Source organism: Eptesicus fuscus, chromosome 3 (assembly GCF_027574615.1).
Source record: "Eptesicus fuscus isolate TK198812 chromosome 3, DD_ASM_mEF_20220401, whole genome shotgun sequence".
NCBI classification, from domain to species: domain Eukaryota; kingdom Metazoa; phylum Chordata; class Mammalia; order Chiroptera; family Vespertilionidae; genus Eptesicus; species Eptesicus fuscus.
The window spans coordinates 48,383,792-48,436,868 of record NC_072475.1 but is presented as its reverse complement, the minus strand read 5'-3'; the positions used below and the strand labels follow the sequence as shown (position 1 = coordinate 48,436,868).

At 37.6% G+C, this 53,077-nt stretch overlaps 1 protein-coding gene across 1 annotated transcript; it reads right to left on the bottom strand.

The window, feature by feature from the left end:
- Positions 1–12,765: 12,765 nt before the first annotated feature.
- Positions 12,766–34,541, bottom strand: CLDN16 (claudin 16). Its single transcript, XM_008151598.3, is given in 6 exon segments — positions 12,766–12,899; positions 13,539–13,730; positions 17,027–17,191; positions 20,223–20,325; positions 34,213–34,398; positions 34,401–34,541. Coding segments are annotated over 6 exon segments (921 nt in total).
- Between the last annotated feature and the right edge of the window lie 18,536 nt (positions 34,542–53,077).

The window sequence follows — 53,077 nt, the reverse complement described above, 5'->3', positions numbered from 1 at the left end:
AATTTATGCCAGTCTACACTGACTCATGAAGCAAATAATGTATATCAATCAAGATGTCAGATTTTTATATGAATAAGTTGAAAAAAGGTATTGCTCAGAAGCACTGAAATTATCAATGTCTACAGGTTGAAATTATCAATGAATACAAATTTCTTAAGTTTATTATCTTGTTTATTGAGTGAGAGTTTTCTCCTTGGAAAATCAGTTTAAGGGATGCAATAAGCAAATTAAGAGAATTTCCCTTTCTCTAGAACTTAATTCAATTGTCTCTTAATATTGAATAAATAGTCAGGGTTATTTTTCCACCACATATGAAAATTGAAGTCATGTGTCAATTCAAATCATCCTTCCTTGGGTGTCTAAATCTGGATAAATTTATAATGGTAAAGGGTCTTAGGTACCACTGACTAATTTCCTTCCAGAGTTAGAAGCATGAGAGTTATTATTTTTATTAAAGAATATTGAGACACACAGATAAGGAAGCCTAGGAAGTACTTCTAAGCAATCAGTGGACAAGTGGATCTTACCTGATATCATAGGAAATACTTGTCACCTGTGATAAAGTTAGCAAAATAGGTCAGTGCTATATGAGGAGAGTAGGACTTATGAATGTAATATCAATATCTTAGGTATAGCAAAACATTTCTGGGGTGCTAAGGTCTTTCTGCAGATGTAAAGATTTTTATTTTTTATTTTTTATTCTTTTAAAGAGAGTATGTGGTTGAAAGGGATGCTTTGATAAGCTGCTAAAAATGAGAACCACCTATGGGACACACTCAATAACAATAGATGGTCATTAAAAGGAGTGATTCTGGCATGACCCATGTTGATCAATGGTTAGAACATTGACATGCGCACCCAAGGATCAAGGGTTCAATTCCCCTGTCAAGGACATGTACCTGCGTTGTGGTCATTCCCCTCCCACCCACCCCCCAATCAGGGCAAGTGTGGGAGGCAACCAATAGATGTGTCTCTCTCACTTCTCTCTCTCTCTCTCCCCCTACCTTCTTTGGAAAAAAATATCCTCTAGTGAGGGTTAACCAAAAAAATAAACAAATAAATAAATAAATAAATAAATAAATAAGAAGAAGAAAAGAAAAAAGGTGAGTCTGTGTAACTGAAGGTCTTTGGTTTTACTGTTTGAGGTACGTGTTTGGGAGCAGAAGTAAACTGCTTAATGCTTTAGAGGAGAGTTGTTTACTTTATAAATACTTTTTTTACTATAATTTTATTAGCATATGGAAAGTATTTCATTGAGAAGGCAACAGGAACTGGCACCCACTCAGAACAGCCATTACTGGAACATTAACTCCAAGAGATCCAGTGACCAGTGTGTAGGTCCTGATTTCCATTCTCGAATAATGCATTTTCTTCTTGATCTTACTCCTTTCCATTTTGTGTGTTTTTGACAAGGTTTGCTGACTGCTTCAGTTTCTGCTGTATTGACCAAATACTTTATTTTGCTTTTGATTCCTAAATTTCAGGCTTTTTCCTTGTCCAATAAAATAGAGTCCCTCTAATCAATGCATCCCATTCATTAGCTTCACAAAGGCATTGTGTAACTTTTGTTTTAATTTAGTAAAAGGAAAACTATGGTTTGCAACCAGAGCATCTCTCAACGTATTCCCCTAATTCTCTAGGCTACAATTTGCATTAAAACAACTTAATTTAGAAAATATCAGAAAAGTTTGATAATTTCAACCACCCTCCTCAGTTTCCCACCTACATTCAGACCCTCCTCCAGCAAACTCAGGAAGACCCTTAAAGAGCCAGGTCTTCTTGGCTTCATTTCTCTTTATCTGTACAAAGGCTATTTCACAAAAGCGTCTCCTTTCCTTCTTTTAAACTTCCATTTTCCTTTTCAACTCCATTTTTCCTCCCTCCCCACACTCCATATATTTTCAACAAACATTTAACCTGTCAGTTTTATAAAAGCAGTTGAGTTTTTGCAAAGGAAGTCTTGTAGTATATTTTTTAAAAGTCTCCTAAACATTGATTCAAATAGAGATTATAGAAATTAAAATTATAGTCTTTTATTTATGAGTTACTCTGCCACAAAGTGTAGATCATTTGGGATCTTCAAATTGGGACCCAATTATAAAAGACATTTTTTAGACAATTGGAACAAAACATACATTGGGAAAATTGATATTAAGAAATTGTTCATTGTAGGCCAGCTGGTATGGCTCAGTGGTTGAGCATCGACCTATGAACCTGGAGGTCACTGTTCAATTCCCGGTCAGGGCACATGCCAGGGTTGTGGACTCAATCCCCAGTGTGGGGTGTGCAGGAGGTAGCCAATCAATGATTCTCATCATTGATATTTCTATCTCTTCCTCTCCCTTCCTCTCTGAAATCAATAGAAATATTTTTTTAAAGATATTGTTCATTGTAAATGTTATCTGTGGTTATATTGTTTAAAATTCCTTATCAGTTATACATACACTAGAGGCCTGGTGCATGAAATTCATGCATGGGGGTGTGTCCCTCAGCCCAGCCTGCACCCTCTCCAATCTGGGACCCCTCGAGGGATGTCTGAATGTCTGTTTAAGCCTGATCCTGGTAGGATTGGGCCTAAATGGGCAGTCGGACATCCCTTTCACAATCCAGGACTGCTGGCTCCCAACTGCTCACCTGCCTGTCTTCCTGACTGCCCCTAACCACTTCTGCCTGCCAGCCTGATCACCCCCTAACCACTCCCCTGACAGCCTGATTGATGCCTAACTGCTCCCCTGCCAGCCTGATTGCCCCTAACTGCCCTCCCCTGCAGGCCTGGTCCACCCCAACTGCTCTCCCCTGCAGGTCTGGTCCCCCCCCAACTGCCCTTCCCTGCAGGCCCGATCACCCCCAACTTCCCTCCTCTGCTGGCCTGGTAACCCCTAACTGCCCTCCCCTGTAGGCTTGATCGCCCCCAACTGCCCTCCCTTGCAGGCCTGGTCCCTCCCAGCTGCCCTCCCCTGATGGCCATCTTGTAGTGGCCATCTTGTGTCCACATGGGGGCAGCCATCTTTGACCACATGGGGGCAGCCATCTTGTGTGTTGGAGAGATGGTCAATTTGCATATTACTCTTTTATTAGATAGGATAGAGGCCTGGTACACGGGTGGGGGCCAGCTGGTTTGCCCTGAAGGGTGTCCCGGATCAGGGTGGGGGTTCCCTTGGGGCATGGGGTGGCCTGGGCAACAGGCCTGTGGTGGTTTGCAGGCCAGCCATGCCCCCTGGCGACCCAAGGGGAGGCCCTGGGATCTGGGATTTATTTATTATCTATAATTGAAACTTTGTAGCCTTGAGCAGATGCCCGGGCATGCCAGGAAGTTTGGCTTTCTCCATCGACAGGGAAACCCAAGCTTCCTGCTCGCTCCTTGGCTGCAGCCATTTTTGTTGGGATTTATTTATCTTCTATAATTGAAACTTTGTAGCCCTGAGTGGAGGCCAGGGCCGGCCAGAGCGGTTGGAAAGCTTGGGTTCCTCCATTGCCAGGGAAACCCAAGCCTCCTGCTTGCTCCGTGGCCGGCCACCATCTTGGTTGGGTTAATTTGCATACTTGCTTCTGATTGGCTGGTGGGCATGGCTTGTGGGTGCAGTGGAGTGATGGTTAATTTGCAAGTTTCTCTTTTATTAGTGTAGATAATGAAGTATTTATGAGTGAAATGATGTGATTTCTGAAATGTTTTATATGACCAAATAAATAAATAAAAATAGCCTTGTTTGTGGGCTCTGTAGAAAGCCTATATTATTGAATTCAATAATAAGTCCATTTTTTTACTTACTCTAATACTAGTTTAAGGTTCTGTTTGTTGTTGTTGCTTAGAGTACATTTTATTTAATAAATACTACCTTGATTAACTCATTGTATACCAAAGTTCTGCCACTCAAATATGGGCTTTCTCATTTCTAAAATAGCTAAAAAGCATTTTTTACTTATTTTTATTTAATGTACTTTTAAATCAATTCAGCTTCAAACTTAGATGTATTTTAAACAAAAACTTTAAATTGTATCAGAGTGGAAAACTGGTGCTTTTCTAAATTTACATGAAAATAAATGGTCCATAAAATAAAATTATTTAATGCATGGCCAAAAAAATATCTTAAATACTATTGGCAGTAAGTATAACACATTCTGAGAAGCTCATTAATATGTGCTTTGAAACTGGGGATATGCAATATCATAGGAATTTTTAAAAATTTATACTTTTCATCTGCAGAAATAAATATTCAAGCAACTAGTGATTATTTAAAAAGTTGGTTAACTAAGCTAGATCTAATTAAATAAATGCATCAATATACCAATATAATATAATATTTTACCCATAAGATAGTAACATTATTAAAAATCATTAATTTCTGGTGTTGAGAAGAATCTGGGGAAACAAATAGTTTTATAAACTTTTGATGGAAATGTAAAATTACTACAACATTTTTTGGGAGGTCAATTTAGTAGCCATATGTTTTGAAACTGAGGGTTCTTATAACTTTGATTAAACTTAATTTTAAATCCTGTATCTAGAAATCACCTCTCTCTCTCTCTCTCTCCCTTCCTCTCTCTCTTTTAAAGACCTAGCCTTTTTCCAGATAATCAGTAATCCCTGAGCCCCTGAGGTGGCAGAAGACAGTGGCTTAGATGTGACTAATCTCACAAGGTCTGGCAGGCTAAAGATAACATACTGGCCTAAGTTATGTTTCAGTTTCTGAGCCCTAAGGTGGAAGGACCCCCTGGCTGCTTTCCAATAAAACCAGACAGGAGGACACTGGAAAACACATCAGAGTTGTTCTCAAGACATGAAGAAATGATTCATTACCTTTACCTCACCTCTGACCAATCAGCTCCCAGCAGGACTGTGAAAACCTAACCCACTGTGTCTTGTGATTCTGCCCTATATAATCTGTAACTTACACACTACTGGGGAATTAGGGGTTTTGAACATTAGCTTCCCGTGCTCCTGGGTGGTTCTATTAATAATAAAATAGTGAACCTTTTTCCACTGCAATTATTGGTGTCTAGTGTTTGGCTCTACTTGAGCCTGGTGGATGAATTCTTTCTGTTCTGTAACAGTATCAAAATATTAATATATGTATATTTACAGGGATTTGGCATTTCTACTTGTTAGAAAGCAATTCTATAGTTATAATTCTACAGAAAGCAAACACATTTTTAAAAGGAATATTCCAATATTGTTTATAGTAGCAAACCCAGAAACAATGGAGATGTCTAAGGGGACAAATTAGAAAAATAAGGGTACATTTGACCAATGAGCTATGCAGCCATTAAAAAAAGAATGAACTGACATGGAAAACTGCAAAAAAATATATTTAATCACTAGAGGCCCGGTGCATGAAATTCGTGCACGGAGGGGGGTTGTTTTTCAGCCCAGCCTGTACCCTCTCCAATTTGGGACCCCTCGAGGGATGTCCGACTGCCCGTGTGGGATCGGGCCTAAACAGGCAGTCGAACATCCCTCTCACAATCCAGGACTGCTGGCTCCCAACTGCTTGCCTGCCTGCCTTCCTGATTGCCCCTAACCGCTTCTGCCTGCCAGCCTGATCACCCCCTAACCACTCCGTTGCCAGCCTGTTTGCCCCCAACTTCCCTCCTCTGCTTGCCTGGTCACCCCTAACTGCCCTCTCCTGCAGGGTTGATCACCTCCAACTGCCCTCCCTTGCAGGCCTGGTCCCTCTCAACTGCCCTCCCTTGCAGGTCTTGTCCTTCTCAACTGCCCTGCCTTGCAGGCCGGGTGCCTCCCAACTACCCTCTCCTGCTGGCCATCTTGTGTCCACATGGAGGCAGGATCTTTGACCACATGGGGGCAGCTTTATTGTGTGTTGCAGTGATGATCAATCTGCATATTACTCTTTTATTAGATAGGATAGAGGCCTGGTACAGGGATGGGGGCCAGCTGGTTTGCCCTGAAGGGTGTCCCTGATCAGGGTAGGGTTCCCTTGGGGCATGAGGTGGCCTGAGCGAGGGGCCTGTGGTGGTTTGCAGGCTGGCCATTTCAAGTTTTTTTTTGGAAAGGATATAAGAAATATTAAATAGGTACATCTGTTGGGAGAGAGATAGTGGGTGAAGACCATAGACATGGGTAAGAGAAACATTGTGTAATATTTACATTTCTGTAAATTAAAAAAAAAATTAAATGTATATGAGTATAATTTTTTTCTCACTCCAGAGATTCTCCGGCTGCTGAGATAATTGGTGTTTTGTTTGTTTGTTTGTTTGTTTTCCTCCTATCCTTTTCTGCTTTAGGCAAATAGAGAATCTTTCAATACAGATTTTAAATGTCAAATTACCAGCTTTTTGAATGGAAGCATAGGTTAATCGATATTGTAGTGTGCATTATATTGTATTCCAATTAATTACTGCACATCAGAAGCCAACATTATTCACTTGAGAACAATTATTTCTGAGCTCAAAAGCTGCAGAGCCTGCTCCAGGAATCATTTTTTTCTAATTGTCAATGTATTCCCTTAAATTGAGACAGGAAGTGCTCTCTCCAGCATGAGAATGTTGACATAAAGAAACAAAACCAAAAAAGCAAAATAATTGACTGGAAAGGTTAAAGTGTGAAGGAGAGAATATGCCAGGAAGAATAGTTTGGGAATCAGAATGATTTCGGTGATGGTGAAGATGGCTTGATAGGACTTTGCTATATCTATGATGCCTCAAAGAGGCGACTGTAGAAGGGAAACCAAAAGAGTTACTGGGCAGAATAAAACTAGCACTATATACACCTGGATAGTATTCCTAGTGGCGGCATTGAGGACCTTATAGCATGCATCTTCACCTCAATTTTCCTACCTTGGAAAGTGCTGTCTTCTCATGGTTTTCATTTTAAAGTAATTTGTGAATATCAAAAACTCCTTCCACCCAGTCATACTCTGGGGATAAGGAGCTGCTTGTAACTTTTAGCACATTACTTGCCATCTCTTAGTTTTATTTCTTTGTGCATGGTTTCTTTGCATAGAATTCATTCTCCTAACTTGTTTTCTATGATCATTCTTTACTCAACTGAAAATTTCCTCCTCTGTGAAGCCTTCCCTGACTCTACCAGCAGATGTAGAGATTGCTTTTCTTGTGGTATTTCCTCTATACCCACGCTATAGCAATTATTTTATTGCACTCTAAACATTTTTAATGTCTGTGTGCCGCCTATACCTTAGGCTGCTCCAAACCACAGAGATGGCCTTTCAATAAAACTGCCCAAATGTATGCATAATTAAGGGAAGGAATAATACAGTGAACAAATAAATCTCATACAATGAATTTTCCTGGCCAGGGTATTACCACCATTCATTCACTCATTTATTCAAAAATATGTATTGAGAGTCAACTATGCATCAGGCATTGTGCAGGTACTGCGAATAGAGCAATACACAAAGTAGAAAATGTGTAGCCTTCTTAAAGCTTGTAATCCTTTTTTTTTAATCCTCACCTGAGGATATTTTTCCCATTGATTTCTTGAGAGAGTGGAAGGGAGGGCGTTGCAGGGGTGGGGGAGAGTGATAAAGAGACATCGATGTGAGAGAGACACAAAAATTTGTTGCCTTCTATACCAGTTCCTACTGGGGCTGGAGAACGTGCAACTGAGGTATGTTTCCCTTGATTGGGAATCAAACCCAAGACCCTTCAGTCTGCAGGACCATATTCTAACCACTGAGCAACTGGCCAGGGCGAGAGCTTGCAATCTTTATGGGAAATTGAGGTATGGGAAAAGAAACCATATTCATAAGTGAAGTGCATTGAGGACAATGAAAGGAGAGTCCTTTGCACTAAAAGAGCGACCACACCTTCTTGCTTTCCATGAAAGTCCTGACTTAATCACTAAATGTTACCCTCTTTTACTCTCAAATTGTCTGTTTCAATTATAATCACTAAAGGATTATTATTTTTGTTACCAAGGAGAAAACATATGTAACTGAAGAATGGAGGGGTCAGATTGTCATCATCCTAAATCCAGTGAACAATTTTAGCATAATTAAGGCCAATCAACCAGATATTAGGTTTCTGGGTATTCTATCACATCACCTATGGTGTATCCTAAAAATTATTTAACATGATTCCATCAAGCCTTTAGATTCAAATTCTAATTTACTGGAAATACAGATATAATGAAACAACTAAGTTACAGCACCAGACAAATCCAGAAGCTGGAAATGAACTGTAGGAAAACTGGTTCAGCTTTCTTTTGTTGTTAATTCTCACTCAAGGATTTTTTTTTCATTGATTTTTAGAAAGGGTGTAACAGAGGGAGGGAAAGAGGGGGGGAGAGAGAGAGAATGAGAGGCAGAGAGAGAGAGAGAGAGAGAGACATCAATGTGAGACAGACACACTGATTGGTTGCCTCCTACCCTGACCCTGACTGGGGCTGGGATCAAACCTGAAATCCAAGTAGTGCCCTTGACCGAGATCGAACCCCAGACCTTTTGGTGCCTGCTGACCCTTTAATGACTGAGACATGCCAGCCATGGCAGTGTGTTCTTTGTTGTTTTTTAACAAGTTAGAGAGTCTGTGACAAAAATGTAGCTTGATTAAAGGAGACTTAAGACACATAACAACCAGAGGAAATACAGAATCTGGTTTGGACAAGCCAACTGTATTAATACATTTTAAGAAACTTGGAGTAATTTAAATATGGATCAGTTATTACATAAGTTGAAAATTTATGGCTTGGAAAGGCAGAGATAGTTAAAGGGGGAAAAAGTTGATTACAAGCAACACATACAGAATGATCTCTAAAAAAGAAATATATGTATATGTGTATAAATACATAATATCTGGAAGGATACACAGATGTTCAATAAGGTTAAGGAGTAGCAATGTTCTAGGTACAGAGAATATGGTGCCAAGTCATTTAAATAAGATGCATTTTTGCCTTGCCAGTTTGGCTCAGTGGATAGAGCATTTGCTCTTGGAGTCAAGGGTCCCAGGTAAGATTCTGGTCAAAGACACATACCTCCATTGCAGGCCCAATCCCAGGCTCTTGTTGGGGCCCATCTGGGAGGCAACCAATTGATGTGTCTCTCTCACATCAATGTTTCTCTCCCTATGTCTCTTACCCTCCCTTCCACTCTCTCTAAGAATCAATGGAAGAATATCCTCAGGTGAGGATTAACATTAAAAAATAAATATTTTTGTTGTTTCGTGCTTTCCCATGGTCTACAACACACACATGTAACTTTTATAATAACAAACGTCCAATTTTTATTAAAAATGTGCTTTTAGAATTATCCTATATAAAAAAAAACCTAATATGCTAAGTGTCGTCCATTCAACCAAAGCATAATATGCTAAGAATATGCTAAGGCCACTCAACTGCTTGTTATGATGTGCACTGACCACCAGGAGGCAGATGCTCTGACTGGTAGGTTAGCTTGCTGCTTCTTCAAAGTTATCAAATAACTCACTCAGTTGAGAATACAAAAAGTGAACAGATCGGGACTGAGTGAGACATGCAGACACACCCGAGAGTCCTCCTGTGGTCCCTCCCTGGCTGGCCAACCTCCCACGTCCCTCCCTGGCCCTGATAGTGCATTGGTGGGGTCCCTTGGCCTGGCCTGCACCCTCTAGCAATCTGGCCTGAGGAACCCCCCTCCCAGTACAGAATTTTGTGCACAGGGCCTCTAGTCTAATCTAATAATAGACAAATATGCAAATTGACCATACCTCCGACACACCCACAAGCCACGCCCACCATCCAATCAGAGCGAGTATGCAAATTAACCCAAACGAAGATGGCTGCAGCCACAGAGAGCAAGGTTTCCTAGGTAACAGAGGAAGCCAAGCTTTCTGCCAGCCGTTGCAGGCCTAAGCCTCCACTCAAGCTACAAAGTTTCAATTATAGAAGGTAAACAAATTCAAACAAATGGCGGCAGAATGGAGCTTGAGAGAGCAGGCCAGGGTTGCCGCCGGCAACAGGGGAAGCAAAGCTTTCCGCACACCCTGGCTGGGCCCACCCGCTTAAGGCAACAAAGTTTCAATTATAACCCCAACACAAATGGCTTCAGGCCTCGGAGGGAGCCCCAGGCTTGGCTCTGCTCCAGGCTACAAAGTTTCAATTGTAGAAGGAAAATAAATTCCAGATACCAGGGCCTCCGCTTGCGTTGCCAGGGGGCATGGCTGGCCTGCAAACCACCACAGGCCCCTCGCTCAGGCCGCCCCACGCCCCCAGGGTATCCCACCCTGATCCGGGATGCCCTTCAGGGCAAACCAGCTGGCCCCCACCCCTGTACCAGGCCTCTATCTTACCTTATAATAGACAAATATGCAAATTGACCGCACCTTCACTACGCCCAAGCCACGCCCACCAACCAAGCCACGCCCAGCAACCACGCCCACCAGGAAACCATTGCAGGGACGTTGGGGTGTGGGGGAGCCCAAGGCCGGGAAAGCCGCCCGAGGCTTTCCCAGCCTTGGGCGCCAGCGGGGAGCCTGCGCCAATCACAGGAGACCACTGGGGGTCGGCTCCTGCGATTGGTAGCAGGGACGCTGTGTGCGGCCGAGCCCAAGGCCACCGCCCGGGGTCAAGCCCTGACCCTGAAAGAAGGCAGAAGGCGGTGGCCACAGCCAAGGCCTGGGTCCCTGGTGCCGGCAGAAAACTGGTGCAGGCAGCCAGGTGAATGAAAGTCTATTGCACGAATCTTCGTGCAAACGGACTACTAGTAGTTAATAAAGGGACAGGTAAGTAAAATTGTCCAATTTTATAAATTTTACTTTTTTTTACTGTAATTAACTGCATATGACTAAATTACAGTACCCAGAATATAGTGAGCTAGTTTAATGTTTCAACCTAATAATCTTATGTATGTACACTTTGATGTATATTATTTTTTCTTTCTAAGCATGCTGAGCTATCACCATGTCAATGATTACTTCTTCAGTATTTAATATTTGTTTTGTTGTTCACTAGTTGCTATACAAGATATATTCTTTGCTAGGCTTTATTTGGAGATGTTTTATTAAGTTATAGGGAATTAGAAATAAGTATTTCCAAGGTAATTAAAGAAAAAATGCTAATATTCCTCCCATAATATACAAAATGTTTTTATTGAGAAAAATTTCAAAACTATCATAGATGTCCATTATTACCACAACCTTTTGAAATATTTTCTCATACAAATGAAATTTAAGAAGGAAAAAAAATTGTATCTCTAAAATTTAATGAGCTAACTTAATTAATTTTACCCTGCCTTTCCCCAGAAGGATTCAAGAGATGAATTAGAATATATAAAATATAACATACAATGTTATCATAAAGTTAAAGTGAAAATAAAAAAAATTAAAAATAAGGTTGAGAAAAAATAAGTTTTTAAGTGTATAGAATAATACCCATATAACTAGGAAATGTGGTCTACAAAGAAAGTGAGTCAATTGTTCTGACTTATAAGATTAGATCAGAATTTCTCCTGAGAATACTGGTAAAGAAATACCTTTTTAAATCATGAACACCATTCTCAAAAACATGAAAATATGTACTAGGCTTTCATCATCTCATTTTCACATTATTTTTAGATTATTTTTAATTTGAAGTGTTTCTTTTGGAGTCTTCAGAAATTCACAACTAAATTTCCATTTCCAAAGAACTAATTTCCAGCTTAGTTCATAGTTCATTAAGGAACTGCGAAAGGATTGATGCCATTCATGTGAATTATAAGGAATTGGGGAGGCTGAGATTAAATTTTATAAACATTCTAAAAACTTTACCATTTAAAAAATACAAGATGATTACATTATGAATATGAATGAATTCCATTAGCAATCATTCATTGATTTAAGTGTCTACAGAATCCTTCCTTTTTCCCAAAAAAGCACATATTTTATGAGGAAATTTGATTATTTATGTAAAGAGTTGTGAGGCTTTATTTCTTTCAGTCAACAAATATTTGTTAAACGTTATCATATGTCGGATATTTTACAAAGGGTTAAAGATCTAGTTGTGAGAGGACATCTGAGCTAGTGAATGCTAACAGTGTATTCATAAAATATATTTGGATGTCCAATCAATAAATGAGTGAACTCATTTAACTATTACTGCTGCAGTCTAATAATTTGGCAATATATAAGCAAACGGGGAGTGGTGTTAGTAATACACAGATCTCTTATATTGTTAATGAGAAAGGAAGTCACCACTGACTCTGGTATTATTTTAGCATTTGCTTTTGACATTTGGAGCGTGAAGGGGAAACTTATCTTTAACTTCTACCAGTAGCTGGCACATAAGGCTAGTTTTTTTTACTTCAGTTTTAACAGAATCAGAGCAATAGTAGGTGGTAATATGTTAGATTGAATTTAAAAGAATCATCTTCTTCAAAGTTATCAATATCTCACTCAGTTGAGAATACAAAAAGTGAACTGAAACCCAGGGAAAGAGCTAAGAGTTTGTTAATGCCTTCAAAGATGAGAATCTCTGGCATCTTTTGAAGGTTGCTTTCTATTCTTAAAGTGTCACTTTATTTTAATATCACCGTGTCACAATGTCTAATAGTAATATAGAAATCACAAACCTTTTTATATTCTAGCAAACTCAACTTGAGAGAGAGAGAGAGAGAGAGAGAGAGAGAGAGAGAGAGAGAGAGAGAGAGGAAAGAATGAGGAATAATATGAGAATAATAGAAAAAAAGTGACAAACTTTTTTTTAATTAAGTTGCACAATTAATTTAGTTGAACATGAAGTTTAAATAACTGTTTCTTGGTTTACCTGCTATTTTATTCACCTGAAATTATTGGTTGATTAATTAAATAACATACGAACACAGAATGATATGCAGCACTCTATACCCTTGTGTCCACAGCATACATTTTGGCAGTCTCTGTCCGAGGGGCCACGTATGATTTGGCCATGGAAACAGCTACATTCGAATAGGTCTTCCTCATGGAATAAGGATAGTTCCTTTCAGGTCCCACATCTGTTTAGGAGAGGTAATTGTAGGGATATAAAGATAATTATGGCTGAGTAAACTTTGGGAAATAAAATAATGTCAATTTACATATTCCTCTCCAGAAGTGACAAGAATATACATATTCTAAGAAAGAATCATCTAAGAAGACCTCTAGGTGACAATATAGATTTTTTTATCCTGTAAGTTATTTTTAGATTTAAAATTTAGCCAGGTATTCTCTTTATTTTTTCTTGGTAAGGAGAGGAGTTCTTTTTGTTTTTAAGTGGTATTTTTAGAAACCAAATTGCTGTTTTTAACAACAAATATTTGGTTTGCCTTGCAGTCTACTTCTCTATTTAACTCTAGATATAAATGTAATAGATTGGGTGAAATAAGAGATATAAAATTATGACACATCAAATTAATCATTATATGTTTGGATATTAGACAGTTGTAGTTATGGAATTTTTTTCAATAAATGTACCACTAACTGGGTAATAGGTTTGAATATTAGAAATGAGTTGTCCTTGAACAACTGAAATTTTAAATGGCAGTGAGTAGAGATCAAGGGAATAACATTATTTTGAGTTGGTGAAATGTGTTTCCATTGGGTTGGGGAAAATGATACTGAAGGCAGGGAAGTATGCTATTTTATTTTGTTCTTACCTTTGAAGATGTATAAGCAGCATGTGAGGATAGCCCCAGCCAAAAAGCAACCCAGAGATCCAGCCATTCCAAGCCAACAGGACCAACCAAATTTATATTGGATGCCAAGAAATATATTGTGCAAAACCAGAGAAGAACGTTCCACATAAACATCAACAGCATACCACACAGAACCAATAATTCCTGGGGCACCTGAAAGAAAGGGAAGATGCAGAAAAAATTGCAGGTCTTTTCTAAATTTAAATTTTGCTACTCAAAACAGATGGCATCATGCAAGAAATAATAATGATACTATGTGGATTCATGAACAACTCAAATTGTGGTCACCTCTTTTGTGTGTTCCTGTGGCCGTCTATTTTGTATTTCTTCCAAATTACATCTCAGAAATACAAAAATAAGAGAATGTACTGCTCATCTGTTTTTGTAAACCTAAAATGGTCACTATGGTTTTCTTTATTTTTTCTCTTTCCAATGTTATTTTAGTATTGTAGAAAGAAAACTATTAAAACAAAAGAAAAATCTAAAGAAGATAAAGAACACAAAATGTAAGACAAATAATGAACATATATTCTTTCTATATCAATATTTTAATTGAAAGTATATGTCTTTAAGAACATTCTATTGCTCCTCTTCTCCACCACCCAGCCCCGCGATTAAAGCCATGTCAGCTACATAACACACACTCATATAGAAATCATGTTTTTAAAGTCATTCATTTTAGTGTGTTGGGGTTAAAAACTAGTAATTGAAGTAAAAATTGTCTTCAATTTAAAATAAATTCTTACCTATCACCCCCATATATAAGAACAGAGAAAATGTATTCCTTGCAAATATAATTTATTCCTTTTAAATAAAGTTTATTCCTTTTAAATTAGTCTATCTGACAAATGACTGGCTTGAAGTGATGCCACTAAGGTCCTCTTGTTTTAAAAGAATAAATTGCATGTCGGGACCTATATGCAAAAAAAAAAAAAAAAAAAAAAAGATGGAGGATTGGAGGATAAAAGGCTATGTGAAAAGGGTATTTCTGAAACTTGTAGGGTCCAAAATGTTTTTCACATTATTTTCTAGGGAGTTTGTGACATCTATTTAAACCACCATTTCATTGCATTCTTCTCCCAATTATTTATTACAATTTTTAAGAAAAACCAGATAGTGAACATATAATCTTTAGGTAATAGGGTATAAATTATCATGCCTTTTCTATAATACTGTAACCAATGGGTTTAAAATGGAAATCCCTTTTGTTAAAACTTAGAATCTATGTAAATACCAATACCAAATGATGGTTCCAAGTCTTTGGCCGTGTCTGGCAATTTAAATGTAGTTGTTTTTTTCTTCAGCCATTCCTACTGGGATTTTCTCTATAGACTTGGTTTTCTTTAAATTTAGCTCATTCTGTTGTTTTATTTTTTTAAAATGGAGTATCTATTGATATCTCAAAAAGTATGCTGTAACAAAATGTATAACATTAAATGATTTTTAAATTTGTTAAATAAAACACATTGTTGCACACAAAAGCTTTATGGTATCACTAGGCTGGATATGAGACTACATGTCTTAAAAAGGAAAAATAACTAAATTCTTGTAACTTTTTAATGTAATCTAAGGATCATCAGGGCCTTGACTCAATGTTTGTATGTGAAAAAATCAGGGAGAACCCGGTTTTGAGTTGGTGATAGGTTTGACTCTCTGCTATGAGCTTGCTCTGCATACATTGGATCTTCACAAGAGCAATTCAAAGTAGATATTATTGCCCGGGCTTCAGCCTATTCTGCAGATCAGAAAATGAAGACAGGTTAAGTAACTGGTCTAATAAAACCATAATATGCTAATTAGACTGGACAGCCGAAGGACCTTCCTGACGACCTTCCAGATGAAGCTGGGGCTGCGAGAGCACAATCTCTATCCATTCACTACCTAGAGTGCCTGGTCAGGTTCTCACTTACATTTGCTTTGCTAACGTTTTGCTTCTAGCATAAAAGAAGACCGTTTTCTCACTGGAGGATATTTCTGTTGGTTTCTTCAACAGGATGCTTCCTCCCAACTTGCATCAAGATCCAAAGATGACATCATGTTGTGGTAGAGAAAGACTAAGCTTTGAAGTTGACAACAGACCTGAGTAAAATATTAATTGTGCTGTTTCACTAATAAACATCATGTGAAGTGTTTCTTGACTTATGGTTTATTAGTCATGCTTGATTTATTAGTCTTCAGAACTCCACTTATTCATCTGCTTCTTAAGTAAAGAGAATAATATTATCTGCTTATTGTTTAGTTTATGATCAAATGGGTTGGCACATGAGAAAAGTCTAACATAGGACTTGGCACAATTTAATTCATTGCTAAAAAGAATTGGTGGGGGTGGGCATAGGTAAGGAGGCTTAATTTGGGGTTTAACTGAGAATTTAACTTCAGGAATAATCACATTAGAAATTATTTTTTATAAATTAAAGCATTATATAGCTTTTTTAGATGGTTGAAAAATAGTTTGAGGACTTTGATAAATCTTGATCTGCCATATTAACAAAAAAGTTTAATTATCTGATTCCAAAGCAAAAGAAATTAGGACTGGTGAATGTGCCTTTTATTCCTTCAATTTAGAACAGGAAGTCACACACGATCCTAAAATGACCACTTCAGAACATCACCCTTCTCCTTCACCTCAAGAACCCTGAAACACCAATCAAAGAATATATGCACCCATATGTTCATAGCAATGTTATCTACAATAGCTAAGATCTTAAAACAGCCCAAGTTCCTATCTGTGGATGAGTGGATAAAAAAGTTGTGGTACATTTACACCATGGAATACTATACAGCTGGAAAAAAGAAGGATTTCTTACCCTTTGCAATAGCATGGACAACCTGGATAATATTATGCTGAGTTAAATAAGCCAGTCAGAGAAAGACAAATATCATATGACCTCACTTATATGTAGAATTTAATGAACATAATCAATTGGTGAATAAAACAGGCCCAGAGGAGGCATGGATGAATGGAATAAGCTGACATATCTCAGAGGTGTGTATGTGGGGGAGAGAGGAGAGATACAGGAAGAGATTAACCAAAGAAATTTTATGCATATATGCATAACCATGGACATAGACAATAGTGTGGTGAAGGCCTTGGGTAGGGCAGGGGCTGGTGGACTAATGATAGGAAATTGGGGGACATCTATAATACTGTCAATAATAACAAATTTTTTAAAAAGTATCTTAGCCGAAACCGGTTTGGCTCAGTGGATAGAGCGTCGGCCTGCGGACTCAAGGGTCCCAGGTTCGATTCCGGTCAAGGGCATGTACCTTGGTAGCGGGCACATCCCCAGTGGGGGGTGTGCAGGAGGCAGCTGGTCGATGTTTCTCTCTCATCAATGTTTCTAACTCTCTATCCCTCTCCCTTCCTCTCTGTGAAAAATCAATAAAATATATTTAAAAAAGTATCTTAGATGTGTATATCTACCCCTACCACTAGTCCAGACCAGTACCTGCTATTAATAATGTGGTCCCAGCAACAAAGCAGATGCGCACTTTGATGTATGGCTCATCAGGGAGGAATTTCACGCAGTGGAGACCCAGGAGCAGGGTAATAAATCCGAACCCAGCTAGAATATCTGCAGTAATCATCAACGCCCGAGTCAGCACCAGCTTCACTGCAAGATCGGGGCAGGTGGTTACAGCATAGTCAAAGGAAGAAAACATACTAACTCACAGAAGTGCATAAAAAAACAGGCAACCTGAAAGTGGTACATTTAAATTTGCATGAATTTGGAAATGAATACCTTTACATTTTTCATAAAACAAAAATGTTATGAGACTATTGGCATTATTATTTGTTTAAGCACTGATTATTACTTAGTCTTGTTGCCTCTGATTAAAAATCCCTAGTATATAGTGGGGACTAAATAAATGTTTCTCTTTTGCTTCCTGTTCTGGACTGAATCCTGTTCACAAGTATGATAACTGAACACTGAATTCATAGTAGAATATCTGTTATGCAGAAGTTACTCAATGAATATTCAATAATAAATGACCACTGTATTTGTTTGAACTTTTATTGTAAAAAATAATTTGTTAAAGTTTGATATAGGAGAGCAAAATTAATTTTAAGACATCTCTTGTGAATTTAAGCTGGTGGGAGAACTGTAGAAGACTATTTCTAGAAGACAGATTATATTCTCTTTCACATTCCTTCAAGCCATGACCTTTCATGGCCAAGACTTTATATTAACCCTTTCATTTGCATTGTCAACTGAGCATATTTTAAAGCTACAGCCAGTGAGAATAAGCAGTAGAAGGCACAGGGAAGAGAAGATAAGGAAAATAGAAGTGGAAGAGTAGCAATCACCTCCTGCATTTGAAGCATCTTCCACTGGGAAAGCCTCCTGAAGGAGTGATGGTTATGCTAATTTAACAATAGGAAGACTTCATTACAATGTGTGGAGGGTTAATTACCCAAAATCAGAACTACTAGCCTTTTAGCTGACTAACAGAGAGGAGTAATAAAATTTATTCCTTTAATGAAATAGTAATTAGGTTTTATATTCATAGGGATTTGGTGTTCCCTTGCATTATAAATAATTTCCCCCAATGATGAGGTAACTTTAGGGCCTATTTAGTAATAGGTTGCTTGCAAAACTGTGGCCAATTTTTCTTATTTAAAACAAAAAAATATTTTTATGATCTATGTAAGAGAAAATCAATACATAAAATCAGCTTATACATTATTAGTAGGTATATATACTATATGCAATTATTGTGTTATTAGAATGTGAGTATATATTCATTTCTAGAATGGAATTTTTAAGGTCTCAAAATTTAGCATTATTTTAAAAAAAATAGGCTCAAATTTCAAATTTAGGTTAAACCTAAGGCTGACTTTTCTCAAAATTGAGGAAAGAAAATAATATGTAACTCACTAGGTAATATTAGTTTTTATATTTCAACAGATACTCCTGATCATCAAATGATATACACAAGTAGGCCTCCTATTCAACACCCCAAGCCGAGGAGACCCACACTTTGGTGTGCCTCCCTTGAAATTTTCTATGACCCTTTTTGGAACCTGGGACTATCCAGTAACAGGAGCACCATCTGGATGGGGTGCCCTGAAATCATTGTGGGTCCTGGTCTTCCCTTCTTTGACCCTTGATCCCACCCAGAGCATTATTCAGATGCTCTGCAGAACTCCAGGAGTCATGCTTTAGGAGGTCATCCGGTTGCCTCATGGCTAGACCAAGTCCAAGAAAGTAGCACTGCAAGCAGGTTGCTAAGGCAGGTTAGCCAGTAACTTTCTTTTAAGGATTGTGTGAGATTTGGCTGCCAGAATAATATTAAATATATTCTAATTTGTGGGGGGTGGAGGGGTTCAAATGAACTATACCAACAGGAACCTTGAAAAAAAGTATTTGTCTGAGTCTGAATACTTCAGTTTACAGGATAATGGAAAAGGTTATCTTTGGTTGACTATGGTTGTGTAAAAGATATCAAAGACTAAAAATAAAATCCTACTCTCTTATAAGTAACACCCTAACGTAGAGGGAATAGTTATAGTAGTTTTCTAGAATACATTTTCATCTCCATTGTCTTTAAGCATATGATAGAGATTTTTAAAGAAAATTAATGCATCTTTTCAATGTTATTTGCATCTAATTGGTAAGACTACATAAAAGAAAAATGTGAGATAGTGTAAGCAAAAGATAAAAAAGGAACATTAAAATATAAAGTGGTTTTCTCTTGTGTAGCGTGCTCATGAGTGATTTTATTTTCCTCTTGCATAAATGTTTAATATGTTGAAAGATTTCATTTTTTTCTCAGCTGTATCCTTACCACTATATTTCTGGAATAGCTTAGTGACCACATGAATTTATATTCCTATTGACCACATCATGCTTCTTTGTAGGTAGAACTAGGTTAGTGCACAGAGGGGAAAATGAGAATTAAGAGGTCTTTTTTTTTTAAGATGAAATAAAGTCATTATAAATTATGTTAAAAATGTTCCAGGCACTCAAATCCCAAATGCCAGGGGAAGATATTTACAGCACTGCTCCTTTTAGGTTCGTTGCCCTGGATGAATAGCTTTCCGGGGAGAAGTCACATTCCAAGATTTACTTTTCATTTATCTTGAGAAAAGAAGTTGTCCTGTGGTACCATCACTTGTCAATTACTTTGAAATAAACTAAAACCAATTTGCTTTAATCTGTCTCTTTCTGTCTCTGTCCTATGTCCAATTCTCTTTTTATGGCAAATCTTCAATTGAAATGCTATAAACTTCTTATTTGAACACAGTCATAGTTAAAAGCTATCTCTGAAATACTTTTCATCTAACTTGTCAATACTAATCATAAAATCAAAGCATCCTGAAGAATTCGTTTCAATTTCAAAAATGTTTACTATAAGCCTACTGTGTATAAGGCACTATGCCAGTCCTTTGAGGAAAAGCATAAATGAGTAAGATAATATTTTTACTCTAAAGAATTTACGAACACATTTGAAAAGATAAAATACTCTAAAATGTTTCAACTCACATTTCAGAAATAAACTAAATGTCTAATCAAAATATTTAAAACTGGAAAGAACCTTAATACAGTACTACAGAATAAAAAAACAACACATGACAGAAACCTGAGTTCAATTTTCTTTGGTGTCCCCTCCCTGCGAGGGGAATGTCTAAGGTATACGTACAGGGGTGTTCGGCAAGTATAGAATCGTACTCATCGCAGGTGCGAATTCCATCAAAAGCATTTGTGACACACTCCCACCAGAGGCCTCGGCATTTTGTGCTCACCTAGACATGGGAGAAGACACTGTGTGAAACAATTCATGCAGACACACTTTAGTTCCTCTTGATCAAAGAAAGAATTCAGCTGTTGTGAGTTTGATAGCAAAGTACAGTGGTTATGAGCATGATCAGAATTTCACTTACAATAAACATAATTGCACTTTAGAGTATTTTTCCTTAAACACTAAGAATTAAAAGCTTTCTCCACCAGGAAGTGAATTCACTTTCTGAATAAGGGTAGGAGGGATAAGTCATGCCTCGCTGGATAAAAATCAAAATTAAGCATATGCAGATGCCTATGGTGGTTCCATCATCATCCATAGTTTATCATGGAGTTAATTCATTTCACTCTCCTGTGCTGACATTTACTCACCCTCCCACTCAAAATCAATATAATAATAGATAATAACTGTTGACATCTTGAGTCTATTAATAATGTTCATTAATTTATCTTCCTCATGAACACTGGGTTCCATGAAGAAACATGTTATTATAAATGAGGCTCAAAAATTTAAAATAATTGTCACAGGAAGCTATATATAAAAACACAAAAAAAGTGAAATATAAAGATCTCACCACTTCTTCCTCCCTGCTCCACTGACAGATTACAATGGCTTATGCTATGATATGGATGTAAACAAATTAGCATTAATTTTATACAATCTGACAGCTATAAACCACTTTTAGTTAGAAATGCTGGGCAGATAATTCTTGGTCTACTTAGAGCTGAAAGCTACCAGTGCTCTGAGCTTGCCCATACTTTATCTCTAAATTGTAAGTCACAATAGGTTTCTTAGAATTGTAAACATGCCAACAGAAAATAGTTTCCAGTATTCTTGACAGAGTTCATGCATATGAAACAGAGCTAATAAGATTGTTTCTTTTGACTCAATTACTGACTCAATTACCTTGGCAATCTGAAATAGGTAAGATTTAGCAAGGGTTATCTTGGAAAATGAAAACTTAATTTTTTCCTTAAAGAAAGAATAAGTAACAGAGCAGAGTGAGGGGAGAAATACAAAGGCATGGGGATTACAATTGGTGTGAAGAAGAAAGGAAGGAACACAAAACACTTTGACTTACAAAAGAAAATTCTCCCGGATAATATTTGCACTTGGACACTCTCTGCCCTGTGTTCTGCTTTAAAGTCGTGCTGTGGGCCAAATAAAACTACTGAACTCTGCTGCTGGCTACTCCACTACAATTTCAAATGTAGTATGTCTTTGATCACTTTCTATGTGAAATACTTCTAACTGATAATAATTAATAATTTTTAATTTAAATTCTTTATTGTTTAAAGTATTACATATGTCTCCTTTTCTTCCCATTGACCTCCCCCTGCTGCTTCCATCCCCCAGCACATGTTCTCACCCCCCTATTGTCTGTGTCCATTGGTTATGCTTATATGCATGCATACAAGTCCTTTGGTTGATCTCTTATTCCCCCTCCCACCTTCCCCTGCCTTCCCTCTGAGGTTTGATGGTCTGTCTGTTCAATGCTTCTAAGTCTCTAGATCTATTTTTGTTCATCAGTTTATATTGTTCATTATATTCCACAAATGAGTGATATTTGTCTTTCTTTGACTTGGCTTATTTCATTTAGCATAATGCTCTCCAGGCCCACCCATGCTGTTGCAAATGGTAAGAATTCTTTCTTTTTTACAGCAGCATAGTATTCCATTGTGTAGATAAACCACAGGTTTTTAATCCACTCATCTGTTAATTAGGGTGTTTCCAAATCTTAGCTAATGTAAATTGTGCTGCTATGAACATAGGGGTGTATGTGTTCTTTCTGATTGGTGTTTCTGATTTCTTGGTATATATTCCTAGAAGTGGGATTACTGGGTCAAATAATTAATACTTCTATATTGATTCTGTACTACAAGGCAGTTGCTATTTATGCATATTATTATTTAATTTATTCTTTAAAGGACACTATGAGACATCATTATAATTGTCTATTTTATAAATAAGGAAAACAAGGCACAGGAAAGGTAAGTGATTAACCTCAATAAAGCATTGTTAATAAATGAAGATATGATTCAAACACCAAAGTCGGTGCATATGACCTTAAGTATTGAGGTATACTTAACACCCATTTTTTAAATTCCAAATCCATTCGGGCTAAACTACTCTATTAATGGAAATTAAAAGATAGCTTTGGGTGAAACAGTAAGTCTTACATTTATTCTCATCCTATGGGCCATTATTCTATAAAACTTCACTTTGGCTTGTTCTTCCTAAGGTAAAATCTGAAAGTGATATTCTGACATTTATGGAGTATTATTACAGGAAACTGAGGAATCATAAAGATCAAAAATTTAATGAATAAAATCTATCTTGTGAAATTTAACACATCAATTTCTAAATAAGAATGTGAACATGTAAATTTAAGCTATAGTTGAAAACATATAGACTTTAAGTATAAATTGACATTTTTTAGTTGTGTTGTATCGTGAGCAAGATCCTACCTTTTTTCAGCCTCTATCTCTTTATCTGCATAGAAGAGATAATGTTAAAAAGATTATAAGAATTAAAAAGTACACACACACACACACAATTTCTCAGTAAATGATGACATTAATAAATAACTTAAACATCATAATAACCTGAGTAGTGACTTTGTTCAGCTTTCCTGACTAACCAGAATGACAGTAGAGAAAGGTAGATGTCAGGAGCTGAATGGTGGTGGCCAAAAAGATATGTCCATATCCTAGTCCCCAGAACCTGTGAATGTGACCTTATTTGGAAAAAAAAAAAAAAAAGATTTGCACATGTAATTAAGTTTATGATCGTGAAATAAAAAGATGGTCTTAGATTACCAGGCGAGGCCATAAATCTAGTGGCATGTCCTCATAGGAGACAGAGGAGAGACACAGACAGAAGAAAAGGAAGAAATGTGAGCACGGAGGCAGGGATGGAAGTGATGTGGACACAGGTCGAGGAATGCCCACATCCACTAGAAACTGGAAGAGGTAAGGAATAGATTCTCCCCTAGAATCTCCAGGGACAGTGCAGTCCTGCCAACACCTAGATTTCAAAGTGCTGGCCTCCAGAACTGTGAGATAATAAATTTATCTTGTATGAATGTGAACAAAAAGGGGGAGCTCTGTAAATAAATCTAGCAATTCTAGTGACTGAAAGTAACCTCTCAGGGTGATCTGATCATAAATGCACAATTAGGCAGCTATGGTGAGTAGTCATGCCAAGGCATATAACTTTTTTAAAAATAATTGGCTTTCTGTTATTTTATTACTATTATCATTATTATTTTATTGACTTCAGAGAGGAAGGGAGAAAGAGAAAGATATAGAAACATCAATGATGAGAGAACCATTGATTGGCTGTCTTCTGCACACCTCCCACCAGGGATCGAACCCACAACCTGGGCATATGCCCTGACTGGGAATCAAACCGTGACCTCCTGGTTCATAGTTCAATGTTCAACCACTGAGCCACACGGGCTGGGCCATATAACTTATTTAGTAGAAGGTTTATCTTTGCCTTCAGCAAGCCCTGTCCATTGTTTTAGTGCATCCAAGTAAACACACCTTTGGAAAGCTCTTTTTCAAAGCTCTGGGAAGCATAACCACCCTCAAAAGAACACACATAACTGTGTTAACTATCCTGTAATCTAACCCCTGACTTGCTTTCTCCCACCTCCATGTCATCTTTATGTTCCCTCCTTAATTCCAAATGTACAAAAGAAACCACAAACTGTCATTCTCTGGAGCATTTCAGATATTGCTTCCAGCAATTATTGAGTTGGCTCAAATAAATTCTTATAAAAATACTCTGAAGGTTTGGACATTCTTACATCAACATTAAACTACCAGATTTGTGGTATTTTGTTATGACAGCCCTAGGAAACAAACACAGTAGATACTATTTTTACTCAGCCATTATACCATAACAAAAAGATGCTATAACTATTATCCTATATAATAAAAAGCTAACATGCTAATTAGACTGGACAGCCGAACGTCCTTCCAGACGTCCTTCTGGACGAAGCCAGGGCTGCAAGGGCCAAGGCAAGAATGACCTTCCTGAATAACCAGTGGGCAGGGGGCAGGGTCAGCTAACCTGTGCTGCCAGGCCAGCCATGGTGGTCCTGGTGCCCCTCCTTCCACAGAGGCAGCAGGAGAGGCAGTGTTGCAGGTCTGGTCCCAGTGCCCCCACTTCCACAGAGAAGGCAGGAGAGGGAGCGGCACGGTCCCAGCACCTCTGGAGAGGCAGGACAGGGTGCAACCACAATGCCTCAACCTCCCACGGCCCCTCCCCTGGCCAGTCCAGTCCCAATCGGCCCCCCATCTGTGGGCAGAGGGCGAGGCCAGTGCTAAGGAGCAGCAAGCCAGCTTCCGGTTGAGTGGCTCTTCCCCCCGCCCCCGCCACTGCTTAGCCAGAAGCCGGGCTCATGGCTGGAGAGCACAGCAGTGGTGGCGGGAGCCTCTCCTGCCTCCGAAGCAGGCGGGCAGTAAGGAACAAGGGGCTCTGGACTGAGAGAGCCCCGGACTGCAGGAGGGATGTCTGAGTGCTGGCTTAGGCCCAGGGGGACCGGGTCTAAGCCGGCAGATGGACATCCCCCGAGGGGTCCCAGACTGCGAGAGGGTGCAGGCCAGGCTGAGGGACCCCCACCAACCCAGTGCACAAATTTCATGCACCGGGCCTCTAGTACATACCATAACAGAAAACAGCCCTTCTCATAGCCTACTGCCTGTCAATCTTTCTATTAAAAGAAACACACGGGATCCAATTTATTTCAAATTAAGCTAGGTTATGTGGACTTGAAGTCACTTCTTTATAATCAAAGAGTGACTACAATTTTCTTCTAACTCAGCCACTAAAACAACCTATCCAATCTACTATGGCTATTCTTGATATACATGACATTATTTAGAAATTCACCTGAGATATATATGTGAGAATACTTATTTTTACATAAGAATATTTCTTTCATGCCAACATAATCCAGTAATGGTGTCATTTTCAAGGCTATTGATCATTTACTTGCAATGACCATATTTAGAAAAGCAATGAGCTCATTAAAGGAAACAAGGAATCCAATTTCATTAGGTATTAATGCTCAGGGGCACACTATTAGATTGCTTGGTATTCACACTCAGTTAAGGTATGTGAGAATAGTGGCGGTACTTAACTAAACTTCTGTGTTAATATAGCACTTACTGGAGACACCCTTAAAGGTGCCTTTGTGCATAAAAGACAAGGTTAAAAGATTTTATATTACTTAGCATATTTAAGAAATCCCTCATTGTCTATAATGTATAGTATTCACTTATCTCTGTATTGTACAATGGCTAATTAAGAATTTTCTAAAAGGCAAGTAGATCTAAGTTCTTAAAAGTTTTAAGACAAGTTTCTTAAAAAGCCAACCAATGCTTCGAATATATGCTTAACCTTTCTTTAAGGACAAAAATGCAAAATGTTAACTAACAATTTTTATCTCACAGGGTTGTCCAAAATAGGGGATCCCTTCTTTAAGCTTTTTTTCTTTTAATATGTGATTTATATATTAATAAACAATATACAAACCCAAACTAGAGGAATTTGCATATTATTTCAATGAATAGTTATTGATCCTCATGTTAGAGAAGGTATTATCTCTTAAATTAGGAGAAGTTTATCCAAGGTACAACAATAAAAGTACACAAGCACAAGGCCAGCAGAAATCTCTTAATATTAATTAGTTGCCAATAGTGAAACATAGAGATTTTACAGAACAGTCCATATTTCTGGCTTCCCTTGGAACTTGGTCAGTCTAGCCACCTGGATTTCCTAGTTCCGTGGTCGGCAAACTGCGGCTCGCGAGCCACATGCGGCTCTTTGGACCCTTGAGTGTGGCTCTTCCACAAAATACCACGGCCTGGGCAAGTCTATTTTGAATAAGTGGTGTTAGAAGAAGTTTAAGTTTAAAAAAATTTGGCTCTCAAAAGAAATTTCAATCGTTGTACTGTTGATATTTGGCTCTGTTGACTAATGAGTTTGCCGACCACTGGCCTTGTTCAATGTAACAATTACTATGAGGTAAGTAGTTGCTCCATTTAGGTGGAATTTTGTTCATAGGGTCTACTATTCCTACGTAGGAAACGAGTCTGAATGTTGGCTTCCTTGTTTCTGTAGGCATTTGAATTTTCCCCTCATAGTATATAACAATGGGAATAACTCCCCTTGCTCTCAACCTGTCAAATTTCTACCTATTATTCAAATCCTACTTCCAAGATATCTCTTCTCTCAAGCTCTCAACTAGAATTAATCTCTTCCCAGATAAGAGTAACTGTCCATATTGTTCTCTAGCATTTACAATATTAAATTATCTTTTTTATGTGCATTTATGTACATCTGTCTTCCAAATTTGTCGTCTGTCATGTTTCAGTCAATAGGCTAACTAAATGATATAGATACAGCAATGACCAAGACAGGTATGACATCTTCCTCAAAGGAGCTGACAGACCCTCCTCCTTGGTTACATAGTAGATGCTCAATAAATATTTATTGAGGGGGGGTGGGAATCAGTCAATCTATCTTCTACACACACAACTCGCATTTGATCTTTGGCATAGATAATGGTTACCGATACACTGTATGCACTGATGCTTAATATGTGCGTTCAACTTAACTGAATAGACTAGGACACCTGAATCCAAGAGCCAAAGAACTATTATTTAGACCAGACAGTTTATACTGATTTGGTGTCAGCCTGGATCTCATCTGCTCAACTGGCTAAAAAAAGTATTTAACACGGTACTCAGCATGAGCAGGATACCACTCAGAAAAAGCTGTAGGAAACCATATTGAGGATGACTCTGCCCAGTTAAGTTTCTAGTAGCATATTAGTTCCTTAATCCTGGAGTTTCTTATTCTGATCCTTTACCAGCTTTCCATTAAGGTTTCTCTCTCCTAGTCTTTGCCAATTTTTCTTTCTTATTACTTTTGAAATACAAGCAGCCCGACACAATTTTGCCTGCCTTTTCTTAGTCAGTGTAGTTTTGAGTGTGTTTGTCTTGCCTCCCCATATTTTATATGTAGTATTAGAGAAAATTAAAAATACTTTAATTAATTGGCATTTATTTTTCATTCAGTTACATAGGAGATTTATACACAGTAAACTTAGTAAATATTTATTTTTGGTTGACCATTATCAAATATAATTTTTCTTTGTCAGTGTTCATTAATATAAATACATATGTACTTTGATTTCTGTATAAATATACATAAGAAGAATGCATAAATCAAAAAAATATAAATATAAATGTATTTTAAAAAACACATTGCATACACATATTATAGGAAATAATAGTTTTAACAGCAATTTACTATCCTTATGCTAATATACTTTACATTGAAGACTCAACGTACCTGTTTCCAATATTTACCTAATTATATTTATCAGTTTGCAAAGGTTTTTATTTTATTTTAACTTTTAAATAAAATTAATTGGGTAACATTAGCTAATAAAATTACATAGGTTTTAAGTGTACAATTCTACAGTGCTTCAGCTATATATTACATTGTGTGTTGACCAAGTAAGTTTGAATAATACTAAACAACATGTTTTACTTCTAAAACTTGAAACATTTCCAATTTAACTTAAAATACATTTGAATTTTTATCATAGGATTCTAAACTTTTTATTTTAATATTTACTTTTATCTTTCTTACTCTCCAAGGGTCTAAAAGAACTCAAGACAAGTATAAAAAAGGATGAGGAAGCAAGATTAAAATAAGTATAATAGACACCACCTTTCCTTTCTATTCCATTTATGTACCATGAGTTTATTTGCTAAAATATATTTGGTTTATCTCTGCCTGCTTATTAGTGGAGCACTGGCTAAAAGTATAAATAGTGAAAACAGGATAATACAAACATAGTAGGTAAAATATCATTCTTGTCGTCTTCACAGTTAAATTACCTAATTTACATATCTGAACTATCTAAATATTTCAATTCTAGCATTTATTGTTTAATTTAAGTCACACATTTAATAATTTTAGAATTCTTATGAAAGTATGGTATCACATCTGCAATGATTTCTGCCCAATGACAGATCATAATTTATGTTGAATAAATGATAATAAAATTAGTATTATCATTAAATTACTGATTCAGTATTTTATTAAAATACTAATTTTATTATCATCTATTCAACTTAAATCATTACTTCTTGTTTCTCTTCTTCTTCATTTCTATCTCTCTTTGAAATACTAGGCAGAAAAGCTATAGACCAGAATATACTCTTCATCAACTTTATTATGCATCCCAGGGGATTAGATTTTTGCCTATCTTATTAAAAAGAGAAGCCAAATATATATCTTGAGAAAATTGAAGTTGTACCAAGATAAAAGATTTGCCTAAAAAAATAGTGTTGGTCTCCCTACAGAGATACTTCTCATTTAGGGCTCAATGTGAGTTTCCAAAGATCACTCTATATTGTATTTCATTCACGTTCATTTATTCATCCTTTTAATAAGCATGGCAAGTATCTTAATAGTTACCCAATTAATTCATGTTAGCAAGTAAATCAGGCGTTTCTATTATTTGGAAGTCCCTGTTAGGTGCTGTAGAAGATTATAAGACCAATGAAAGAATTTCTGTAACCTCAAATGTTCAATGAAGGAGTTTGAAATCAGTTGGAAAGTGAAATTAGTATATAAATAATCAGAGTACACGCTAGATAGATTTTTTAAATATTTACTTTATGTCTGAAAAAATATAAATCCCAGGGGAGAACCTGGTGATGGAGCTAAAATAAATCCAAATGTGGGAAACATTCATTTGAGGTAATCAAATTTTAATTATAACAGTGCTTGTTGTATAATCAATAATTAACAAAAGATTAATTGAAAATGTAATAATCTTGTGAAAACATTTTTTTTCTCTGGTAGTTGAGACAAGTAATCTTGTAAAGAAACTACTTTTCTATTTCAGTGTGGATAATGAATTATTACAATGTCCATAATTTATTTTCTTTTAGAAATATATTTAATCAATAACTTACGCTATTTTGTCTTTCTTGTCTGCCTATTCCCCTGGTTAGAAACAAAAAAATCATAAGTATAAAAATGGGCAAACCACAGCCCAGAGAAGTAAACAAAACTTCTCCAAGAAAATCAATAGCAAAAATAGGAATAGAACTTAAATGTCATATCTCACCTTTAAGTGAACATTATATAAAATGTCATCTCCTCCTGCAGAACAAAAACAAACCAATAAACTGCAAATAGACAGTAATATATCTAACGGTTATTGACTGACTTGTATCTGCCTGGTACTGTGGTATACAAGCTCATTTAATCCTCACAAGACACTTATAATGTTCACATTTTAGTCTCTCTGTGCAGAAGAGGAAATGTAATTTATAGCAGCTTAGACACCTGTCAAAATTCACACAGCTACTACCTGGCAAGGTGGGATTTAATCTCAGGTCCCACTAACACAAAGTCCAACCTGTAGGCCTCCCCACAATACAGCATCATATTACCCCATCTTGAGGTGTTGTGTAAGAATCTCAACAAGATAGAATAGTGTGATGGTTCAGGGACATTGCTGCTCGGTGACTTCTGCATAGAGACTAATTGTCCTCCATTTAAGCTCTAGGTGAGTGACTCCACCAGTCCTCCAATTTCTCCCAAACAGTAAAGGATTTCAACCTTGACTTCTCCCTCTTCATCAGCCTTCTTTCTCTACATGCAATCAATTATGAATTCTATCTATTTGAATTCTTTAGAATTTTCCATATCTTCACATGTCTCCTTTGCTGCCATCCTAACTCAGACCACTGTTGCTTCCCTCCTGTTATGCAGCAAAAGTCTCCTAATTTCTCTTGGGATACTTCATTTCACTGCTTCCGAACTTTCTCCACAAGCATCCAGAATGATTGATATTTCTAAAATACATGTATATGTTTGTTTACATTGAAACATGCTTATCTATGGTATACACCACCTATATTTTACATGATCTCAAAGTCCTTGAGATCTAGTCTCTATATTCTCTTAACTACATTGGAAACTCTAATCATGCTGAAATATATACAAAGCCACAAAAATACAGTGCTCTCATACCTGGATGAGAGCCCATACAATTTCCTGTGCTTGGGACACTTGACTTCTTCTTCACTCACCTATCTTTCAAATCCTTAGTTCAGATATTTCTTCTTCTAGGTAGACTTCATCGGTTATCCATAATTGAGTGAGCTAGGCACTTGGAGTTATTTGCAATATCATACTGTAACTATCAATTCACTATCTTCCACAATATGCTGGGAGCAATTCAAGGAACATCCAGGTCTTATTCTCCGTCATAATCTTGTACCCACAGTACCAGGTAGACAGTAGGTGTCAAAGAATAATTGTGAAATGCAGGAAGATAGAAACAAATGGAGAGAGGAATGGAGAAATAAAGCAATGAAGGAGAAAGGGGGAGAAAAAGAGAAAAAAAGGAGAGGAAGAGCATACATAAGGGACTTTAAGAAAAGGAGGAAAGGAGGGAGGAAGACGAAGAAAAAGAGGGAAGGAGGAAAGGAAGAAGGAAGGGAGGAAGAAAAAAGGAAAGGAGGAAGAGTGGGTAGGAGAAAGAAAAGAAGAGCCTATGAAGTTACAGAAAAATGGAGAATATTCACTCTAAACTACTAGTGGAAATTTCTAGGGAGGCTCTAAATACCATCAGACATTGGGTGACTGGCCATCTCTCTGGGATTGCAGACATGTTCACAGCCAAGGAGTCCTGATGTTAAAGAAAATGAAGACTGAAAAGGCCCTTAAAATGACTGAGTTCAACTTCATCTTATGATTGAGCCAAAGAAAGGAGGTATGACTTGCTCAATCAGTTGAAGACAAATAAGATACAAGCAAAGGCTGGAATAATTTCAAAATCCAAGTTCTCTTCACCACAACTATCTTCCCAGAAACAAATGAGTCAATAAAGACAGGAGCAGTATGGTAGCTTAAGGTGGTTGGTACTCGATTTAGGGCCATGATTCTGTGTGCTATTTCTTTTCCCTGATGTTTTACTTAATGCAAAGAACTTCAATCTTCAAGGCAGGTAGAAGTAAGGTGAAATGACTCTGTTTGATATTCTGAGGTTCTTTCTGCTTGTGCTCCCTGTTACTAACCTTGATCCTCTAATGAGCCCTTAGTTTCTGCTCATGCTTCACTTGTCATGTGTCTTCTTGTCTGTTCACCTTTTGAAATCCTTTGTAACTTTTTGAAGCTTTGTGCAGATGCTTTTCCTCCACAAGGCCTGCACCGGTGACAGGAAATAATCACTCCATCTTCTCTGCTCCATTGGTACTTTGTTCATGTCTTTCTCCAATATGAATTGGCCTATGCCTTTCAGTATAGATTCATGTGCATATTTTTTCCTCACTAAATGTATACTCCTGTCAGGCTGACTCATTCTTGCTTTATCCTTATCTCCCCTAATAGATATTAGAATAGTACCTTTTATATGGAATACATGTCATGGTTTTTAATGTTGAATTGAGCCATGGAATCCATTTTCCAACTCTGAAGCCGGTATCATCCAAAAAGATTAACAAAGCTAGAAATTCATAACACTACTTTTTAAAAAAAAATTTCCATGAGTATGCTTTTTTTTAAAGCACTTTTGTGGTGCCAACATTTGTTCAACAGTTGTTTAAAGTGAGTTGTTAATATGGACTAATGGTAATACATATATATGAGGAAGGAAGAAAGATGAGCAGCATAATTGAGTCAGTATCACAACCTTCAAATTTATGGATAATAGTATAATTTCATATGTTGGCCCATTGAAGGAGCAATTATTAAGAGAGATTCATGTCCCTTTAAAATATTGGCAAATAAAGAGATTGTTGGAAGAGAAGGAGCCTCATCTGTTATAGATTCTTTCTTTAAATGTGGAGGCTTCTTGGGAATATTTATAGCAATATATTTCAAGTATTGGAAATGAGGAAGAAGCTAAGAAATACTCACTAGAGCTTGCCCAAGGTTAGCAAGGATTTACTTGAGGTGAATAACCTAGACTGCTCATTCCATTCATTTTAGCTAGAAGTGTTCTTGCCCAGAGCAGATGGAAAATTGGTTGGATGTAGTGAAATAAAAGCAAGGCACTTTAAGTGCCAGGACTCCCAATCTCTCCCAACAAGGTTTGACCCGTTCGAAACTCCCATTTCTTATCAAGTGAAGTTAGCAGTTCCATTAGCTTAAGCAGACAGATTTTCAAATTGTTTTAGAAAATATTTTTTAACAATGCTTTTAAATGAAATGTTGTCTATATTTAAAAACATAACTTTAAGTCTCTCAAGCCCAATATATTTCTCTGTTATTCACATATTACTGACAGTCCAGATTCCGGTAAGCTAATGGCCACAGACATTTTTATCTGCATTTTCCCTCAGCATTGTTGAAAGGGCATTGTCTTCATTCAGTGCTTATGTGCATGGCCAGATAAAATGTACCACATATAGTGGACATCCTTTACAGTAGTTCTATTAAATTTTTCAAAAATATAACTGTTAGCACTAAAGAAGTTTTTATAACTCCATTGGTTCTGAAATGCCATGTAGAAGTCCAAGAAAAAAATAAAGCAAGAAAAAAATAAATGGCAGAAATAATACAGAGCAAAATAGAAAGATTACTACCTTTTGTTTCTAACTGCCACTTGAGAGTTGAATAAATAAAATTAGGGGGAAAATATACCTTTGCTCTCGGGTATCTTTCCTAAACTTCATAGAGGTGACATTATAGCATTTGTTAAATTGTCCCCTTCAGATGTACATACAAGAACACATTGGGTTGCTATATAGTCTTTACTAGAGGTCCTGATTTGTTGTTTCTTTTTCTTACCTACACTTTTTGAAACCTTACTAATGAATAGCAGCTGATTTTGATATTTACTCAGTTCTGTTTCTCTCACATTCCAATAGCCATAGGAAATACTTTTAAACTCCAAAATTACTTCTTTCTGAGCTTCTCCAGTGAGAAAAATAAAATCTTCAAATGTCAACTACTCACTCATTCTTGCATAATAGTTGGTTCCAGAGAGAAACTCATTTTTAAGAGAGGGTTTCTTAAATCTATATCTATTTCCTGTACCTTGGGACACACTGGAAGATGTGCTTTCCCTCAGAATGTTCTCTCCTACTTGGAAACTCCTTAAAATAACATTTTTCTATAGCATACCGATTGAATAGATTTTATATGTCTTGAGTTTTATTACTCAATTTCTTAGCCTACCATTCTTTAAGAAAGTCTATCATGCTACTCTTAATGCTGTCATCAAGATTAGCAAATTTATGTTTAAGAAACTGTTGGGGGTAGATAGGGGTGGAGGGATTGAGAAAAGACAAGAAAAATTCATGGACACAGATAGTAGTATGGGGATTGCCAAGGAGAGGAGGATGGAGGGAGCTAAAGAAAGGTATACGGGGATCAAAGGTAAAGGAAGGTACTTGACTGGGAGAGGTGAACATGCAATACAGTATACAGATGATGTATTATAGAATTGTACACCTGAAACCTGTATAATTTTGTTAACCAGTGTCACCCTAATAAATTCAATAAAAAGGAGAAAAAGAAAGAGCAATGGAAGAGATGATTTCTGGAGGGCTGAGTGACAGAGATTATATTATTACCCTTTTATGAATTTATTCTTATTAAAAAAGATAAATTATTCAGTTACTTCATCTGCAAAATGGAATATGAACAATACTTACATCATAGATTAGCTGCGAGGATTTAATGAGTGAAAATGTGAAGACTCAGTAAGTAGTAAATAAAGAGTTGATCAGTCCATGTATGGCAATTATCATTAATCCCAGTGAACACAGTGAGGCAGTGAGACTTTGAGAAAATGGGGAAGGGCTTGGGTGAGAAAAAGAAGTTGCTGACTTCTTACCTCCAGGGAATCATCGGCATTCACCATCCAACAGTCTGTCCAGGTGGCTACAACCAAGAACCCAGTAGAGAACAGGGCAAAGAAGCAGGCCACGTACTGAAGAAGATCCCTCATCTTAGCGAGCAGCCGGACTGGAAGGGATGCATGGGAAGCTGCCAGCCCTTGACCACTCAGGTAGCTGGAATGCTGTCAATCTCCCGTGCTCCCGGTACCTGGGGATGTAAAAACACTGGTCTTTTCCTCTGTCTCACACCCCACTGCAGGCGTCTTGAGTTGCAGTAGGAGTTATACAAACAGGCTGTAACCCACAGAGGGGTCCTGGAGGTCATGATCTGAAACAACCAGCCTCCAATCAGAAGCCAGGTCAGTGAAAGGGCTGGGTATGTTTTGTGTGCAGGAGAAAAGTGGCCCTGGTTATGTTTTCGGCTCAGACCCTGAGATGATGGTTACCAAGGTATTTTCAGCACCAAGATGGAGAGAAGGAAGAAGGGTCATACCCCGTGCTGACGCCTGTAAACTGATCTTTCTCAGGCCCTCCAGGGAAAGTGAGCTATTCTCCTCCCCCTCCCTAAGGAGGCTACACGGTTGACTGAGTGCTATTTTATTATAGGACTATTTTAATATTCGCCGACTACTTTAGACAGACAGGCCGCGGGTGAAACTATGCCAAACAAGTGCTTGCTCAGGGGAGTTTGCATTCCAAAGTATTGGACAGAACAGCCCCATGAAGGGTTTTCAGCATCTGGGCCCCAGGTAGAGCTACCGCTCCTAACCTTTCAGCATCATAGAGTGGGAAAGGGAGTGCATTTTTGTCCAGGCAACTCTGGTGGAAGTCCTTGCTCTGAACCTTATAGGGTGAGGGCACTTGGGTTGCAGTTTCTATAAAATGGGAGTGTTAATACTTTTCGCAAGATGTTTGTGAAAATTAAATGACATTGTGACTCTAAATCATTTAGAATAGTATCTGACAAAATAGCTGAATAATAAATATTAATATGACCAAGAATTCTCTATATGATTACTTTTCTTCCAACCACACAACTGTTTATGTTAGGAAATTACATATATATCAAGGTGTATTTTTTTTATATAGGAATGGCAACTGTAGTTTTATCTACAGTTGAATGGGTAGCCTTCTTGGGTATAAATATTCCATAACTCGTAGTCTTTTAGAAATTTAAAAAATACTTAAAAGAGCATATGAACCATTGTTTTATCATTATCAGATAGACTTCTCTATAGTAAAATACAAATTTCAGTGATAATAAAAAATACATTTTACATGGCTCTTAATGCAAAACAGAATGAGAAAAGTGGGAGAGAGCTTGAGAAAGAAAAACAGGAATAAGAATTAGAAATCAGTCATTACTCTGAAAAGAATTAGCTGCTAAGTTATTTTAGTACCAGTGAATAAAGAAGTTACTATTTAATAAATATTTGGTCATAGTGTAGGGTAAAAGGCTAAAATCAGTATTGATTCAATATCCATCAATAATATTTTAAATAGTAAATTTTGTGACTAAAATTTATAATTTTCTCATTTTAATTCATGTGTATTATAATATGCAAAAGGTAAATATAAATGTAAAATTAATCTAAAAGCTGGATTTAAAACCATATTTGGAATATAAACCCAATTATTATCATAAATAAGATTATACATGTTAAGAGTCAATATCATTATTAGTTTGCAAAGCACATTACAGATGCTTTTAATTTTGCTTATTTTATTTTATTTATTTTACTTAACAATTGGGAAAATACTTATTTTTAAAAGTGCTCATTCAAATCATGTAAGTCAGCTACAATGCACACATACTGCTTTGGTGACTCACAAGTGAATCTTTTCCTGTGCCCTGAAATCTAAAATGCTCATGCTCTATTGATCTGGGAGGGGAAATTCATTCCAAAAGCACATGCCCATTACAGGAAAAGTCCTGGACTTAGATGCTAGCTTTCCACCCAGGGACCTTTCACAATGTACTTTTCCTGCTAACACTGCACCCCAGGGCAATGGATCTTAAACTTGAGTGCACACTGGAATCTCCAAAGCCATTTGTTATAAATGTACCTGGGAGCTCAACCCGCAGAGATTTGGACTTAGGAAATTGGGAGTGGAGGCCAGGAATTCACATTCATAGATGTCTTGTATAAAATTCTAGCTCTGAAACAGGTGACCATGCTTTGAGAAGCTAAGAAGAAGAAAAGAAAAATTCCCATTAAAACCAGCATATTACTTTTCAGTCATATACCACAAATCACAAACAAAGCTGTGTGAAGGGAATATCAGAATTACATCTTTGGTAAAAACAAAACAAAACAAAACAAAACAAAACAAAACAAAAGTCTTCCCTATATAGTATCAAAAGTACATCATAGTCCCAACCAGTTTGGCTCAGTCGATAGAGAGTCAGCCCACAGACTGAAGGGTCCTGGGTTTGATTCTGGTCAAGGGCACGTACATCGGTTACAGGCTTGATCCCCGGGGCCCTGGTCAGGGCAAGTGCAGGAGGCAACCAATCAATGTGTCTCTCTCACATCGATCTTTCTCTCCCTGTCTCTTCCCCTCCCTTCCACTCTCTCTAAAAATCAATGGAAAAATATCTTCGGATGAGGATTAATAAGAAAATAAATAAAAATAAATAAATATATTAAAAGCACATCCCAAATCCACATATCAGAACTTAGTGAAGAGGATTAAGGAAAGGAAAAGACATTGGGCATGCACATGCATTATGCATGCAAATATACACATGTACACACTGACCATTGAAAATCAGAGATCTGTCATAAGAAAGATATAGACTGCAATTGATTTATGTCATTTTCAACTATGTACTGGGCATTGTATGTGGTTGAAGGTGGTGGGGGGTGGGTACTATATATAGGACTCTAGAATTGTTTCTGAGTCTATACGTTTAACACTTTTTAGAGAATAGCATAAAACAATCATGTTTAAATGTTAATTTCTGTGAGTGAGGCCATACTATGAAATGAGATCCAAGACAGGAGAGCCATGCAGACTAACAGAGCAGGAAGGACTTCATGGATGGGATGGGAGGGTACTTATAAGAAGGTTTTTATAAGTACAGGGAGCTGTGAGAATGGAGGGGACGGATGCATAATAAATCACTGGCAAGTCCATACAAATAAATCTCTCTCACTGTTCTGCCCATTCTCTAGCTTCCACTCTTTAGCTTTATCAACTGAATCCTAGTTTTGTTTCATTGCATTCAGAGCATACGCTGACCTAGTACTATACTAGCTCCTGGGGGCACAGAGGAAATAGAATGAGGAGACTTGGTCCCTGTCCTTGAGAAGCTGCAGCGAGGGGACCAGAGCTAGGCTCATGGTCTGAAGTGAAGAGCATCATTCAGGAAACTCTGATTCCAGCCTGAAGTTATAGTAGCACTCCCTATAAGAGTACACAAATATTAGATAGAAATAGGCAGGGCTTCCCAATGTAGACTAAACACAAAGGACAATACCACCATGCCTATGGCTCAATCGTGTTTACAAAGTATGGTCAAGTGTATTATCTCATCTAAGCTCCATGAAAACAGACAGCTTTGTTTTTTCACCAATGCACCTCAAGTGCTTAAAATTCTGCCAGGCACATAGTAGGCTCTCAACAAATGTAGGTTGAATTTAATTTAGTCCTCACAGCCCCACATTTTACAGAAGAAGAAGGAATGTTGGACTTACTCTTTTTGAACCACCTAGGGTCCCCAGGATAAATATGAGGTTGGCAGAAGTGGCTCAATCATCTCTGCAGCGCCAGAGCTCTTTGTTCTGCACAATCCCTTATGACGCGTTGGCCGGTTCATAGGAACTGTGGTTCCTACTCACCCAGAATCTGCACTATTCCTGGTTGGAACTTTAGAGCCACCTGGTGATGAGTTGAGTGATGCCCTCAACCTGGTAGCCTGGAAGTTGGTCTATATAAGAAAGGAAGTTAATTATACAACTAGAAACACTGCAATTGTCCCTCTGTCCTGCAGATGGAAGCAACTCTGCATTTTCAATGGTGGAAAACAGCAAATTGCTTTGTAGTAACTGTTCTTTCTGCTAGTGTCTCAAACTGTTCCTTCTCTATTCATTATAATAATGAGTCCTTAGAAGAAATACGCTGATTTATACCACATCTTGTAACAATCTTCCCACTCCTTTTTAATTGCCCAGTGCCTGTTGGAAAAACTTAAGCAATATAATCAGTTGCTGTTGTCAAAGGCCATGCTGACTGTGACTAATAGCAAATAAATCAAGTGCTTAAAAGCTTAGATCTCAGAGTCGGGCAGACTCAAGTTCAGCTAAGATATTAATATATGTGAGCTCTTGGCATGCTACTTGTCTTGTTCAATTAAATGAGAATTACAGATTCTGTGTAAGATGGCTGTGAAAAATAACATCTGTAAAGGTCTTAATACATTGCCTGGAAAATAATAAACAATTAATAAATTATAGTGATTATCTTTTTTCTGTTACAACCTTGCTCTTCTACAGATGCACCATATACATATATATACATATGTAAGTATATAGTATATGTATGTATAAGTGTATTTGTATGCATATATATTCATACACATGGACATATATGTGTGTGTACATAAACACACATATATATGTATGTGTATATGATATATATATTATATACATGTGTGTATATGATATATATACAAATATGTGTGTATGATATATATTAAACCTGAGCACAGAAAAAACAAAAGGTATAATCATGAAGCAATTTTTTAAAAAATCTTTATTGTTGAAAGTATTACATAGTGTCCCATTTTTCCCCCATTGACTCAATCTAGCCCAACCCTCCCACTGCCCCAGGCCTTCACCACCTTATTGTTTGTGTCCATGGGTTATGCATACATGCATACAATTTCTCTGGTTGATCTCTTTCCAGCTGTCGACCCCTGCCTTTCCTGAGATTTGACAGTTTGTTCCATTCTCCATGAAGCAATTTTACTTTTGTCTCTTATGATCTTTTCAAATCCACTTGGTTTGGACCAATTCTTCCCCTGCCTCTTGGATAAAATCTAGGGTAAGTGTCATGACATTTCTGTCATTCTTAGGTAATATAAATTCTTCTGGTCGTTTCAAGGCCCAAAGAACCAGCCTCATTCCAGTGGTATAAATATCTGTACTCCTGTATATAGGCCAAGCCCATGATACAGAATCATATATGCCTCAGAGCAATGCACTTACCAGTCTCTGCCTTTTAGATCTCTTTTGGCCTAAGACACAGCCGTCCATTCATTATGTCTCTCCAGATCCAAAAAAAAAAAAAAAAAAAATACCAGGCTTGCAGATAGATGAGTTGAAACTCCTTTCTCTAGGCTCAAAGGGAGGTATAAGAACTCTCACCCTCCTCCCTGCTGACAAGGAAGTGGGACTCAATATGAATGGCTCTTTCCAAAAATAACTCCTCATATTTATCTCCTTTCTTGGTGTTAACATTTTTTTCTTTCTTTTTTTTTTTTTTTGGTGGGGGGTGGGGGTGGGAGTGGGTGTGTAGATCTGAGAAAGATAGTCCACTAAGAGTTGAAAAACTGGTTCTAAGATACCTCTTTTGCAACTCCTGCCTGGGATCTCTCATCTCATTTTGGAATATTGTATCTATTGTCTAGTGAACTCAGCAGAAACTGAAACTAAAATGATTTCAACTGAAAAATCTATTGCACAGGGTTATGTGGTGTTAGTGTTTATCCTGGCCACAACATACCTGATTTATTTACTGTCGAGTACCACTACTTAAGGTAAACTGGAGCCTATCTAGAAGAGAAGGTTCCAGTAAGTGAAGTCAGTGAAGAGATTGGCAACCATCTCATATTAGGTATGACTGAAGAAAGTTGGAGTGAAGAGGGTATTTTAAGTCTAAATAGAGTTCAGAAATATGACAGTGGGGTTTTCAATAATAGGAGGACTGCCATCTAGAAAAGGAATCTTTCTAGGAGGCTTCTGAAAATATTGTAAAAGCATAATTATGACTAATTAACTAACTTTCCAACAATTAGAACTGACTGTAAGGGCAGTGGTCTGTTCTGGCGGGTTTCTTGACATTGGAGATGCTCAAAGGAAGAATTCAGAGAATTCTCCGGAAAATTTATACCCTTACTCTATCTCTTACCTTACACAGAAGTGGAGTATTAAGTCAAAATTCAGAGATGACTTGGTGAATCATTCATCAAAAATCATACTTCACTTTCTATCCCTCTCCCTTCCTCTCTGTAAAAAATCAATAAAATATATTTTTAAAAAAAATCATACTTCAAATTCAGTAGCAATGCCTATATCATTACCCTTTCTGTAATTTATTTCACCTAGAAAAATGTTCATCATGGTTCAGTACTATTAAGCCACCAAGGGTGCTTTGTGTGAACCAATGATGGAATAAATCTGGTATCAAATGTTAGCATTTTACTCCCTTTGAGTTAACAGATAACCCATGAGGCCATCCTAACATGACACTTTTCTCTTGATTGGCCTTCAACCTTCTACCTATATCATCAAAATCAGCCTTTTTCTCAAAAGTTGAACTTTCTTTTTCAATCAACTCAAGCACATTCAATTGACCATTACTACTTTTTTTTCTCACCATTTTGCATTTCCTTCTTCTTGTTTTCTTTCTCTCCCCACATTTAACTATTCACTTATGGAATCAATTTCAGCTCTCTCTCTCTCTTTTTTAATCATGAAGGGTGTGTGAATGGTGAATGTTCAGTACATACTTAAGCCATGTTAGATGGGAAACACTGAAATTATCACAAAATTGTAGGAGATGCTCTTAAAACTATCACATTATGTCCTTAGCAATGCTCCTTTGTCCAGCTTTGTCAATTAATTCTTAACTGATATATTCTCCCCCGCCCCATTCCCTCTATGCCCTCTTTCACTTCCACCTACCTTCTCCCTACCCCTGCCCCACAATCAACACACTGTTGTCCATGTCCATGAGTAATTCTATTTTTTTTCTTTTTTACTCAATACCTCCACCCTGCCTCCACCCCTAATCCCCATCAGAACTGTCTTCCTGCTCTCTTATTTATTCTTAATTCAGCACATTTGGAATGACAAGTACCCAAAGAAAGTCCCTATCTAAGACAGAAGATAATTAGCTTTCAGTTTCACTCAATACACAGGTGCTAAATGACATCAGTGATAAATTGATGTTATCAAGGGCTTAGGGGCAGAAGGACAAAGTGAAAGCTATGGAAGCGGTGAGTGCTCTGCTATATCCACAGTTTAGTATGTTTAAGACAGTAAAGCTGGACTGGAAGATAATGGTCACATTATGAAACATCTTCTCTTACAGACTGAGGAGCATGGATTAACGTGCTATTTGTTGATGGCCATTGAAGGCTTTAGACAATAGAGCAAGAGTGATCAAGTAGCAGACAGACCAGGTAGCAATAGCCCTTTTAACTGCTACCTGAAAATCTAATACCTTTCTGTCCTAATCTTAGCCTTTAAACCAGAATTATCTCTTACCACTCAGGTTCAGGAAGTCAAATATAAACAACTCCTATTCAATTAATTATATTTTAGGAAATTACCTTGTTTTTTATCCCTTCACTCCTTCCCTTGATCTTTGACCCACATCACCCTATCCCATTATCTTTCAATAGATTCCTGAATTCAGAGTTTTGGGAGTTTATCTGTCATTTAAACCCAGTACTGACCTCTTGGCCTTGAAAACTGACTGGATTCCCTAGATTTTACTGGTACTCCCTAGAGTACAGCTTGTACTCAGCATCCTAAACAGTCTGAATAACCTCATTCCTTCTTCTTCAGTTCTGGTTCCTGGGACTCTACTTTGTATCAGTTAATTTGCAAGATTTATTTCCTTCTGCCCATCAAGAAGAAGCAACTCCATGTTTTGATTGCCCCTCTGATTCTTTGGCATTGTGACTTAAAAGTCTACAAATTAATTTAAAAAATCTACCAGCTTGATTTTTTTAATCTTCATAATTTATTGACGGCTTATATATCCAGCAGTATTTCCATAGTCAGCCTTCAGCTGGAAAAGCAGGGGGAAGTAAGAACAGAAAATAAATTTAAATGGTTTGATTGTTAAGGTAAGAGAAGATATGGTGAGGGCATTTAGCCACTCCCTCTCCATATCCCATGCTCTGTTCCATGTAGGTGATCATTGTTGAAACCACAGATACCTTGTCCTTTCCTGATTTGTGCCTTTGCTCATACTGCTTTGTCATCCACTAGAACCCCAAATCTACTTATCCCAAACCTATATATCCTTTAGGATGCCTTTTTTTTTTTTCCAGAAAGCTTCTTATTAATAATGCTTGTTGAGGAGAAACCAAGATGGCGACATAGGTAAACACCTGAACTTGCTGTCTCACACAACCACTTAAAACTACAACTAAAAGACAAAATGGACATCATCCAGAACCACAGTAAGGCTGGCTGAGTAGAAATTCTACAACTAGAAGGAAAGAGAAAAGCACACTGAGACTCAGAGGAGGAGCAGAGGTGCAGAAGAAAAGTGCAGAGGTACGGAGACACGCGAGTGCATGCGCGGAAAGGGCTGGCAACTGAGTACACGGTTGTCTTTTTCAATAGGAGGGAGACACAAGCTCCCGACTGCTCTGAACGCCAGTTCCGGGTGAGACTCTGGGGACCCAGACTCATACGAGGAGAAACTGGACTGTCTGACATCAGGCCGGAACACAAGGGCGGCTTTCTCTCAGAGGTGCTTGTAGCGATTACTGAGGGGCACTGAGACCCAGGGTCCTCTTAGGGCAGGGCTGAGAATCAGCCATTGCTGTTTGCTCTGCTCTGTTGATTCCCTGAGACCCACCCCACCCAAGCTGTGTGCAGAGACTTTTGCATATAAATGGCCTGGCCCTTGGCAATCTAAAATTACCTAACAAACTGCAGCTGGGTCAGAGAGCCCCAGAACTTCCAAAAGAAGGCCCAAAACCTCACATCAGCTTGCATTGCTTCACAGCTGAGCCTCATATGGGCACCTCCAAACCCAAACAAAGAAGAGGAATCTGCAGATCTCTCCATAGCTCCTGCTGAGTGGCCTCAGGGAGAGGCTAAATTTGCACCTCCTTGGAAATCCAAGAGCCAGTGTACCCAGTGGTCAGAGTGGGACCATCCAGATTACAACTCCTCAGATCGTTAAGGGACACACTCAGGGGACAGACTCAGTGAGCACCAAAGCCCCACTGAAGCAAGTCTTGCCCCATAAGGGTGTCTCCAGCACAGAAGTTCTCCCATCGTAGACACAGCTGATCCTCACAACCAATTGGCCTGGAGGTAAATTCCTCCCAGTGACACCAATAACAATCAAGGCTTAAATAAAACAAGACTGTGCACACAGCCCACAAAAGTGTGCACCAAGAGTGTCCACCTCATGTAATTGGGGAGGCTGAACCACTGGGCCCTATAGGACACCTAGCACACAAAGCCTCTCTATCAACTTAGGGAAGCAGCCAAAATGCGGAGACAAAGAAACAGGTCACAAATGACAGAAATGGAGGAAAGCAAATGACTGGATATAGAGTTCAAAACCATGGTTATAAGGTTATTCAAGAATCTTCTAGAAACCGCCGATAAATTTAGTGAGACCCTCAAGGATATGAAAAAGGACCAACTAGAAATTAAACATACACTGACTGAATAATATAAAGAATAATATACAGAGATCCAACAGCAGACTAGAGGAATGCAAGAATCAAGTCAAAGATTTGAAATATGAAGAAGCAAAACACACCAAACCAGAAAATAAAAAAGAATCCAAAAATATGAAGATAGTGTAAGGAGCCTCTGGGACAACTTCAAGCTTACTAACATCCGAATTATGGGGGTGCCAGAAGAAGAGAGAGAGCAAGATACTGAAAACCTATTTGAAGAAATAATGACTGAAAACTTCCCCCACCTGGTGAAAGAAATAGACTTACAAGTCCAGAAAGCACACAGAACCCCAAACAAAAGGAATCCAAAGAGGACCACACCAAGACACATCATAATTAAAATGCTAAGAGCAAAAGACAAGGAGAGAATCTTAAAAGCAGCAAGAGAAAAACAGTTAGTTACCTACAAGGGAGCACCCATATGATTGTCAGCTGATTTTTCAACAGAAACTATGAAGGCCAGATGGGAGTGGCAAGAAATATTCCAAGTGATGAATAGCAAGAACATACAACCAAGATTACCCAGCAAAGTTATCATTCAGAATTGAAGGTCAGATAAAGAGCTTCACAGATAAGAAAAAGCTAAAGGAGTTCATCACCACCAAACCAGTATTATATGAAATGCTGAAAGGTATTCTTTAAGAAGAGGAAGAAGAAGAAAAAAGTAAAGATAAAAATTATGAACAACAAATACATATCTATCAACAAGTGAATCTAAAAATCAATTGAATTAAAAATCTGATGAACAGAATAAACTGGTGAATATAATAGAATCAGGGGCATAGAAAGGGAGTAGACTGATAATTCTCAGGGGGAAAGAGGTGTGGGGGGTGGGGGAAGAGACTGGACAAAAATTGTACACCTATGGATGAGGACAGTCAGGGGGAGGTAAGGGCAGAGGGTGGGGTGAGAATTGGGTGGAGGGGAGCTATCGGGGGAAAAAGGAAAAACAATTGTAATAATCTGAACAATAAAGATTTATTAAATTTAAAAAAGAAAGTAAAAAAAAGAATGTTTAAAACATGCAATATGAGTATTTAGAGAGGAGCAATGACCTCTTTTCCCTTAGATTATCAAATTTTAAAAATGACCACAATCAACACAATAGTTGTCTGGTGTGATTGAATCAAAATTATACCTTTTTTTTTTTGTCATGTTGGCAAAAAAGTATATTTTTGGGTGTGCCACAGAATTTTAGTAATTAGTTTATGTGCACCATGAGATGAAAAGGGTTGAAAATCACTGCACTAGACAATATAGACTTCTTCCTGGCATTAGCACACACCTTTTCACTAGAAACCCATGGCTAACACTGGAAGCTGCCTTGGAGATTATCTGGTTCAGCTGTTTCATCTTATAGATGAAGAAACTGAAGTTCCAGGAAAATAACTTACCCAAGATAACACTGTTACTGAGACAGATAGGATCCAAACCTCCTCCTTTTCCTACTTTCCACACAGCCTGTAAGACTTATAAGGGCTGGTAGAGCACCTTCTCATCCTCTTTATCACCCACAGCATTGCACACACATTTTGTTTACAGCAAGTGCTTCAAAATTAAATGTTATTGGATTTTATTATGTGACCAGAGATGACTAATTAGAACACACAGTTATCAAAGCATATCATGATTATTAATGACATACTAGAATACAAAATACTAACAATAATTTAATTGCATATCAGAGGAGATTTTACACAGAGGATCAAAACATTGTTTTTGTTTTTTAACCAGGGACCAACTAAGTTCCACTAAGCTAAACTAATTTATAGAGATGAAATGAACAAAAAGCAACAAAGTAAAAAATGGAGTCTAAGAGTGAAAACTTGCCCGGACCTTTTACTGGATGATGCTCCAACCAACTGTGCCACACTGGCCAGGGCTAAGTGAAAACTTTTTTGATAGAAGAAGACTGATCCATCCATTTTAGTGAAATGTTCTAACCACAGAACTTAAACATCAATGAGAAAAAATTCCTTGAGATTCAAATGCATTAGCAGCAATTCCTTGGTGCTCCTTTGCCACATTGCTCTCCATTAACTTTTTAATTATTCCCATCACTATCAGGATAAAGTACAAAGGATTTAGCATGTCATGCAGATCTTCCCCAATCTGACCCTCCTCTGCATCTCTAGATTCACATGTTATGATGCCTAACATGCACGCAGCTCCTCTGCACCAAAAAACACTCTCTCTGGCATCTGAAGAAACCTCTTCCCTCTGCTTGGAAGATCCCTGCCTGTCTCCTCTCCTCAGCTCTTAACTTACTTCTCTGCCTCCTTCTAAACTCAGGTTTCATTACCTCATAGCTGATTGATTCTAAAATCAAACAGTTTGATCATCAGAATCACATGGGGAATTGTTATGCAAAAGCAGGCACCCACAGAGATGGTGATTTCCAGGAGTCATAATTTCTAAAAATATCTCCAGGAGATTCTGGGAAATCACTGCCTTAAATAAATCCTCTAAGCCTCCTCTTCCCTGATACTTGTTATCAAACTGTACTTGTCTGTGTCTCTCCTCCCTACAGGGTTGGATGCTCCTTATTGGCAGAGACATGCACCTTCTATTTCTCTAATGCCCGCCAGCATTAGATCAGCAATGAAGGTTGGATGATAAATGAATATATGAAGTTGGCAAATTATCAGCGTCTTTGCTCAAATTGTTTCCTCTGCCTATGAGTGTGTGTGTGTATATATATATATATATATTCATTTATTTTCTGATAACATTTACAGATGCTCTTAGTTAAAGTAAATCTCTCTCCTTGCTGTACATTACTAGGACATGTATTTTTGTTTATTTTTCTCTTCTAACACTTTGTAGCCTGACTTATATTTATGTATTTGTTCATCTCTCCCACTGAGTTCTGAGCTCCTGAATTCAGAGACTAAATATTTTTCAATTGTGTGATTCTTATAGCAATAAGCAATATGCCCCCTTCACACTTGATGAATTAAAGCCAAATTTTATAATTCTTTAATGTTCTAATCTTTCATATCACAGGTTCTCAGAATAAAATCCTTATGATACCACAACACAGAGTATACCCAATAGTACATCCCATAATCTTGAGTTGACCCCATATGTAAAGGCTTTTGATTCCCAAGCAAAAATATCTCCAACAGAAAGAGAGAAGATATTTCAGAGCTTTGGAGTAGGACATAACTGATACAATGAAAGAAGATTCTTACTAATTAATAAATCTCTAATTGATGGCTTCAGCAAAATTTATTCTAAAGGCAGTGATGTGGATTAGTTTGCAAATTGTGCCTTGACTATCCAACCGTAAGGTTCTTTCAATTTGAAACTATTCCCATTGGACCTTTCAATAAAAGTAGAACATTGTTGTGACAAGTGACAAAATGAAGGTTGTGGTTATAGGAATTATTGTTCCAGATGTGAAGAACTAAAATCAAAGTACTGGGACAATAGAGACATAAATTTGGAGCTAAGTAACTAACTAATCAGAGATTTTTTTAAAAAGATTAAAGACAAAAAATAAAAACAAAAAAAAACAAAAATACCAAAAAAGGGTGAAGAAATAGACAAAGATTAGAGAAGGAAGGTGACTAGACAAAGGAAACAATTGAATTGGAGAAGCTGAATCTTCTAAAAACAAAAAACCTATAGAGCACTCATGTTGGATTCCCCATTAATACCTTGTTGGTTAGAGGAAAGACTTTTGAAGGGAATAAACTGCATTCAACTTTAAATGTTGAATAAATAGATAAATAATGAATGGATAATTCACTCAAGAATGTTTGGTTCAATTTATGTCTGTAATTTCAAGAAGTACTATCATACTCTGTTCTTTAAACCCTCTGCCATCCTCTTTGGGATGAAATGTCTACATCTCTCAACTGTAACGGCTCCACCACAAAATAAACTGGTTTCTTCCTTCATGAGCCATGTTCATGTCTGAAGTATTTCCTCTTACTTTCATCATATGGGACTCCTTTCACTTGATTTCCTACAATGGCCAATGGTTTTCTCTGGTGCAACCCAACTCAGATCTCCAATGAGGCTACACTCATAACCCACACATTCCAAAGAGCCCAGAGGGCAAAGCAAAACTAACTGCCAAGTCTGCCAGACAAAATAAAACAGCCTAAATCTCCTTTTCAGTTAACATTTGCCAAAATGCTGTCAGTAAGTTATTAAGCAAATAATATTTAGTTGACCTTCAGAAATTATGTATGAAAGAAAAAGATAGAGCTGCTTATCATTTATCCTAAAGTGCATCTCACTAACCTGAGTTTAAACATCCCCTGAATAAATAGAGAGGACAGGAGTTTGGTGTAGGGAGGAGAGAAATAGAAAGATAGTACTTCACAATAATACACAGGTATCTTTAAAAGTTTTGTAAGAACAGGCTAATTTTTATAAAGAAATATAGTATAGATACAAATCCAAAGATGAATAAATCTAATGCTATTTAAATTTATTTCACTATTCTCTACTCTGCTACCTTTAAGTTGAAGATGTCAAATACAATGATAGATCTAATTACACTTTGCTTACAACTCAGCTTACAGTAAATATAATTTTTTTTAATGTTTTAGGAATTGTGACCTTCAGTTTTTTTAACAACAAAATAGACTATTTTCTATTCATTTTAACAACTGTATGGCTGTCTTTTTCAATATATGATCATCAACTAAAATATTTAAATCTAATAAATGGTGTGCCTAGTTCTAGCTAGATAAATTAATGTCTAGTTGTAGGCAAGAACTCACGAATCTTACGTGCTGAACTACACGTGTTACATGTATTGGGTTCAACCAGAGAAGACTGCCTTCTAAACAGATGGCCAATAGCGAGTTCAGTCCTGCAAAGTGATAAAGAATGGAGTATTTCAGGGTGGTAGAAAGGGCAGGAGGAGGAGGAAGTAAACAGTAAGCTTGCCACTCCTTTAGATGGCATTCTTCATAAGCCATGAACTTTTCCTGGGCTTAAAGCAACTCACAGAACTTGTTGATTACTTACAGTTTGGGCCCTGTACACAATAAGGACTGCTGACTCTGCTTCAGGGGAAACCACTGGGGGACAAGAGGGGAGCTATTTTCTGTTTTGGAGGAAAAAAGAGAGAAACACCTATGTTGCTTCCACTTACCAACAGCCCCATACCTTTCACTAGGCAGAATATATCTGAAATTTTCTTAGCTGCTTTTTGATTGCTCTAGAACATTTCTATATCTGAGTCCCATGCTATATGAGATACAACCTAACAAGCCCAGATGCTGCTGCCTAAAATCCTTACTCTGCTTTCATGGCCCCTAAGGGAGTATAAAACAGCTGAGAAAGGCTCAAAATACACACACACACACACACACACACACACACACACACACACACACACAACAAAAACAAAAAACAAAAACAAGAAACAGTTTAGAGTCAAGATTTTCCTAATGAGTGATTTTTGTTAATTGCAGGAGGAATGTATAAAGTTTTCTCAGATCCCTTATAAGACCACCAAAGTAATACTATGCCTGTTCTCATATTTTTACAGTATGGGTGCCTTTTGAACTGTTCTATATTTTCTTTGTCATCTAATGATTCTGAAGAAGCACTCATGTATTTTCTACATCATAGACTAGTTCTGGAGAATTTATTCATAAATAAAAATGTTGCCTGAGCACTGTACTAGATATTAGGTAATCAAAGATGACTCAGAGCCTTTTCTCTGGGAGCTCACAATCTATCCTGAGCACAATAGCATTATTATGCCAATGTAAATTAGTTAAATACTATGTATTATAATTAACTTTTAGGCATATTCTCACACTAAAGAAGTTCAGAAAAGGAGTGTCTCTCAGAATTTTTATCTTAAAAAAAACAGAATTAAGTCAAAATTTCTATACTTCAGTATGTCAAGCAGGTTAGTAATTGGGGAACATATTTCTTTCTCATAAGTGAATCACTTCTAAATATATAACATGTTCTTAGCCTGTATCCTTCATGAAGTGATTCATGAAATGTTTCACTTGTCACAAGTATGAAGTCAGAATGTGCTAGCTAATAGTTTCAGTGGCCTCCCAGAGATGGGGGCAGATTATGGATGAAAAATAAAGGGCAAGGTGAGTGAATCAATGGACGAAAGCTCTGGAAGACCCAGGTTTAAGCCCCAACCCAGGCATACACTCAATATTTTAGAAAAAAACACACATTCTACTGCTTTTCAAAGCACTGGGAGAAAAGGAAGGGAGTTCTCAGCTTCTTTAAAGTCTTATTTTAAACTGGATTTCCTAAACTCTATATGCATCAAACAAAGGACACTGAAAGACAGCAAGAATTGAGCTGGATATGTCAAGGATTGAAAGGCAGAACAAAGGGGCTGTGGTTTAAGAGTCAGGCAGATATAAGCACACATAGTGAGGACTGAGGTGTAGGCAGAAATGCCAGAAGTGAGCAGTCAAAGGCTAATGCCATGATCAAGGAGTGGGAGCTGGCAGGATGGAGCTGAACAGGCAGGCCCAGGCAAGTAGATCAGAGACATGCCACCTGCCTTAGGAAGACATTGATACCTAAGGCAGGCGTAGGTCAAGTCCCATCCTTTATGTTTCCCTTTAAGAGAAGGAATGAAGGAAACGTAATTTACATATAACTGTAAGGTGCCAAGGGCGATACTAGGTACTTCCACAAATGCTGGCTCTTTGATTCCACATTGCTTTTGAAGAAACTGAGGTTCAGAGAATGTTAGTAACTTGCCCAAGGTACAGGAGACAAAAAGAAATTGAAAGCTCCAGTGATGAGCCCTCTGGCTGACAGAGAACTCTGCCTCTTTTTGCAAAACTTTTGGGAGTTGAAAAAATTGCTGGATGCTATTTAAAATAAAAGATCTATTGTCAACCAGGTTTTCAAGTACAGAAGTCCTGTCAGGGTGTGAGCTAAGCGGGGATTGAGGAAGGCTGGGACCTAGCGATGAGATGCATTTCATACTGGAACAGGTGCTCAGAGCCAGACTAAGCCCTACAAGATATGAGCGCAAACAGTTCAAGCGATTAAAACAAAGAATGAAAAAAAAAAAAGACTGGTGGTCAGGTACATGCAGCAGCCCAGGCAGGCAGATGCTCAACCACCTTGAGCAGCAGGCATTTGGGCTCTGGTATCAGAAAGTCCAGAGCCTGGTAGCATATGGAACCACGGAGAATGGCAGAAGGTTTTAAGGCAGATGTCTGGGTGCCTGACTTGGAACTAGTGTTCAGGAGCAGGCAAAATCCCAGCTGAGTGGGAGAGAATATGGCTGTGCCCTATCCATTAATTAACAAATCAACAAAAATTTATTTTGCATTTACTGAATGCAAGGCTTTGTTCTAGCCCGGGGTTACATCAGTGAACAGACAGACAAAAATGTCTACCTTCAAAGAATTTACTTTCCATAGAAAAAGAAACCAATGAGTAATTCAGGCACCAAAGAATAAGGCAACAGCATAAATTCTTTTTTAAAAAAAATATTTTTAATTGATTTCATAGAGGAAGGGAGAGAGAGAGAAACATCAATGATTAGAGAGAATCATTGATCGGCTGCCTCCTACATGTCCCTACTGGGGATCGAACCCACAACCCAGGCATGTGCCCTGACCTCCTGGTTCATAGGTTGATGTTCAACCACTGAACCACACTGGTCAGGTGCAGGAACATAATTACAAAATCAGATATTAGTGGTAAATTGAGAACATCAGAGAGTTTGACTCAATTCTCTCTGCCAAACTATCAGGCTATAACTTACAAAGTTTCTTCTTAATAGGGACACATTTAGTCTCAAAGTCCAGAGTGACACTGAACCTGCAATGTGTCCAGCTTGGAGGGTAGGACAGCAGGAAAGTTACTACTAATATTGGAGAATATATTAAAAGGAAATTATCATGGAAAAATGTGACCCTCTCATACACATAACTTATTCATATCTACCTGATTGCTTGTAGAATAAGTTTAGCAATTATTAGAACACTCATATTCACAACAGCCCTAAACTTTCACCAAGAGCTGTAATGATTGATATTAATTTGGCAGTGGTGTTAACCAAAATGTTTGACACTAAAATCATTCACTGAAATTGGTTTGCAAAATACTAGGTTAAGTAAACTCAATTAAATTAACTAATATATTCAAAGTAGATAGCTAGCATAAATTGAGAAAATATCATTGTTCTTCAGTCTTTTGTCTAGCCAAAGGAGGACATTTCAAATTAAATAAAAATATCTGAGAAGGAAGATATATGACTGACTCTCCATGTATTTAAAAAAAAATACATCTTTCATTCTAACCTTAAAGACTCATAAAATAGCAGAGTTAGAATAACTCTAAGAAATTTCAGGGAGCCCGGCCAGCATGCTCAGTGGTTGAGCATCGACCTGTGAACCAGAAGGTCACAGGTCAATTCCTGGTCAGGGCACATCACCGGACTGCAGGCTCCATCCCCAGTGTGGGGTGTGCAAGAGGCAGCCAATCAATAATTCTCATCATTGTTGTTTCTCTCTCTCTCTCTCTCACCCTTCCTCCATAAAATCAATAAAGAATATATGTGTGTGTGTGTGTGTGTGTGTGTGTGTGTGTGTGTGTGTGTGTTTTAAGAAATGTCAGGGAAAGAGTTCCTCCCAAGTCTATTTAAGTGCAGTGACAGTCCTAGGTTTGGAGCCCAGGGTTCCTCAGAGCCTGGTTGGGACTGCCCACCTCTATCACTGTCATGCCCTCATAAGGAAGAATGTCGGGTCTTGAGGATAAAAAGAAATGTTCTCTGTATGCCTCAAATTTTTCTCAACATACAAAATGCCTTAAAACTGCGTGCTAATTCTGATTCAGTTCATAGAATCTTCATAGGTTTCATCTACCCACACCTACTTTTATTTGAGCAAGGGAAAATAACACTTAGTTGTTTCCTCTAACAAGTCTCAACAAAGCCAAAGCTGGTTTAGTCATTTTCCAGCCTTTCTTTTGCAAGGTTTGTTCATCATAATGAGCCTGAGTCACTATTTTCCCTAAAGATAGACAGGAAGAAAAAAGAATAGAACGATTATTCTTACATAGAGCTCAATAAACAAATTAACATATTTATCTTTGTCAGCATGGAACCATGTTAATGATGTATTTTAAAAGATAAAAATTTAAGAAATAGTAAGAGCTCATTTTTGTTAAGTACATCGGTAGCTTTTGTTATGAAAGGGGCTAGGGACATCAGAGGAAAGGCA